This window comes from Carassius auratus, unplaced genomic scaffold (assembly GCF_003368295.1).
Source record: "Carassius auratus strain Wakin unplaced genomic scaffold, ASM336829v1 scaf_tig00034264, whole genome shotgun sequence".
Classification (NCBI taxonomy): Eukaryota; Metazoa; Chordata; class Actinopteri; order Cypriniformes; family Cyprinidae; genus Carassius; species Carassius auratus.
Window position 1 is genome coordinate 20,225 of NW_020526138.1, and position 66,430 is coordinate 86,654.

Sequence of the window (66,430 nt, forward strand, 5' to 3'; positions counted from 1 at the left end):
CCAGTTTTGAGCACTTCACTTTGGAATGACACTTCAGTATTGTAGCTACAATTGTATTGTAGCTACAATCACTTCAGTCCTCTTCAGAGGATTTACTTCATTTGGATGCAGCATTCTTCTTCTTCATTAAGCTTTAACAGCATCTTGCTTTCTTTTAATGTTACATTTACTGCCAGTTACAAAGTAGCATGTTTTATGCGGTCCCCCAATCCACCTACTTAGTTGTTTTTGCAGATGAAATATAACACAGATAACAATAAATGATTTTTTTTTTCATCAGGTTCGATATCGATTATTATTACACAGTTCTGTGGAATACTTGATTCTGATTGGTCGGTCGCGACATTCCGAGCTTCGTTATCCATGGATAACAACCAGAAAAAGCTAATAACACAGTGTCACGCTGTCTAGTCTCTGTTTCCCTGGGTGTCCACTAGTGAGCTCACTTCCCCGTAGGCACTTCACCATAGGCACTAGATTTCCTCTAGTCTGGTCCTGTCTTCACAGTAATTGCACTCCTGTTAATTGCACCAGGTGCAGTCAATCTATTGTCATTAGCCTCCCTATAAATTCCAGCATTTTCCTGTTGTTTGTATGGAGTCCTTACCCTTCGTGTTACCAGCTTTCTTGTATTCCGAGTTCCTTCATTTTCTTCTCCTCCTCCGAATTCCCGTTCCATTCCCTTTCCTGATCCCTTCCTTGTTTGTTTATTTGTTTGGTTGCTTTGGACTTCTGTATTGGTTTTGACCCTGGCTTGTGTTTGGATTACCCCATTTAATAAATACCTGCATTTGGATCTCTCTCTCTTCCTGTGTCTCTCTGGGTAAATGAATCTTCACAGAAAGACTCCATCCAAAGAGATCCAGCGGTATGTCTATTCATATTTTCTCCCCAGTCACCGAGCGGGTGAGGAATGGTTTTGAGGGTACCCGCCTGATCGTGTTCCATCGAACCAGGGGAGGTCGCTCAGGAGTGAGTGGTCGAGAGGAGGTCCGGCATCGCTTTCCACTGTGGTCCCCCATCGACCCTGGGTTCAGATGGGAGCCGCCGTCTCCCCATTGTGGACAGAGAAGGGAGAGGAGGCGCAAGTCTGCCGAGCCAGCGCCGCTGCTCAAGATGGCCATCAGTCCAGTGCTGCTGCACAAGATGGACTGCCAACCCAATGCCGCTGCGCAGCATGGCCGCCAACCCAGCACCACGAGGAAAGATGGATGCAAGCCTCACACCACAGCACAAGATGGCCGCCGGCCCAGCACCACTGCCCAGGATGGCCGCAGGTCCAGCGATACTGCACAAGATGGCCATCAACCCAGCGCCACGAGGCAAGATGGATGCCAGCACAGTGCCACAGCACAAAGTGGACACCAGCCCAGTGCCACGGTGCAAGATGGACGCTGAGACGTTTTTCAAAGATCCTTGAGATTCCCAGGAGTGTTCACGTCACTTCAGTCGATCCAGAGACTGTTCACGTCACGTCTGTCGATCCAGAGGCTGTTCACGTCACGTCTGCTGAGCCAGCACCACAGTACAAGATGGCCACCAACCCAGCGCCACTGCACAAGGCGGCCGCCAGCCCGGAGCCACTGCAGAGGATGGCAGCTACAGAGGGTTTTCCTGAGTTGAGTCAGGTTCCCGTTGACTCTCCAGAGTTGAGTCATATTCCTGTTGACCCTCCAGAGTTGAGTCAGGTTCCCGTTGACCCTCCAGAGTTGGGTCAGGTTCTCGTTGACCCTCCAGAGTCGAGTCACATTCCAGTTGATTCTCCAGAATCAAGTCAGATTCCTGTTGACTTTCCAGAGTCGAGTCAGGTCCCCGTTGACTTTCCAGAGTTGAGTCAGGTGCTCATGGACCCTCCAGAGTCAGGGTTATTCACCGTTGACTTTCCAGAGTCAGGGTTAGTCACCGTTGACCTTCCAGAGTCAGGGCTAGTTCCTGTTGACCTTCCAGAGTCGAGTCAAATTCCTGTTGACTATCCAGAGTCGAGTCAGGCTCCTGTTGACCCTCCAGAGTCGAGTCACGTTCCAGTTGATCCTCCTGAATCAAGTCAGATTCCTGTTGACCTTCCAGAGTTGAGTCAGGTGCCCGTTGACTTTCCAGAGTTGAGTCAGGTTCTTGTTGACCCCCCAAAGTCGAGTCAGGTGGTCATGGACCCTCCAGAGCCAGGGTTAGTCACCGTTGACCTTCCAGAGTCAGGGTTAGTCACCGTCGACCTTCCAGAGTTAGTCACCATTGACCTTCCAGAGTGAGGGTTAGTTCCTGTTGACCATCCAGAGTCGAGTCAGGTGCTCGTGGACCCTCCAGAGTAAGGGTTATTAACCCTTGACCTTCCAGAGTCAGGGTTAGTCACCTTTGACCTTCCAGAGTCAGGGCTAGTTACCATGGACTTTCAAGAGTCAAGGCTAGTCACCATTGACCTTTCAGAGTCAAGTCAAGTCACTGGTGATCTTCAAGGACAAAGTCAAGTCACTGGAGATTTTCAAGGACAGAGTCAAGTCACTGGTGATCTTCAAGGACAGAGTCAAGTCACTGGTGATCTTCATGAACAAAGGCAAGTCACCACTGATCTTCATGAACAAAGGCAAGTCATCATTGATCTTCATGAACAAATACAAGTCACCAATGATCTTCATGAACAAATGCAAGTCACCAATAATCTTCATGAGCAGAGTCAAGTCAGCACCGATCTTCTGGAATCCAGTATAAACACCATGCGACCAGAGTTTCGTCACTTCTCTGAGGAACTACTTGAGCCTCTCCACGGCTCTGATGAACTACCAGAGTCTCTCCTCGCCTCTGCGGAACTTCCAGAGACTCATCATGTCTCAGTCGAACTCTCTGAGCACCTGGCTGTTCCTGTTGTGGCCACGGAGGCTACCCCTAACATGTTCATGTTCTATATTTCAGACTTACCCAACCAGACTTGTCCTCCTCTTGGTCCGGCCGCACGGATGTGGTGGTCTTCTGCTCTGCCCTGGGTGCCTTCTGCCTCGACCACAAGGATTTGGTGGTTTTCTGCTCTGCCCTGGGGGGCGTCTGGTTCGACCACACGGACGTGGTGGTCTTCTGTTCCGCCCTGGGGAGCTTCTGCCCTGACTACATGGTTGTGGTGGTCTTATGCTCCGCCCTGGGGGCCTTCTGCCTCGACCACAAGGATGTGGTGGTCTTCTGCTCCGCCCTGGGGGGCGTCTGGTTCGGCCGCACAGTTATGGGGGTCTTCTGCTTCACCCTGGGGGACTCCGGTCTCCACCACAGGGACGTGGGGGTCTTCTGCTCTGCCCTGGGGGGCATCCGTCCCGACCACATGGTTGTGGTGGTCTTCTGCTCAGCCCTGGGGGGCTTCTGCCCTGACCACACGGTTGTGGTAGTCTTCTGCTCCACCCTGGAGAGCGTCTGTTCTGACCACACGATTATGGTTGTCTTCTGCTCTGCCCTGGTGGGAGTCACGTGATGTCCTTCTTGGACTTCTGTGTTTGTGTTTATTTTTTGTTGTTCTTCTGTCTGTGTCTTTCTATCTGTTTCCTCCTATGGACCTGGCCCTCCATCCCTCCCCATGATCCACCGCCGGTCCACCTCCCTCCTGGGTTTCTTGTCTGTGTCTTTCATTCTGTTTCCCTCTAAGGACCTGGCCCTCCGTCCCTCCCCCTGATCCTCCACTGGTCCACCACCCTCCAGGACTCCTTGTTTTGTGTTGCACTTCTCTTGTCTCTGTTTCCCCATTTTACCTTGTCGTCTTGTCTCTGTTTCCTCATTTTACCTGGTCATCTTGTCTCTGTTTCCCCATTCTACCTGGTCCTCTTGTCTCTGTTTTACCATTTTATCTGGCCCTCCGTCCCTCCCCCTGATCCTCCGCCGCTCTACCTCCCTCCTGGTCTCTTTGTTTCTTTGGTTTTCCCTTGGGTTCGGGTGGAGCATCTGGCAGCTGCTCCATGGAGGAGGGGGTACTGTCATGCTGTCTAGTCTCTGTTTCCCTGGGTGTCCACTAGTGAGCTCACTTCCCCTTAGGCACTTCACTGTAGGCACTAGAATTCCTCTAGTCTGGTCCTGTCTTCACAGTAATTGCACTCCTGTTAATTGCATCATGTGCAGGATATCTATTGTCATTAGCCTCCCTATATATTCCAGTCTTTTCCTGTTGTTTGTATGGAGTCCTTACCCTTCGTGTTACCAGCTTTCGCGTATTCCGAGTTCCTTAATTTTCTTCTCGTCCTCCGAGTTCCAGTTCTATTCCCTTTCCTGTTCCCTTCCTTGTTTGTTTTTTTGTTTGTTTGCTTTGGACTTCTGTATTGGTTTTGACCTTGGCTTGTTTTTGGATTACGTTTTGGATTACCCCATTTAATAAATACCTGGATTTGGATCTCTCTCTCTCCCTGTGTCTCTCTGGGTACACGAATCGTCACACAGACTCATCCGGATTACAGCAGTTACTGCTGTCTTCACAGAAGATTTGCTTTCAAATATTTCAACTCAAATAAATATTTTATGTCTAAATATTTACTTATGTGACAATTAGCCGTGTAATAAGCGGGATAATGTACATCCAGATGGTTGTTCTCGAAGAATAAACCCCTTCAGGTTGCCTGTCGTTGTTTATTCTGCGAGATCAACCGGCTAAATGTAGCTGCATTATCCCTTAATTATTCAATAAATCCCTTTCTTTAATTAACCATTAACCTTGCATATCAATTATTTCGTTTTTTATTCTTATAAGTAAATTTTATATATTGTATAAAAATATACAAAAACACTATTATACAATAATTGTACAATTAGTTAAGTTCTTTACAAACTATATTCTGGCATGACAGTACATAAATAAACCACAACATTAACACTGATATTATAACTAGGGCCGGGACTTTAACGCGTTAATTGAGATTAATTAATTACACAAAAAATAACGCGTTAACTAAGATTAATTAATTACAGGAAAAAAAATTCCAGAATTTCTGAAATTTTCTATTTCTAAATTGTTTCTAAATATGCTATTGCTACACTTCATGGCAAAAATTGCACTGGTCTGCTAGACTTGGTTGAACAAAAATAAACTATTTTGTTGCTTAAGCTTATGTATTCAGTCATTATTCAATGGTATACTATAAATCCATGTGAAAAAAAATACTTCTCACTGTTCTCAGGTCAAATATTTATATGTGATTAAAATGCGATTAATTTCGATTAATTAATTACAAAGCCTCTAGATAATTAGATTAATTTTTTTAATCGAGTCCTGGCCCTAATTATAACATTTAACAGACGTATGTGTGTGTGAAAGAATGTGAGCATGTGTATGAATGACAAGAGTGTAAACTCCATCTCTAATAAACAACACAGAACAAGCATTTAACATTTTGTTTTTACAAATTATACACTTACAGTTTGTTTTATAGTCCATGAATACAGATCATGCATCAATGTAAATTTTCATGATCTCTTTAGCATAACTGATGAAGTCAAGAAGCCCCATCAGCACAGTATGTGGCACCTTTTACATCATCCAGGGCAGCGTCCTGCTTTAAAACCACTATTGTATCAGTTAAGAGGAAATTACATTCTTTTCTTTGACCATGCATTCATTCCAGTCACCGCCTGTTCTTTATCAGTGGACTAAAAAGAGAAACACATTTGAAAAAAGAAAACAGAGTTGGGGAAAACGCCTCCCTTAAAGACTGTGTATTTTTTTTTTTTTTGTTCTCTATGAAATAGAAGTTAAATGTGTCTAGAATTGATATCCTAGTTTTAAGTGACAATGACATCAATTATAAAGAGCCTGTCCTCCAACAAAAAACGACTATATAGGTCGTTTGTGCAAGCAATGGGTTGTATTTCAGGGATTTGGACAAACGACCTATGCAAGTGTATTGGTTGGAGTACAGGTTGATTATGAACCAAGTGTGTAATGTCCAGAGTTTTAATGTTATTAGATTTTTGACAAAAATTTAATGTAACAAGGTGGTGTTTTTGAGTGGGGAAAAAATCAAATTTGCATTGACTGTGGGGCACACAGTCAATGCAAATTTGATTTTTTCCCCACTCAAATCAATTGACAGCAATTTTCTTTATTTGTTTACAGCAAAATCAGAGTACAGTTAGTTTTAAATTATAGATTTAGATGATAAAACAAGCTAATAAAACAGTAGAAAAGTATGTATCAATGAACCATGCTAAAAATAAAATAATTAAAAAAAATATTGTTAGCTGATGCTAACTAGATAGCTAACTATAGCTGATGCTAATTTGAGGTAATTTTCTTAAAACAAAAGATGAGATTTTCAGAAATGAATAACTGCAGTACTAGGAGCGATGCCGCTTGGGTAAGTTTTTACTCCAGTTTTGGGTAAACAAAACATTAAATTATGCCATTCTGAAATATTATTAAATATATTTTTTTCTTAAATAACTACTGGCCTACCATACTTATATCACATATAATCTGTGATGTTTTAAGCTTTAAAACACTTGAAAATTAGATCACTTATACTGTGAAATCCGTTTTCTCTCAGGAATGTCACCAGTGTTGTGAAGCTGTTTTACTTAGGCCATATTCCACCTGAACAATGCAATATGTTTAATCACTGTTCATCTTTAAATAGCACATTTGTACAGCATGGTATTTTTTCCACTATATTTTTAGTGCCACATAGTTATTATTATTTTAATTTATTGTCTATTCTCTTTATTATTAGTATTATAGGCATATCTATTATAGCCTATGTCAAATTATGTCTGTCACCAAGACAAATTCCTTGTGTGTGAACACACTTGAAAATAATTCTGATTCTTTTTTGGGGGGAAAAACAGTAGGGATGTTTTACCCCACTGTTTAGAAAGCACATATGTGAATGATTGTATTCCGATTATTTCCATTTATTTTATTTTTCATATTAACCACAAATAATCACTTGTTCAGCTGTTCATGATATTTGACAATGTTCACAAAATACAGTTAGATGTTCCCCAATAAGATTAAATGTAATATCCAATTTATTGCGTCCAGATCTGGTCATTATTGTAGGCCTTTCCTCTGTCCTTTGTAGTGCCATATCATTTTTTGAAATGCGTAGATGTCTTCCTTTTAATTCTCGGTTCCACTTCTTCGTTGTGTGAAAGCAGCGGTTTACATAAGATTTCACTAGCTAGGACCACGCCACAAACAAGCTATGAAGCTGTTAGTTGAACAGGGAGTTGGGGAAGAGTAGGAAAAGGATGAAGGGGTCGAGGGAATGGGATGATGGTCAGGTTGATCAGGGCATCTAGAATTGATGGCTTAGAGAGACTCAGAGTGGGGGTATGTTCTCTAGCATACATCAAGGCCAGACAATTAGGACCCCCCGATACAACCTGATAGAAAGATAATGTGGGATAAGGTTGGCTAAATGGATGAGAAAGGGAGGGAAGGGTGGGTTTGAGAGAACGAGACTAGCAGTATGGTATGAGGTGACCCGATATATATGGGGGTTTCAGAAGGTCAGGTGATTGTTTGGGGTGTGCCCCTGCTCCTGAACATCTGTTAAACAATTAACTCCATGTGTTAGTGCCATATACATTCGGCTTTGGCAGCAGGCTGTTAGCCTATTATTTGTTCTCCCAGGTTATGAAAACTCAAATAAATGTGAACATTGTTTTCCCTTTGATGCTTTAATAGTGGTTTACTACACATATGCAAGTTTCTGTGGTATCAATTTCCCCACTTTGATGTCCCACCTCTTCCTGTTGTTTTGTTATTAAGTTTGTTAGTTTGTCTCTATAGGCTCCTTTGGGTTTCCACAACACTTTCTTTTAAATTAAGTTTTTTTTTACCTTGGCTTCGGAGTTTTTTTATTTACTAGCCTATAGCCTTTTATTTTACTATAAACTTGCAGGAATTATTTTAGTCCAGGTTGCAATACAACCCAAGCACATGCATAGAGTCCCAAACCTTCAGATAGTGACTATTTAAAGTTTCCACATTATATTTAGTAGTAGCTTATCAGTGGTGACTCAAGTCGATGTCCATATGGCAGAAAAATCAAGCAGTTATTTGATCTCATGTAATCAAACTGATTATATTTTGTGGTCAAACTTTATTTTTGAACCTATTTATGTATTTAGTAACCTCTGGCCTTGTCTTTACTTAATTTGGTATAATAATTATGTATGCATATTTAATGTAACTGACCACTTTGTAGATTAGTGACTGTTAGAGAAGACTTAAAAAAGAAAACGTTTTTAGAAAGTTTTAATTGTACAGTGTAACGTTTTTATGATTCTTCACCTTTTCACTGATGCACTTTTTCAATTGAATAAAAGTTTGCATAATTTTGGTAGCTGACATTCACAATGTTTTTTTGCAACATACTGAGATGCTTTTTTGAGATTACAGTATATCCTGACTGTCCTACAAACAGCAGTAATGTTTACACGAAAAGGTTACAGGAAGTCTGTGATGTCACGAAAGGACAGACAATACAGAGGTGTACAGTATAATCTTGCAGTTGTTTATGAAGGCAGGCCAATGATTCACAGACTGCTGAGATGATGATGGTTTTGTGGATATCTGTCATGCTTCTAAATGAAATGTGTAAGTTTGTAATACGTGTGCTGTATCTAAATGCATTTCTTTAATAATTTTCTTTAATAAACAAAGGTAAGTAACCTCCACTTTTCTATAATTTCATATATTTTTTAACCTCTGTAGAGAACTTTTCTAAAGAATTGTTTTGAACAAATAATTAATATAATTAATGAGGGCTATATTTTTTGTCTAATTCAATAGTTTTATTCAAAGAATGTATTACCTTGAACTAAGGATTTATTTAATTGTTTATGAGTATTTATTTGCCTCTTGAATTTTTTTTAAACATCTCATAAATTATGTAAGTCATTATGGGGAATAGATTTTTTTTTTTACTTATATATATCTAAATTTAACATACTCACAAGAACATTGTTCTTTAAAATATGAGCTTACTGTATAACTCTGTCACATAGATGAAATGACATTATTTTCCTTTTTTTCTCTTTTTCCTCCCTACAGACCCAACACATTCTAATGATTTTTATCAACCAGATCCAGTGATAATGGTCTCTGCTGGGGACAATGTCACTCTGCGCTGTTTTTTTCTGATAGATCACACAGATCCAATTACTTGGTACAAGCAAACCTCTGGACACCAACCACAACTTGTTGGGATGGTGCAGACATTTGCCATAACTCCTAATTTCTTCGACAACTTTAAATCCTCACGTTTTAGCATTGAGACAGACATAAAAAAATGTCATTTAAGGATTTCAAATGTCACTTCATCGGATGAAGCAATGTATTACTGTGGCTGGAGAAAGTATGAAACTCTCTTTACTAGAGGCACATACTTGGCTTTGAAAGGTTTGTGTTTTATTCTTGAGGAGTACATTTATTGAAGATTCAAATAATGTAGTCAACTTGTTACTTGTTGTCTCCAGTAAATAATACTAGAAATACTATCATTCTGTAATAGTATTTCTATAATATTACAATATAATTGTATTTGTTACATATGATTATTTGCATTTAATTTAAATTCTAAAATAAGACCTTTGCTGAAACATGTGACTTTGTATAAAATGTCTCCATGTCTGTTTAGGGTCAAAAAACAACCAATATAAATCCAAGGTGTCTGTTCTTCAGCTTCCCGAATCAGAGCCTGTCCAACCTGGGGACACAGTGACCCTGCAGTGCTCTGTGCTGTATGAACACAGCACCACAGATATCCGGATGTTCTGGTTCAGATCCGATTCAGGAAAATCTGTTCCAGAAATCCTCTACATTCATAATCAGTCTAATAATTGTGAGACTGATTCTACACAGAGCTGCACTTTCAAACTGTTTAAAAACATTAGCAGCCAGATGGACACGGGCACTTACTACTGCGCCGTGGTCACCTGTGGAAAAATTCTCTTTGGGAATGGGACAAAAATAAATATGGGTTAGTGCCAAATTATTTTCTGATCAGGCTTTAAATTTTTTTCAGACAAAACACAGCCTCTGTATATGCCAATTGACCAAATATTGGTATTATTACTAATATTTAATTAATTCATAAAGTTGTATTCATTTAATTCTTTTAAATGTTTAATATAAATCATAAATTTAAACCCCTGCAGTCGACACAGCACATTCACATACACACAATATATTTTGTCGTACTGTCTTGCAGTAAATCCAGTGGATCCTCTGGTGATTATTTTGGGTGTGTTATTGGGTGTTTGTATGATTGTTATCACTGCTCAAGCTGTTTTAAGTCATAAAAAGGAAAGATACCACAATAACAAAGGTGAGCATTTTGATCTAATTTCTCTTCTTAAAAAAAAAAAAAAAAAAAAAAATATATATATATATATCTATATACAGTAAAGACCAAAAGTTTGGATACACCTTCTCATTCAAAGAGTTTTCTTTATTTTCATGACTATGAAAATTGTAGATTCCCACTGAAGGCATCAAAATATGAACTAACACATGTGGAATTATATACATAACAAGAAAGTGTGAAACAACTGAAAATATGTCATATTCTAGTTTCTTCAAAGTACCCTCCTTTAGCTTTGATTACTGCTTTGCACACTCTTGGCGTTCTCTTGATGAGCTTCAAGAGGTAGTCACCTGAAATGGTCTTCCAACAGTCTTGAAGGAGTTCCCCGAGAGATACTTAGCACTTGTTGGCCCTTTTGCCTTCTGTCTGTGGTCCAGCTCACCCCTAAACCATCTCGACTGGGTTCAGGTCCGGTGACTGTGGAGGCCAGGTCATCTTGTGCAGCACCCCATCACTCTCCTTCTTGGTCAAATAGCCCTTGATGCTTTCAGTGTGATTTTACAATTTTCATAGTCATGAAAATAAAGAAAACTCTTTGAATGAGAAGGTGTGTCCAAACTTTTGGTCTGTACTGTGTGTGTGTGTGTGTCTATATATATATATATATATATATATATATATATATATATATATATATATATATATATAAGCTTACTTTAATGGGCTTAAATAAAAATCACTTTGTTGGTAATGTAAATGATAGTAAAATGACCAGCAAAAAAAGTATTAAGAAATTTTCTTCCTGAAATGAGCTTTTTTTTAAGTTATCTGACAAAATTATTATTATTATTATTATTTTTTTTTTGCAAAAGCTTCCATTGTAAGGTTGTTGTTGTTTTTTTTTTTTTCTACCAGAAAAAAGTCTACAAGACATTGAAAAAGAACGTCCCTCCAGTCAGGTGTGCGTCATAAATCAATTTCAATTCTGTCATCTATTTTATATATAACACAGCCCTGCATCTTAAAAGTAAAAATAAAAATAAGATCAAATAAAATATGCTGACCCCCCCCCCCCCCCCCCAAATAATGAATGAACATTTTTCATGGCAGTATTAATAAAGAATACTTTAAAAAAGCATAAAATATATGTATCAGTTAACCCTGCAAAAGAGTGGAAAAGTATGTTCATGTACTCATTGAATGTCAAATAATTTTACATAAATAACATAAAAGTTTAAAAACGAGCTTTTCCCCAAAGAAATTCTAATGTAAATTTTCTGTTGCTGCTTGGATGTGGTAAAAACTAAATAATTTATATTGTCTTCTGTCACTGACCATAATTCTTACATTGAAACCTCGAGATATGATCATAAAAATCATTCATGCATGTGAAAATTGGCTAAGCATTTAGCAAATGTAACCTTGCTCAGAAGAAGATATGAATCATGTCTTTGTCACAGTTTTTCTGCTGATCAAGGCATTATACAAGACTTTTGTTTCAAGACAAGAATAGTTGCCAAAAACAAAAACATGTAATGTAATGTAATGTATCTATGTAATGCATGTATTTATTTTGTGAAAAGTTTGATGTGATATAATATTTTGAAATCAGCACCCTCAAAATATAATTTAGCCAATATGATGCAGGGTGGTGTGATTTGTAATTTCATATAATGTAATGATTTAATTTTATTTTAAATTCAAGTGTACATTTAATATTAAATAAAACATAGATTTTCATTTTTTCTTCCATCTTCTTTTAACTGCATCTTTATTTTAATGTGTTACTTCTTAGGACCATGATGCAGTGGAGTTGAGTTATGCTGCTTTACATTTTAAGGAGAGAAAAAACAGAAGAGTGCAAAAGAATGGGGAAACAGCTCAAGTGTACAGCCTGATCAATAACCCCCATGAGACCGGCTATAGTGTAGCTGAGTACAGAAGTGTATAGAACTAGAGAGCAAATGTATGGTGAATTATTTACTAACTAGCTAGATGTGTGTTTTTGTTATTACATTGTTGCATGAATTTTTGTAATAAAATTGTGTACATAAAACATATTTGAATTTACACAGTTGTGATTACATTTTTTATTAACCCCCAACCTCTCTCCCAGACAAAATTAATTTAGCAGTCCCCATTAAATGGAACATAAAAAGTTGCCAATGCTCATTTATTCAAATTTTAAATTCTACTGAAAAAAAAAAACTATGCTGAATTATCAAATATACAGTACTTATACAGTAATTGTTACAAATGTGTTATGTTAAAGGAATATAGCCAATTGTTCCTCTTTTTTCAGTCTCAAATTATCCTCATTTTATTGTGCATCATTGTCCCCTCAAGCTTCTTGATCTTTATTGGCATCAAAAACTGGATGTGTGACTCTGTAAAAAAATAATAATAATACAAATAAAATAAATACAAAATTAGAAGAGGTTAGTGCAAACTGAAGGCCACAATCTTAGATTTTCATCTGTTAAAATAAAAGCTCTGGTGTGATTTTAATTGATTTTACAGTGATTCAAAAATTACATAAATATGTGTAAGCATCAGCGCTTGAATTTTATGAATGGTTTAGATCACAAGCTCCTCTGAAACTTTTGCTCCTAGAAATCAGAAAATGTTGCATTTATAAAACACATTCTGACTTCACAAACAGAAATTTGGAGAAAAACAAAAAACAATGAATTTACCTTTTGTGTCCGACATTTCAATATGGACGGGTGTGTTTCCTCTATGACGCTAACTGGAGATGGAATAAACTGGAGATAAAGCTATAAAAAAGATACATTAATTTAGATTAACATTGACTGAGGATTGCCTTTTATAACTAATAATAATCAACAGTTATTTTTGAAAGGCCATCACTTGCAAATATAAGGCTTACTCTATGTTGTTAACATAAACAGTGGTTTTATACCTATTCTTATCAAATGAAAGTACTCTTTCTACAATGTTATGAGTTTTGTAAATTTGCGGATACATCATTTGAGGTTACAGGAGTGCAGAAGAGTATTAAAAATATATAGTGTAGATTATGTGATGCATAATATGAAATATAGGAAAACAGACCCTTTTGTTGTTTAATCCTGATTAACAGACATATGATCCACATGACAGATATTCCAATAATGTTGCACTAAAAGATAACGACTGATAACGATAATCTCTCTCTGTTGGATTTGAAGCTGCAAAACAAACAGAACAGTTAATATTCATTTTATGACTTAAAATTACTCTTACATGCAAACTTATAAACTTAAAGGGTTAATTCACCCAAATAGCTAAATTATGTCATTAATAATTTACCCTCATGTTGGGACTGAGAGCTCTCGGACTAAATCTAAAATATCTTAAACTCTGTTCCGAAGATAAACGGCGGTCAGGTTTGGAACAACATGAGGGTAAATTATTAATGACATAATTTTGGTATTTGGATGAACTAACCCTTTAAGAAATACAAATATATCTGGTTTGGTTTCGATGTTATTGGGTTTTCAGCTCATAAAACAAAAACTCACCTGTAGAGTTAAAAAAAGATATATTTAACGTCACAAATACTACATTTCCAAACTCAGTATCAAAGAAAATCTCCCCTCCACAGTAATAGACCGCCTCATCCCAGTGACTAATGTTAATGATACTAAGGGAAAGTCTTTTCTTTGACCTGATGACATTGAAGTGAGTGTTCATATATCCATATATTTATATTCATATATTTATGAAAAATAGGATCAGCAACAGCTCCCGCCTTAACAACAGCACATGGCTGCTGGCCCTCGATTTGCTTGTACCAAAACATGTCGTACATGCTGAAGTTTTCTGCAAAAAAGCACTGCAGATTCACATTGACACCAAGGTCAACTGGGATAACAGAGTCAGGCTGATGAAGAACTGTACAGTGAGTAAAATCTGAAATAAAGAAACAAAAGCATTCACACCAAGTTTAAAAAACAAGCCACTGACTTAAAATGCATAATGGTATTTTTCAAGGTTTTAAAAGCCTATTGCTGCTTTCTAAATAAAATATTTTTGCAGGTTAAAATGTCACTTACATATATTGAGATAAAGTACCACAAATGTATGGATAATCTGGACAAACATAATTTGTCTAGCACGATAATACATTTGAGACATTCAGTATAATGTGTGCATTTGCTTCGAGCTTCCTGTTCTTCCAGCGACAGAACCTTTACCACACACTGGTCATTGTTCAAGGTGTGACATAGGTGTAAAAATGAAACCAGAAGTTTCCATTCTACGTTAATCTATGCTCATGTTGCTATTTTTTTTTGTAAATCGAAATTAAAATATGTTTTTTAAAATCTAAAATGAGAACGTTTATCTAAAAAAAATGTTTATCTATTATTATAACTACCAAGATTTCTTTACCATCCAGCCTGGGACTGCATATTAATTAATTTAACCTGTTCATTTTAAATTGAAATCATTAAAAAGCCAAGTTGCCTCACTGAGAAGAATCAAAGGCTGAGAAACAATTACCACATAATAAAGGGGTCATATAATGTGATAAAAAAAAAAAAAAAAAAAAAAAATATATATATATATATATATATATATATATATATATATATATATATATATATATATATATATATATATATATATATATATATATATATATATATATATATATATATCTGTAAAGTTGCGAAGACTGAAATCCAAAGAGATATTCTTTATAAATTTAAGAGTCAACCACACCCTCCTAAAACGGCTCGTTCTAACACACCCCCACATGTCCGCGTCACGATGTGGGAAGATTTGCATAACGCCAGCCTAATGTTCTTGCAAACAAATGCCTTGTTTGTAATGGGTTTATTGGTTTTGTCTCATCGCGCCGGGACACAGAGCATCATAGTATATGGTAAGGGGTGTAACATTTTCATCACACTTAAAAAAAATGTTGCATGTGTTGTAGGTCTTGATAAAAAGCAGAGGTGGAGAGTAACTAATTACAAATACTTTTGTTACAGTACTTAAGTACATTTTACTTTTTTTCTACTTTCTTGAGTAGATATAGAATATAATTAAATTGTGGTACTTTTACTTTTACTAGAGTAGAATAAAACTAGTGTATTCAACTAAAAAATAGACAAAGCAGGTGCTGATGGATAACAGAGCGAGCTGGCATTTTTAACAGGAAATTTTCAAAATCCTAGGGTGGAGCCCCTACGCTTCAGCCAATAACAGACAGGTCTGGCTCGGGTAAAAAAAACAATCAAAACTTATAGTTCAGCTGTGGGGGTGGACCGCTCGAACCGCACTTTGTTTGACTGTCAGTCACCGGCGTTGTTGTTTTGAATCAGCATCATAAGCGTTTCAGTATTTTAGTGTATGTGAGCTTTGATCTGATTTTAAATTGTAATAAAAGAGAGAGTTCTAATAAATCGCAAATCCTGAAAAGGGTCATACCGTACTGCATTGATGGAACAAGAACAATGAGTCTAAAATACATGCACATAGTTCAGTTGAATGGTAAAAATCCCTCTTTAACAGTGCAGTTATTTTGGCCCTTTCGGTAATGCATATGCTAACACTGTCTGTCACGTCTGGGGCAGCTCTGGGGTCAAGCATATAAATCCTGAGTCATCCAGCAGATTCAAAGAACAAAGTCATGAGAGGAGCCACAATCTGAGAGCTTCAGGAGGCTGTGATGTTCATCTGATGTGACAGATCTTTCTGTGTTCATGGGCAAAATAATTTCATAATTCATCTGACAATGCTCAGAAAACTTGCTGAATCACAGAAAGTGTTGAATGCATTTTAGTAGCTATCACCATATCTTTACGACCTTTGCCCATCCAACATCTAGAGTAATACAATCATATTGTAAGACTAGCCTACAATTTAGTATAAGAATCAGCTCATTATATTCAAATATAGTCAAATCGTTTTTTCAACCATTTTAAAATGAGTGAGTTCTGCTGCCCTCATAAGGTGAGCTTTGAGATTGCAGGCAACGACAAAGCTTGTGCTGTTAACCATTTATTGTCACCAAAATATGAGCATTTCAGTCACAATACATAGCATTTCAAGTCAAACAAACTTGTTGAATTGTAAATTTACAACATTAGTACATTAATTTCTGTGCTGGCTTGTATGAAATAAAATTTTCAGACATTTTTCAGACTTTTTTTTAGAAAAAAAAGTAAATCACATTAAATCCTACATCACACAAAGGCTAAATCAATAGAAAAATGCATCTGCTATGTTTTGAACTGCTGACAGCAACCGGTTTCTTTCTTTCTTTCTTTTATGATTTATTAATTCAATGCCACAAGAACATGAGAAATTACATACTTGCGTTATCAAATTAACATTAGCTGCCAGAGAGAAGAAAAAAGAGAGTGAGGGAGAGAAAAAGAAAATGAAATACATTTCAATGATTTCAGAGCATTACATGTTTTCAGTGCTTTTTTGTTTGTTCCAATTTAAAATCATTTATAAAATGTGCAAAATTTGGTTTACATTGAGCCCACATTTTCTCATGTACTGTATATGGAATTTTCCTAACAAAATAAACAACTGTATAATATGTTGTTCTTTATAATTTACATTTTCGTTTTTTGTATAAAAAAAAATGACATAAAATATAAAATGTTCTATCTTAAACTCCATTTTTCTGTTAATATAGAATTCCAAATCCTTCCAAAATATTCTTTAGTAAATATAATGAAAAAAAAGCTAAATATTTTTTTTTTCTCGACCACAAAATTCACAGATATATGAATTTACTGTCTTACGCAACCAGTTTCTTTAAAGTGCATGCTTCTCATGTAACCGCACATATCGCACAGAAATGTGTTAATTGCTCATTTGCATTTAGCCAGAAGATACAGATACCAGCCGATAACCAACAGTGAACTCAGATGCCAAGAGCAAACTACTGCAACTAATTAACAACCAAAAACTACTATCAGTGTCCACTGAAACCTGATAAACTGTGAGTGAGGTGGTTCTACAATAAACTATCCACTAGACTTCAGCTCTTTGACTCTTGTGCTGGGACAGTAGTTCACAAGCATCTCTATTTATTTATTTATTTTCACACTGCAAAACTTTAACATATTCAGAAAAGTATGCAACATTTTCTTAACTATAAATGACAGATAAACTTAATGAAAATGAAAACAAAAATTAAAAACAATAACAGAGCGAAAGATAAAAAAATTTTAGCATACGTTTTTGATGAGGTCTAATCTTTTCTAGGTTTTCACAGCAGAGTACACACACTCATTGGGGTTCACTTCTGCTCGTTCCTCACACTCTCTGTCTCTGGAAACACTCAGAGAGTATAATGTGTCGTCTGGAACCTACAAATAAACACAGTATATCTCTCAGTATATCGATTTAATAAATACATTATGCATGTTCATACTTCATAATTGTTTTAAATACTTATAAAAGTTGAACGATCTTATACTTGCAGGAAAGATCTTTGAAAACAAAAACTGTAAATAATTAAAATGTTTGCATGTGCTAAAACTGTACCTGGTCATCTGATTGCTCAGGCTCATTCGCTGTTCCACGACTACACCAGACAGCAATATAATTATCTTAAAAAGAGGCAAAATAGCATACGATAATTATTGTAATTTTTTATTATAAAAACTAATGAAGTTTATTTTGTAGGGGTAATAAAAACAAAAGATACATACTGTAAAAGTTCTGGCACGAGTCTCTATATCTTGTCATGCAGATAATGTAGACATTTACGGCTAAAGAAAGCAGCAATGCTTCACAGAGAATTACGATGATAGGAATGTAAATGTTTCCATCACAAGTACCTGAGATGTAAAAAAAAATAAAAATCTCTCTCTCTCTCTCTATATATATATACATATATATATAGATATGATTGAAATTATGAAACTAGCTTCATACACACAAAACAATCGTATTATATAGAAAGATGGAAAACTGCTTGAAACAGTCTGTCTGTCTGTCTATCTATCTATCTATCTATCTATCTATCTATCTATCTATCTATCTATCTATCTATCTATCTATCTATCTATCTATCTATCTATCTATCTATCTATCTATCTATCTATCTATCTATCTATCTGTCTGTCTGTTTGTCTGTCTATCTATCTATCTATGATGCATATATATATATATATATATATATATATATATATATATATATATATATATATCACAAATATTGTTGCATCTAGAATTAGAGTGACATTTTTCTTACCTCCTTCCACAGAGCCTGAAAAGAAAAAAAATACTGGCTTTATAGGGAAGTGATTTCTTATGCCGAAAAATGTTTCAGTCAAACCGTTACAATATAACCATTATGTTCTAAATGTACTATTTACAACAACTAAATCCCCAGTTTGCTTTCCTTTTGATCCAAAGCATTATAAGATGATACTTACAAACAACGCTCAAAAGCAGAAGTACATAGAAAAATTTCATATTAAAGATGCGTCGATGTCCAAATCTAAGATAAAACTCGAAGCCCCTCCTTATTTCACTCTATTCTGGTTGTAAAGTTCCATACATCATGTACGCATCACATGACTATTAGCTGTATCAGAGTCAAATAATAATTTCTACAAATCTAATAATAATGCATTTTTCTTTTGTATGACACCAATAACTCCAAAGTACTAAACATAACCCGAAAGGTCTGTAAATGAAGGCTTGATTTTAATGGTTGCTTTGTCAAAGGACAGATCAAAACCACAAAAAGGAGGAGTGTTCTTTTTGTCTTAACATGAAGGGTGCTTTATTTTTAGATATTTTTAGATACAAAAGTATGATATGCAAAACCATGTAGCACAGCACAAGAAGACCACAAACACAAAAACACCATATAAATAGAAACTACACTCATTAGCCATGCACTTTATATTTCGTACACCTTACTAGTCATGAGTTAGACTCCCTTTGTCTTCAGAACTGACTTAATTCTACGTGGCATAGATTCAACAAGGTGTTGGAAACGTTCCTCTGATATTTTGGCCCAAATTGACATGATAGCATCACGCAGTTGCTGCAGATTTTATTCGTCGGCTGCACATCCATGATGCAAATCTCCCGTTCCACCACATCCCAAATCTGCTCTACTGGATTGAGATCTGATGACTGTGGAGGCCAGTTGAGTAAAGTGAACTCATTGGCATGTTCAAGAAACCAGTCTGAGATGATTTGAGCTTTGTGACATCTTCTGGAATTAGCCATCAGAAGATGGTACACTGTAGTCAGTGGTCGAAGTGTAAAAAATGTGAGTGATCCTATTTGTGTTCCTGTAGCTACTTTTACATAATGAGTACAACATTTGTGTAATTTTTAAAAAGGTTTTTAAAAATTTGTCTGGTTTAGGCCCGTCATTGATATTAATGATGACAGTAAAACCGCCAGTAGGTGGCAGCAGGCCCGTGTTTTAATAATTGATTGATTGAAACATTCAAATCAAACGATTCGTTCAAAATCTGATTCATTCAAAGAACAAAACACCGTGTTTCTATGTACTTTTGTATATCATTAATAGCACATGTGCTGATATTTAAAAAAGTGCATTGCTTGTGCAATGAATATAAAACATACAAACTCATATAGCTATATATTTGTATATATGATTTTCTTTTTCATTGTTTGAATTATAAGAACATTCTAACAGTCTCTCAGTCCCTTACACATACAGCACAATAACAATGTCAGGGAATGTCTTTAAATTACAAAAAGGAAAATACTTTTCTGTTGTTTTCTTTTTAAAGAACTTCAAAAGTTGCGCTTGAACCATTTGCGAAAATTGACGAAAACTTGCTTCTGCTTGTGAGAAAGACTATTTATTAGACACTTTATTTTTAGAGTATACACAAACTATTGTGGTGTGGTTACTAAACCACTGACAAAAACAGCCTGATTTTACCCACTATATTCACAAAGACAGAAACAAGTGTCAGCTGCTGTTGCATGCTTTCAAAATGACAAGCTTGAAAACATGACAGACATTACTCTATCGCTACACACACACACACACACACACACACTTTGAAGATCAATGAACTGAAAGAAATTTAGAGTAGATAATCAACTGTAGTTAACCATGTAATTATCACATTAAAGATGCCTATAGCTTAACATCTCAACTTGAAATTTACTTGATTTTAGCTTGAGCTCAGAGACTGTTTTATAAAACATTTTTAATATGCAGGCACTATTATTGCACATTGAGTGGGAACACTAATTATGGCCTCTAGATGGCAGCCTGGCCTTTTCTTCAATAGTACTCTAAAATTGTTTTGGCAGGTACTGACAGTCCCTCAATTCACACAATTGATTCATCACATTTAAACAGTCTAACCCCTTCTCCTCTTCCTTGGAAAGTTCAGATGTCCAGTGCTCAGTCAGCGCTCACCTCTGGGGCTTTTGGTGCTGCCGGAGAGTTTTTCTTGCCTTTGTCATCCACAGGGAACACAGAGGAAACAGCCTAAAGAACTGTAGCCCCCTCTCTGTAACCCTATCCGAATATTAATACCCATCAAATCCTGCTGGGAATATTTCCCTCCTTCCCTGGTGTCGAAAAGAATAACTTGATTTTCTCATTGCATTCCTCAGCCTGTTGAACTAACAGTGGTCTGAGGCCGTGTTAGGGAGGGTGAGGAGAGTCAACAGCCACCGCGGTGGCATCCAATGTTCAATTCCCACAGAAAATACACAAGCTTTTGGGGGTCAAACTGTAAACGCATGAGGCAAAATAAAAGAATGATTTATTTCTTACAAAAATATCATTAAAATACACTTACATGAGCACCAAAGTTAAATCGCAGCATGCAGTATCTCAGATAAACATGTCACATTTATAGATTTTAAATTTGTATATCGGCTCACAAGGGGTTTCTAGAGACCCTGCTAATTAGCTTTTGGTGGAGTCTTAAAATATATCATCATCAAACAGCAAGGCTAGGTTTACAGCTCATCTGTAAGTTGAAATGATACACAATGTGTTTGAAATAAAATAGCTTCCTCGACTGTAATTAGCAAACAGAGAGACTGAATTGACAAAGAGAGACCGTGCGTTATGTAATACTGCAATTATTAGAAAGCTGAGCTGAATACATACACACAAAGTACCTTTTAATGGTAATACAACAAAAGCCCTTTCCCCCTTTCCATTTAGTCATCCATCTATTTTCCCTGACATTTCCTTGCATAATTTCTTCACAATACAATAAACAAAAACAAGAAGAAGAAGAAATAAAAAACACATCCTTACTAATTTACTGATAGAACACATTGTAAACAGGGCCACCAGTATGCTTGACACAGATCATCACAGTTTCTCCAAATATAAAATATCTCTGCTCTACTTCCTGTTTAATGCTTGGCTTTCAGATAGCAAAAAGGTCCAAGTATTCTTGGATTGTTAGCACTTGCTCGGGTTGCTTTTCAGTGTTATTCGATTTTGAACTCCGAAGAACCTAAAGGAAAACTGAGGTCCACTGCAGCTCTACTGAGTGTGAGACATTTTCCTTGACCTGAGACATTTCAAGGTAAATGGGCTCCATCAGAACAGTACGGTTGTGGTCCTCGAGTGGTGGCCCTTAGCTCATGAGAACAGAGGAAGCAGCAGCGTGGGTTACATGATGGTAACCTGTTAACACTGGTAATGGAAATGCTGGTGTACTTTTCCCTCCATGTGTGCATGGGAGTGTGTGTGGGTGTGAGTGTGCATGTCTGTGTAGACCTTGGTATAAATCTTTGGCGGACCGCTGAGAGCTGGGAGCCCCATTCCCATTAGTCTCTGGTTGGGCAGGTCAGGGTTGATGCCGCTGGCCGTGTTGGGCTCCTTGTCTGGAATGTGGTGGTCTCGATAGGTTGTTGGTCGGGGAGGCAAAACGCTCTGGCGTCTGCGGCTGTGGCACAACCAGAGCACGATGGCTCCTACAATGAGCAAGGCAGCAGCTGGGATCCCAATGATCAGCGGCCAGGGAAGACCGGGGCTGATGTGGCGGGGAATGATGTCCTTATCCACCTTGGGATCTGCAAACAAACAGAGGCATTTCATTACTTCCAATTTGATTTACTACACTGAACAGTAAAAATAGCAGCTATGTTTGCTATAACTTTCCCCTAAAAATATGTTAGCAACATTTTAGGTTTTACAAATTAAACTTTAAAACAGAGTAAAAAAAAAGCATATATATCCATCCATCCATCCATAATATAGATATTTAGATATATAAATATAATATATTCTGTAAAAGCTTTTGTACCTTTTTTTTCTTTAGGGTGAAGGCATATAGTGTCATACAAAAACTTGACACTAAAATAATCCAATAATAATTTATTTAACAACTTATGAAGTAAAATATACCCTGGCATATACATATGACATATGTAACTAATTAGGAAAAACAAAAACAAAACAAGAGACTTCCATCAAATGTGAAGTGTCACAGGAAATTCCAGGAATGTTAATTTACCTTTTTTATTTTATATATATATATATATATATATATATATATATATATATATATATATATATATATATATATAAAGCTTTAATTATATTTCACTGTAAAATACATGAAAAGTTAGTCCTTCACAGTATATACAGTAGTAAGGGAATTTACAGTGAACCAATTAACAGTTTTTTTTTACCATAATTTTTGTTACAGTCTTTTATCATCCACCTAAATCTGAGGGAGAATTCCAGGAGCTGACCTGAGAGAACAGTGAGGTAGGCACTGCGAAAGCTGTAGCCCATGGTATTCGCTCCTAGACAGATGTACATTCCAGCATCCTCGTCCCGTGCCTTGACGATGGCCAGCTTGTTGAGGTAGGAACCGTCAGGTCTGGACCACACGTCTCCAGTGGGCAGCACCACGAAGTGCTGGCCTCCTACCTCCAGCGTGGAGTTATAACGCCCCTCTGTGCCTGGGTCCACTCTCTTCAGCCACTGTATCACAGGCTTTACATCACTGTGGACTTTACATTGGAAGGAAGCTGTTCCACCAAACTCCACAGTCGTGTTAACAGGATGGGTACCAGTCAGAATGGGTTTGGAGTTGGTTCGCTCTGTGCAGAAAACAGACTGAAAACTTAAAAAGCAGTTTGAAAATGTTGTCTAAACTAACATGAGATTACTTATGCACAGGGTGCAATTTGCTCTGGTCTATGAATCCCTGCCTCTCCTGAATTACTTTTCCCGGTGGAGATAAAAACATCCTGCAAACCCGCACTGACACCCCAATCTTAATCAAATGATATGTGATACACGCTTTGAAGTCCCGATCTGAATAAAATAATTTGTGATACGCGACCCGATTGAAGCGCTTCGAAACAGTGAATGATTTGGCAACACAATGGTTTAACTGATTCAGAGTTTCAAAAAGCTCTGTTGTGCTCATTTTGTCTATATTTGTTGTTTGAATAACCGTGGACATTGAATCCTTACAATTTATAACCCTAACGTAGGCCTACAATGTTTTTATCAAATTGAGATCACACTAAATAAAGTTTCCGTTATATATAAAAAAAAAAAAAAAATGTTCAAAAGCACCCTCCTTTTTTTCACAAATCGCACCTTGCTTATGCATATCACATTCGTAACTGATTATGGTGTAATGGTTAACAGAAACAGTGGATGGAACCATGGCATACTGAATACTTAATGAGTCATGGTGCTAATCCATAAAATAGAATCAAGTCTGGCTCGCAACATGTTCTGATACATTTCTTCATATTCACATTTAAAATATATACATTTTATACAAGAAAAAAACATATTTATTTATATTTTATTTGATATAATTTATCATATTCATAATTATTTATAATTTATATATTATTAACAAATCTATTCAAATGTTATACATATATATATAATTTATAATACTGAACGTAATGACAAAGAAATGCTAAGAAATAGGCTACAGCCATTAATTTTTCAAGAAAAAATCATTCACAAAAAATATACTGTGGATATAGTATTTAAAATTAAGTTCAAAATATTTAGACAAGTAAGACACATGCAAAAAAGAAATCTTGAATATCTTTGCATTGCATAACAAAATATACAAATTATTATAAAATGTTATTATTACTATTATTATTGTAAAAAAAGATGCAAACCACAAAATAAATTTGTTAGGTTAAAATGATAAATGAAATAAATAAAACGTAATATTATATATATATATATATATATATATATATATATATATATATATATATATATATATATATATATATATATATATATATATATATTACAAATGATATATTATTAACAAGCATATTCTATTGCTAAACTATCTTTGGCTTCCAAACTCACCAATTACATCCACTTTGTAGGTGGCATTGATATGGCCAGCTGCATTGGAGACATGACAGGTGTATTTGGCACTGTCCTGTGGCTGCAGGTTCTTCAGAGTTAGTGTCCACTGTGGTCGTTTACTCTGGTGAGGATTGGGCAGTTGGCTCTGGTCCTTCCACCATGTAATGACCGGTGTTGGATTGCCATTGGCCTGACATTTGAGACGCACCGAGCTGCCGACGGGCTGCTCTAGCACACGCCTGCGCATCTTTGTGGGCTGAGTGAAGCGTGGCTTCACTGCGGAGGAAATAAAACATTTACAGCATGAGGTTATGGCTGGATGACTAAACATATTCTGTTAGGTAGTCAGACAGCAGTGATGAAATAAACCGTCTTAAGCTCTTTAAGGACGCGGGCACAGACACGGCCCATGCTGATGACCTCATGCGTTGAGTAACGTGGAGTGAAAGATGAGGAGGGTGTGTATCAGATGCTTACCCCATGGCTCTCCGGTAGGGTCCTGCAGGGTAAGATCTGCGTTAGGTTCTTCTGCGTCTGGCGGAGGCTGGTTCTGAGTCACAACTGCATCATCTGCAAGACACGATCCAGAGTAAAGAATCATGAGAAGTATTTGCTGTTATGATTTTCATCATGTGTCCTTTTTAAATAATCAATAGGAATTGTGGAGGAAACAGATTTTTAGAAATGAATCATTGTGGATTTCTACCTAACTGTAACATTCAAATATACTGTACAATGGCTTTTAAAGTATTTAGATAATTAAACCTTATATAAAAAATTCATGAATATCTTTGCATTGGATAACAAAATCTCGAACAAAGTGGTGAAATGTGGTGAACTGACTTTACACATCATTGTAAAAATTTCAAAATAATGTCTGGGAAAAAATGCAGTATTGTTTCCAGATGCCACTTATAATATTTTTTAAATGTTACCTAAATGTCCAAAACTGTCAGATTATTATTATTTTTTTGTTCTCTAATGCTGAAAACCTTTAATACTTAAATGTACAAATATTTTATATTTTATCTGTAAAGACTTGCTGACAAATGATTTCAGGCAAATCTCTGCTATGCAGGGAGCAATTTAAATGTCAGCTTGTTTCAGTGTTAATGGATTAAATTCATTTTTTAAAGCATAAGTGAAACCACTGAAACTTGTTTAAGCACCCCGGTCTAACTCATCAACTGAACAATCCCCATGATCTCAGGCATACTTTAAAGGATAGTTCAGATATTGGTCCATAAATCAGCGGTCAGATGTTTCTCTAGCAATATGAGCTCTTTCATCTTCATAGCCACTATTAATGCCTGCAAATGGTGTCATGTAAATCATGTTGAATGAGCGGGTCAATGCAAAGGCCAACACTTGGTGAGATTTATTTGTAGTGCTTTGAGAGCCAACAGAACCCCTCTGTGCCGAAAAACAAGCGATTTCACTTTGAGATCAGTGGACTTTGAGGTGTGTAAAGGATTTTGTTTTGTTTCGGAAATGGTGACGTTTCAGAACTCCATGGGAACGATAACCAGGCCGAACCGATGTATTATTTTAGAGGGGTTTGTGTGCTGGAGGTGAACAAACACGGTTATATTGTTGCTTCTCTCCGGTTTCCACACTGTTTAAGACACAACACCCTGTTGACTTAACCCTGGACAGGAAACCAATTAACTGGCTTTAACCTAAACTGTGCAGACAGAGCTGAGAGCCCTGCTTTGTTTGGGATGAATTTCTCTGGCTTGGCTCACGGGAATGCACAGAGAGCCCTCTCACTTCCCTGAATCCACAGCGGACGGATCGTCAGCACACGTAAGTGTGTACATGAACCCAGCACAACATCTTTATGTACACAACATTACTTATTCTGAGCGATCCCAAATCAACAAGCCATGAATCAACACTAGCAACAAATGGTTCTCACATGGCTAGGTGATGAAACTACTTGCCTTATGAATATTTTCCATAATTCGGTTCAGCCAGCGTCATCAGTGCTCGGTACAGCTAGTTCTTCACTTGGGAGGAAGTGAAACCAAACATTTTATAAGGTTGCTGTTCCCCCTTAAATGACGCAGAGTTTAAAGCTTACAGCAAGTGTCACTATGATTGGTACCAATATTTGGATATCATATACATTGTTTGGTGTTATTATTAAATGTAAAATACAAGGTGAGAGAAAAAAAAGGGTTGCTACCATTGGTTAGTAGATCTTTTTTAAAATGTTATACTTACATAAGTGCATAAAATATATAAAAACCTTTATAAAAAAAACTCACTTCCATTTTCATGGTCTTGCAAATCTTTAAATATAAAGGAAATATATTTTCATTCAAATAAATGATTAAAATTTGGGGTCAGAGTGATTTTTTAAAAATGTTTTTGAAGGATGCCTCACACTCTAAAAGGCTACATTTCTACATTTTTGTTAAAAATAATTTAAAAGATTACATTTATATTTGAATATCATTTTAAATAATTCATGTTATGGCAAAGCTGACTTTTGTTTTCTTCTATTTTATTGGCATATGTTTTATTCTGTCCAAAATAAAAAAATAAAATAAAAAATAATAAAAATAGTACTGATTTTGATTCACAGTGCATGTCCACATTACTGAACACGACAATGAAAGTTTGGTAATGGCTCTTCTGCTAGGAAAGCCTTCAAACTCTCTATAGTTTTTGCTGTCCTGAGGCTGTGTGTATAGCTGCTTTGGAGTAAAGCACTGCACCTTTGTCCCTGCTAAGCTTCATATGCTGAGCACAGGCCTTGCATGTTCAACACAGACAGCCAGGCCAAAGCAAGCAGAAGTGTTTTCACCAGCCTTCAGTCCATTGTTACCTTTGGCCCCGGGGTGTAGGCATAAAATTAAGCCATTGCCGCTCTATTCAGCAGCAGCAGAGTGGAATCAGCGGAGCTTTATGTGGACTAAAGTAGTCTTACTTGAGAGCCAGACCCCAGACTCCCTGTTCTCTGGTCTGTGAAGGGACGAGTTCTCTAAACAGGTGTCTAAAATACAGACTCTTCCTGACAGGGCATTCTGGAGCTGTATGGCTTTATGGGTATTACTATGCATGCTTCTCATGGATTCAATTGACAGTTCACCTATACTCTCACAGATGTTTTTGAACATTTAGGACAGGAAAATTGCGGAAAAGGTTTGGGAGCTCCTTTTACTCTGCAGCCCCATAGAGATATGCTCAAAGAGAGGACTGCTTAAAGAAAGAGGCTTTGGTCCAGAGAGGTCCACATGTAGCCCCGCAGCTCAACTTACAAATTATCTTCATGTGGACTCAGTGTTAATATTTTTTTCCAACCATGCCTTTAAAAAGGTTCATTCTCCATTCATACCTGTGTGAGCAAACATACATTCCTGTAGATCTGTCATGGAGAGCTCCACACGATTGGAAAAAAAAAAAAATCTAAGCAAAACATGGAGTAGAAAGCGGACTGAAATGTTTCTGCTGATTTCCAGCGACATCTAAATAAAATAAACATCAAAGGAAAAAAAGGCCTCATTACCTTTTTTTTCAATCAAAGACGTAATGAAGATTGAGGAGTCGTTTGGCTGAGAGTGATGCTGTGTTTTTCAGGTTATAGCCTATCACTAACTAAAACCATGTCTGTTCCTGTAAATCAAAGGAAAACTCTGCCAATGCTGTTTACTATAGTGGGATTATAGTTCTCACGAAGTTCCTTAAGGATGGAAAAGGTATGAACCGATCGGCTACATGTTGCACTTTTTGAATGCTTTCCAGTTCTTTTGAGCTCTTCCAATCATTTTGTTCCTGATGAAAACATTACAGAGCTCTAATCTTTCTTGAAAGAAGCATGGTTATGTGTTTTCATGTATTCAAATGTATTCAAAAATACTGGAGAGAGATGAGAGGGAAATACAAAAGAATAGACTGAGCTGTTATAAAAGCAAGTGCTTATTCTTGCCAAAAAGAAAAGAAAAAAGAAAATCATATCAGATGGGTAATGTAGGTAAGCTTTCATGTTTTTAAGCATATGATCTGGTACCTCCATTTTTGTTAGATTTACACATACACCTCATTTCAGTTTGTATATTTGGCAGATCTCTATGCACTGACTAAAGAGGTAAATTAGAGACTGTTGCTTGATTCACAGCAGGGAAAGACAGAGAGAAGCAGAGGAGAAAGGGTAATTAGAAGTCTCCTTGTATCTTTTATGGGGCCATAAGTGGTTTGCAGCAACAGTAGTATGGAGACCCAGGAGGAAATTGGCCAAACCTAATGTGCCCGGGTTCTTTTCCTCTCTGTTGTGAGAGGAGTGGGCCCGGAGCATCCTGCAAAGGGCCCTGCCCAGCCTCTGGCCCGTCTAATGAGGTGGATGAAAGGCCCTTTAATGTGGCTCTGATGAAGGTGGGTAATTTGCATCCTTTTAGTTTAATTAAAACCTTTGCTCCCCCTGCAGCTCAAAGAAGGCTCAGTTGTACGCAATGAAACCAAAGCCATAATGTGATTAGGTTCTGGTTTAAACTGTGCATAGAAGGAAAGGCAGGGTGGGCATGAGATGCATCATAAAATACTGGAGTCAAAATATTTAGTGCATTTACTGGATGCTATAATTTGATCTAAAGTTGGGTTTAAACATCTGAGAGCCTTTTTTTTTCTCAGTGTTCTGCATATTATACAGTACTGTTGAAATCTGGGGACAGATTTATTTTTTTTTAAACAAAGAAACAAGTAATTGTTTTTAAATTGATCAAAAATGACAGTAAAGACATTATAATGTTACAAAAGATTTCTATATAAAAAATGGCTGTTCTTTTGAACTTTTTAAAAAATATCAACAAAAATATTAAGCCTCACAGTGATAAAAATAAAAGAAAGAAATGTTAGTTGAGCATTGAATCAGCATATAGAGCGATGTTTAAAGATTGTGTGACACTGAAGGATGGAGTAATGGCAGCTTTGTCATTAAAGGAATTTTAAAATATATAATAATACAGAGAACACTTATTAAATTGTAATAGTATTTTTTTGTCATATTTCCTCCTTTTTATTTAATGACAGCTTGTCATTCTAGTGACCAAGATATAGTGTAGAATCTTAAACCTTATGATATCTAATGAATAAGAAATATTTCTTTAAGCTCTCTCTCTCTCTCTCTCTATCTATAAATATTAACCCCACATTGTATATTTTGGACTCCACTATAGGTTTGAAATGGTCATTTAAAAAACAAAGTATCTAAATAAAGGAATGATAAAATACAATCTACATTATTATATCAAACTATAATTATATTTAGATTGAATCAGCAGAAACTGTTTCTTTGGTTATTTTATGCCCTTTTGCTGCTAAACTTAAAGACTGTTGTTTCTCAGTTATGCTTCTCACTTCTTCGCCTGAACTCACTCTCATGTGCCATTTCAGCTTAATTTCATGTGAGTCCAGACTGGTTTCAATTCCATCAAGCATCCTTTCATCTTTCCCTTTTTTCAACCATGTCTTTTCTTCTGCTACTCACAAGCATGAATTCATTTGTGTCCATATGTGTTTGTTCTTTGAACTTGCCTGAGCTTATTTCCCTACAATGAAAGAAATAAAACAAACACGCTCTTAGGAGCCCAAGTTGTGAAGCTCCGTGTGTGTCACATTACAAGTAATCAGAATTACGAAATACATCAGTGTTAGAGAGACACATGATCAAAGTAGAGCTTTAAAAGCATTTTGGTTTGTTCTTATGATACGTTTGACATCAGATAAATAAATTATACTGTATTCTTCTAGTCTTTTCTTAAAATACTAATAGTCATTCTACAAAATGTGTGCCACTTGTGTCTCTCATATACAGTACATCTGTGTAAAAAAACAAAAAACAAAAAACAACAACAACAAGAAAAAAACCTGCATATTCAAAAACATCCACAAGGAAATCAAAATACATGATAATAAAAGCTAGTATTTAGCTATAATCTCTCTTTATACAATAAGACTTTATACTTTTATATAACTCCCATATCCAATTAGTGTGCTAACCCTGTTACATAATATTTACTTATATTCACTTAATTATAAAAATCCATAAATAAATTGTTTGTAAATCACTTTATCATTAATCACTTTATATTATCTTATGATTGCCAGTAGGGTACAAACCATCTGAATTATTAAAAAGGAGTACATTTTTGAAGCCATTATATTATGGAAGGACAATTTATATGTACGCACATACTGTATATACAGTTGAGGTAAAAAATTACATCACCCTTACAGAACATGCAAAATGTTAATTATTTTAACAAAATAAGAGGGATCAAGCAAAATGCATGCTATTGTTTATTTAGTACTGACCTGAATAAGATATTTCACATAAAATACGTTATGTTTAATGTTATAGTCCACAAGACAAAATAATAGCTGAATTTATTAAAATGACCGTGTCAAAAGTTTACACCCCCTTCTTAACATTGTGTTGTTAGCTGAATGATCCACAGCTGTGTTTTTTTTTTTTTGTTTAGTGATAGTTTTTCACGAGTCCCTTGTTTATCCTGAACAGTCAAACTGCCTGCTGTCTTTAAAAAAAAAAAAAAATCTTTCAGGTCCAATGAATTCTTTGGTTTTCCAGTATTTGAACCCTTTACAACAATGACTATGCTTTTGAGATCCATTTTTTCACACTGAGGACAACTGAGGGACTAATATGCAACTATCGCAGAAGGTTCAAACACTCACTGATGCTCCAGAAGGAAAACCATTAAGAGTCGGGGGTGAAAACTTTTGTCTTATTTTGCCTTAATATCCTTTTTTTACCATTAGTAAAGCCCTTCAAAGCTACAAAATATAGTTACATGTTTCCCAGAAGACAAAATAAGTTAAATTTACCCTGATCTACAAATTCTAAAAGTTTTCAACCCCCAACTCTTAACGCAAGGTTTTTCCTTCTAGAGCTTCAGTGACTGTTTGAACCTTCTGTAATAGTTGCATATGAATCCCTCAGTTGTCCTCAGTGTAAAAAGATGAATCTCAAAATCATACAGTCACTGTTAAAAAGGGTTCAAATAAACAAAAAATGCATAAAAACCAAAGAATTTGTGGGACCTGAAGGATTTTTCTGGAGGACATGCAGCGAGCAGTTCAACTTGCTATCATAAAAAAATAAAAAATAAAAAAAAAAACAGAGAAGGAGATTGTATAATTTAAATTGTGTATTATACATTTATAATATATATCTATTAAAATATTATAACGTTTATAACTTTATAAAAGACCCAGTTTATGTTTCTTCCCCCTTGGACTGTTTAAATAGGAGAGAAGCATTTCCCAAAAGAGGAGCTGTCGTGGAAAATAGACATAAATTAGACTAAACATAAATACTCCAGCAGTGAGGCTGTTCTGCATTCAGACCAGCCATGTTAAATGAGTAAACGCACGTCTAATGGAATGGAAAAGAGCTTGTGTAAGAGTTCAACAGCGGGAAAGCTTATGAGCAAATCATCTCGAATGAATGAACGTCAGTGCCGTGTTTCCCACTCAAGCCAAACCTGGCCAAGGTGGCATGACCCAAAGACTGGAAGGCATATCCACGTCATCCTAAACATGCCGCCCCTCCCTTATCCCACCTACGGTGTCCCTTTGCAGTCTTGGGTTGGCTTACGAGTGTAATTTTGATAAAATTATCCATTTAGGTGAGGAGGACGTTGGCTAAACTGCAACACATGTAAACTGTGGCCTGCAAACAAAGAACAAAAGGCCACTGCTGGAAGCTCTCCACCAGTCCCCTCATAAAACAGGCAGCCCGAACCACCGTCTGAGTACCAACCACAATCTCCCTCCACTGCGTCCGCACACAGTACGGCCTTCTATACGATAGGTGAGAAATGCAGACAAGAGGGAGCCAATGCCCATGAACCAGGACTCTACAACAGTGCAATTGTGAGCAGAGTCTGTTACTTTTGGAGGCAAACTTGAGATCTTCTACTCCACTCACAGATTCATACATCCAACATATATTTAAACAATACAGACAATTATGTTGCAGAAAAAAAGCATAAGATCCCTCGCTCTGGACTCCTGCAAAGCAGAGCTGTGAGAAAAACAATGCTGACAGTGTGTGGAGCTCTTTAGAAACAGCAGGGGTACAGGGTCTGGGACCACCGCGGGGGAAAGAGAGAGAGGCCCAGGTGCTGTGGGACATTTTAAAGTACAGCGGTTTATGACATAGAGACTGATTTGACTCCCTAACACATCGGTAAATGTGAGAGTGGTCAGTGGAGATGGTGGTGAAGCATTTCTTCTAGCACCTTCTAGTAAACAACACCTTCTCTGTGACCTTTTAAAGCCCAATATACCATTCTTACAAACCTAAATTCCCAGAGCTCCCTGTGCCAGATTGCAAAAAAGCACTGAATATGTGAGCAACACTTTAGAGCAAGTTAAAGATCCCGTTAAAATGCTTTAAAGCTGTAAAGCTGCACTAATCTGTCTATATTTAAAACTCAAGTTGTTGTTCTCATGCACAACTGCAGACATGATTAAAAAAAAAAGTGTTTCTATTTACACATGTAAAAAGCACAGAGACTTTTTGGTGACTGTGGTCAGGAAAAACCGAAGGCATAAATTATAGTTGTTACCTCAGCTTAGGTTTATTGCCAAGTGATTACACCAAGCCATCAACTGCCTGGTTTGACAGGGGCAGAATATCAACTGAAAGTTAAAATTAGACTTTCATGAGGAAATAAGTGGGGTATAGATTGCACGCACATTAAAATATGAGGGCACGGTTCTGCCCATGCTTGCTGTGAGTGCGAATCCTGCTGCAGATTAGAGCTGCACAGATGACAACAGGTGCTATTGAATGTCCCCAAATTCAATAGCTCCTGATGCAGTCAGTCTTGGCTGGAGTTTCCCTCTTGTGCTTTTGGTGAACATTAATTTACATTAAGTAGCTTCTTAAAAGGATAATCGCTAAAAAACATCTGTTAGGTAATTTTGCAATTGGGCTTTTGCTGTAAAGTTGCCAAAACCCACCTTAAACAACTGTATTATTACTTTTTCATTCACACTGACATTTAAATGCATATTATTTTTCAGATATTCTGAAAATTCTTCTCATTTTGAAGACAGCACACAAGAGCTCAATATATAGCAATAAATAAATAAATAAAGCTAAATTAATACAAATAATCATGATTAATCATCAAATTATAACTGATAGAAAAAAAATGCTGGCAATGATGAAATATGAAAGAAGTTGTAGTCTAATATCATAAAGCGTATAGTCTAATGTTGTAATGTTACTCTACAGAAGAAAAAACAACCCCTTTAACTCTTTAGCTGCAGGGTCAACTAATCTTTATTAAACAATGCTGCTTCTTAACACTTCTCTGGTTAACTAACATTGTCATTCCCTTCAGCAAAAATCACAACTTTAAACACTCAAACACTGCAGTCGGAGGTTCTAATGGGCCTTTTGTTCGGGGGCTGTTGGTCATTGCAGTTAATGACTTCAGTAAACTCTGCAACTATATTCCAAAGGGAGTGAACCAGTCCAATGCACCATAACTCTGAGCTCCACAGAGCTCTCAGGGACGAAACAGGAAAACAGCAGGCTGCCATCACTCCCCATACAGGAGGCCCAAAGCAAAGACATCAAGGGGAGGGAAACAATTAAGAAGCTGCCTCACACAGCAGAATAATCATAATTTGCATCCACACACTAGTTGTCTCGACTGGCTCCCCAAATGTGGCAATACAGGAAGAGCCAAGGGCTTCTGGGTCATCAAGGCCTCTCAACTTCACCCGGACCAGTTCAGATTTATGGCAGAGAAGGCGGCAGGTCGTCTCTGTCTCCTCTCCCTGAACAGGACGTTTTGGCAGGAAACGACTGCCCCACAGTCCCTCAACAGTCATCAGGAGAAGTGAGAACCACACGCTCCAACATAACCCCCCCCCCCCATTGCCTAACAATATCTACGTGCCTCTACACCTCTTTTTCTTTCTCCTTCCATCCATCCAGGTAGGTATGTATTCATTTCCTTGCCTGTCAGCTTCTAGTGGGACAAAAAAGCCTCCACTACCCGGGTAAAAGTACAAACTTGGTATTAAATTACTGCCTCCATAAACAACTGCAGGTATTGTGTGACGAACGACATGAAGCCGTTCTTTGTTCTCTAGATTTGATAAAGCAAGACGGCATCAGTGCCATATGCTCCAACAAATGCTAACAAGTCATACATTTCCATCAGCACAATGCTCTTTTGTGCTTTTGGAGTTAATGTTACGTTCATGAAACCATGCTTGATCTAAAGTACCTTGCCAGTCATGTCAGTTTTGTCAAATATGATTTGGGAGCAGCTTTACGTAAACTCAACTGCTTTCCTGTGCCATAATTAGCCTTTTGAAAGGGCATCTGAAAGTTGCCCTGCTCTTTTTAGATTGCAGTTGAAAGCTCTGCTGTTTTGAGATGCCATATGTCTAGCTGGGTCACTAACCCCCTAAAACACTACCTTAAGCCGTTTTGCGTGTGCAACGGTGCAGGTTTTGATTATGTCTGGATGAGTGATGTGGCCTACAAATGCTCTGGGTGAGCTAAAGTATAAAGAACTGAGATATAAAGGGTTGTGGTGTATGGTGTGGGAGGCAGTCTTTACCAATTACAATGAGTGTGAAGTTGAGGGCGAGGCTGCCAAATCCATTGGTGACGCGGCAGATGTACACGCCGGCATCCTCCAGTTCCACTTCTTTGATCTTCAGACTCTGCTTCAGAACCTTGTAGCGGCTCCAGCCTGGGTTCACGTTCCGCCCATCCTTCACCCACAGGACTAGCGGAGGGGGGTCCCCCTCCACCGGGCATGGAAGTCGAACCGTGCGTCCCAGTTTTGCTGTCTGTCTGTCTTCTACCTGACGACTCACCCATGGAGGACCTGGAGCAAAAAGCATTGTCTTAAGTAAAAGTATAGCATGTGCATTTGAATAACAAATAATAACCACATACCTAACATGTAAGTGAACACATTAAGTGCACATTAAAGGAGTCATGTACTGAGATAAAATTCCCTTGATCTTTTGACATGCTAAGAGGTCATTGTAAATTTGTATACAAATATCCTGAAAGTTTAAGAATCCAACATATGTCGTTAGTCTAAAAAAGCATATAGTTACTTTTTGAACATAAATCAAAGCAGCGTCTATCTATGAGGATTGTACATTGAAACAATAAAACAATAAAAAACAAAGAAAGATCATCACTCCTTTATAATTAGAAACACTGTTTTCTTTATATATATATATATATATATATATATATATATATATATATATATATATATATATATATATATATATATATATATATATATATATATATATATATATATATATATATATTTATTTATATTTAGTGCATTTTGCTTTAATGCAAATAATAATAATATGAATAATATATAATATACATTTAATAAACTACTTATACATTTTAATTTCATTTTATTATTAATTATTAATGTTTTGAAAAAAATTCTTAATTGTATTTTTTCTTGCATTTTGCTTTAATTCAACAATAATAATAATAATAATAATTATTATTATTATTATTATTATTATTTTTGAGAACTTATTTCCAATTTGTTTTATATATAATATTTGCTACATATATATTATGTAAAGTTCCAGTTCCAGTAACAGCAGGTCCTATTTATTTATTGCTGGCACACTCATGCTATGTGAAATGTACAGTATTTGAAGAATTATGCGCCCTAGCCTGAAATGTTCCGTTGCCAGTGTTATGGCACAATAAACACAAAGACTACACTGCCAGAAATGTCAAGGGCACAAAATTTCTGGCATTATTATTTTTTTTACTCTAGCTCCTAATACATCTAAACCCACAAAGAGATATTATGAAGGGGAAAGCTAAGCATTAGAATCTTATGGGAATCTCTGTCCTTGCATGTACAAAGTCCTTTTCATCCCCTCCTTGCAGCTTACGAAGACTCCCATGAGCACTTGCTTTCCATTTCCTTTGCACTGGTGTGTGTGTACGTTGGAAGGCACCTCTCATTCATGCCTGGTACTGTCACATCCTGTTTCTGCTCTAGCAGCTGCTGTGAGAACCACCAAGACTACAAACTGAAAAATGACACTGGCCCTAAATGTACTTTTTCGTTGTTTTTTTCCCTACTTCCCTTCAAGTCTCTCTGCTGGAGTGAAGTGTTTTCACCTGAAGATGCTGGTTGCCATCCAGGAAAGTGCCACGAGAACACGCGGGAGGGAAAAGAAAAGGTTGTTTTGGTGCTGGAATTAAATTACAGTAAATTCCAGAATGTTAGACTGAGAAGGGCCGAGAATGGCAGAAAAATTCCTCTCTGGAAATAGAGCAGAAAAAAGGTGGAAATGAACATCACAGCTGGAGAGAAGTCGATGTCAGATGAATTTCCAAATGTAAGTGTATAAAGCTACTGGTGGCTTAATAAACATTTGTGAGGCTTTGGAAAGGAAAACAGTTGTGTGTTTATAATGAAGATGTAGTGTAATTGGTGGGCTCCTTGAACAAACAATGGATCTATTCACCAGCAGAGAGGAGATGGATTGCATGGGCCATGTGAGAAAGATCTGATGAACCTGGTGGCTGAATGAATAGAAAATAAGAGGGTAGCTCGTGAATGTTTGCTTAAGGATATTAAAACAACCTGGTGGATACCATTGAGCAGAAGCTGAAATATCTCATTGCCTTTCCGTCCACAGGCCACGCTTCACACTCAGCATACATCACGCACTTGATAAAGAATGCACTAGAAGAAAGCCTGGGACTGTCATTTAAAATTGCTTCCATCCATCATGCTTGCTAACTATTTGTCACAGAGCCGTGTCTAAGCTGTCCGAAAAAGCTTTGATGTGAAGCGTCATACGTGCTGACAGACAAATATTGCCCATAACAGTGGAAAAGACAAAAGATGACTGAGGCCACACACACACCCCATACAGAAAAAAACATGTCTGGCTGAAGCTGATGGCAGACAGGGTGGCAAAAGAAATCGAGGTGAAAATAACCACACTGTGTGTAGAGATATCATGTGTCTTTGTCTTTTTAGGCAGAATATTAAGTATTTGAGGTTAAGGTAAGGCAATTGTTTTGCATGCAGACAGTACCGCTTGCTAAATCACAGGACACTAAAAGTTGCATCTCTAAGCTCATGCTCTTTGTATTACCACAATTAAAAATAATATTAAAGCTAAGATTTTTTTTTCTGCGTTAATCTAGATAAACTAGTTGATGTCAGTTATTGATTTTGTTGGATCAACTGGTGAGCAATCTTGCCCACCCATACCTACTACTGTCATATTGCCTTTCTAGATAAACTACCTGTCTGGGAGCAGTAAGATTTATTCATTTATTTATTTTAAATAATGAATAAATCTTTTAGCAGCAAGTATGAACTTGTGGATGAACTTGTTCATTTATAATGTTATTAAACAAAGGAGACAAAATACTTAAATTTCAAATAAATGCTGTTCTTTTGAACCTTCAAAAATACTGAAAAGTGATTTTTGGTTTAAGCAAAAAAATAAATAAATAAATAAAATAAAATAAAATAAATAATAACAAAAAATATTTTTTAGTAGAAAATCTCAAGCATATTAAAATGATTTCCGAATTATCATGTGACACTGAAGACTGAATTAACTGCTGCAGAAAATTCACCTTTGCATCACAGGAATAAAAGTACATTTTAATATACATTACAGTAGAAAACAGCTACTGTACATTTTAATAATATTTCACAATATTACAATATTTACTGTATTTTCAATAAAATAAATGTAAACTTTATTGGTAGTGTGCTTCATTTCTGGCAGCAACTTAAAACCAATAATAAAAAATAAAAAAAAAATAAAAATTTAGTATGCGAATCTTAAAAAAAAAAGATGATTGACATAGTTAAGTGCTATTATAAATATACTTAATGAAAACTATTTTAGCAACACTTTTCAGTCTAATCTAATTAAACCCAACTCTTTCATCCAATATCAGTGCATTCTACAATAGAAATTATCATGCAAACAGATTTAGATTAAGCACCACTAATGTGCACGTCACACTATTGGTAACTTTTATGAATACTGAGTCTCTAGACAAAGAAGATGAGAGCAAGACAAAGAGCAACAGAGAGAAAGGGAATCATCATCTTGCGTCCATGTGCAGGCATCGCATACAATGTGTTTTTAACAGACCTCCCAGGAAAACACCCCCTTACCACATTCAAGACATCACTGAAGACAAGATCAATGGACTGATGCTACATAAAAATGTATACACAGTTATTGCCCGACTGTACAATAAATGATTACATTAATATGAATCACTAATTTCTGTCTAGATCTATAGATTGGACTAGACACACGACCAGTTACAGCTCTCCACTGTCTCCACGTCAAAAGAAGACCAAACTAAGGATAACTAGCTACCAGGCATGCACTCCTTCACTGGCCCACTTTGTCTCAGACATCTTGATATGGTTTTTTTGATTTCTCAAAGGATTTATGAACAGGCCTTACAGACCACAGTGTAAGTACTTTGAAGCCTGGGCAGCCTCCACAGCTTTAGATGAACATCACTGGTGTCACACGGAGAGCTTCAAACAGAGCTTGACAGCATGTTGCATGGATAAATGATTAGAATAGAGGAAGTGACATGAATATCAAAGGCCAGGACAGAGCGAGAAAGACAGAAAGAGAAGGCAGTGTGTAAGAGAGGAAGGTGCAGGAGTAACACTGAAGACTTGGATGAGCAGTCCAGGCATGGCAGCCAGTTAACTAAGTGCTGCTGTCAAAGGACACGTGTACACAACATCCAAACAGTCCGGCCCTTTATGAGAGCAAGAGACCGCGCTGCACATTTCTGTCAGCGTTCCCGGGGATTATTTCAGCGGTAAATCACCCGCCACTTTTACAAATCTGCTCAACATAGCCTATGACCGCATATTAAAAATGTTCAGCAGGAACTGAATAAAACATGTAATAGCATTTTAGTTCCTGTAGCTTAACTTGGTGCTACTAACATTAGGGTCATGGGGTTGATTCCTACTGAATACATATTCTAATAGACTATTGCAAAAATGTTCAATTTGTTAGCATTAGTTAATGCATTAGGCAATGAACTAACAATATAGAAATAACACTTTAACGGCATTTATTAATCAAGGTTAATGTTACATGATATCTTATTTGCTCAATTCAATATAACAGTTCCTCTTCGGGAACTCGAGCTGCGTCGAGCGCTTTTGGGGAACGCCTTTGGCAAGAACAACTCTGAATATCGTGTGCAATCAGTCCAATGGAAGAGCGTGGCGTCACGGGCGGGGTGACGCAGCGACCAGGAAGCTATAAAGGCACCTGCCACACAGCTGACTTCAGCTTCGCGTCTTTCAGCAAGCGCTCTGTGTGTGCATGTCTAAAGTCTGTCTTGTGAGTCTTATTTATTGTTGTCTGTCCCAATAAACAACATAATGCCTAAGAGCAAAGCAAAGACACGACAATTGGAGGGCGATTCCAGATTGCGCTATGGATTGTTTGTTCCTCCCTGCCCACGTACATCACGAGTGGGGATACAAACAGTCTATGCGTGGTTTGCCTGGGATCGAAGCACGCTGAGTCGGCTCTCGAGGGAGCCGACTGCCCGGCCGTTGTGTACGCTTCGATCCCGGAGGGCTCTCTTCGAGGAGAGAGCCTTCGCCAGCGTTCCTCGCGATACCGGTCCCGTTTTCGCCGAGGCGGAACGGCGCCGGCATTCGTTGGGTTCGCAGATCGATCTGTTGGAGGGAATGGAGACGGGCACGTCCTTATCTCCTACCTTACCCATCAGATCTGCCTGATTCCGGGATTCGGAAGCCCGAGCTTCGGTTCTTCCCCCCCGAGCATCGGGCTTGACGCTCCACCTTTCTTTCTCCGAGGAGATTGATACGGAGGGCGTCGGCGAGCTTTTAGTTGCACAAACATAAAGTTGCATAAGCATATACAATAAACAGTGTTATGCCTAACATTATACAAGCAGCTATTTAAGTCTCCGAGGGGATTAATATTGTTTGTGTGACTAATTATTCGCGCGCTGTCGAGGCAACGCGTGTATTACATCATTTTCAGTTTTGATGTGAATTTTCCATACCCGACCGCTTGTCTGGTTGTTTAAACTCCATTTAAAAAAAGTAGGAGTTAGTTCTATCACTTAAATGTGTACTTTGTCACAATCTAGACCGTGTTCACTTGTCTGATTGTTTTGATTTCATTAAATTCTACGAAATTTAATAACTGAAAAGTTAATATATCACTTCAATGTGTATTGTATCACAATCCAGACCGTGTTTACTTGTCTGATTGTTTAAAAATTCTAAGAAATATAATGAATTTGAGAAGTCAGCACTTCAATGTGTACTTTATCCCAATCTAGACCGTGTTTACTTGTCTGATTGTTTAAAAATTATAAGAAATATAATGACTTTGAGAAGTCAGCACTTCAATGTGTACTTTATCTCAATCTAGACCGTGTTTACTTGTCTGATTGTTGAATTTCATTTGATTCTGAGGAATCTAATGACCGTTATCTAACTTCAAGAAGTTCAATATATCACTTCAATGTGAATTGTATCACAATCCAGACCGTGTTTACTTGTCTGATTGTTTGATTGCATTAAATTCTGAGGAATATAATGACAGTTATTGAACATGTGAAGTTAGATGTACTGGAGGGACTGCTGGGCGGGAGCTGCCCCTCCATGTACAGACAGAGCAAAGCTCTGGGCCGACGACTTCTCAGCCTAATCTAAGATGTCAGGCTGGGAGGTCCACGGCCAAGAAGTCATGACGCATTTCAGTCACGACTACAGAGGGCGGCCCCTACTGGGGTTGAGCGGTGTCCACCTCATTATACGGTGCCTGTCTCACCTCAGTGCCCTCGGGAGGTGGGTCTGCCAACCCTGCCAGAGTTTCAGGGTGCAGCCGCTTCCAGCGAGCACTGCTCTCAGTTATTTCCGCTCGTGAGCGTAGCGGAGCTGAGACGCTCGCCGCCCCTTCGGGGGCCTCTTACACCAGAGGTCAGTCTCGAGGGACTGATTCCCATAGTACATCAGTTAGCAGCGTGAAAACTACTGCCAAATGTATCTCAATGGGTCCTGCACACGGTAGAAAGAGGCTATCGCATTCAGTTCGGCCATCCACCGCCGACATTCAATGGGGTTACATCGACAGTAGTCGGCCCCCAGCAGGCTCTGGTGATGGAACAAGAAGTGAATACCCTAATAAGGAAGGCGGCCATCGAGGTGGTCCCTCCTCTAGACAGGGAATCCGGGTTTTACAAACGGTATTTCATAGTTCCAAAGAAGGATGGGGGGTTGCGTCCGATCTTAGACTTACGTCATCTAAACCTCTCAGTTATGTCACTGAAGTTCAAAATTCTCACTGTCAAACAGGATGTAGCTCAAATCAGATCCGAGGACTGGTTTGTCACAATAGATCTCAAAGACGCATACTTCCACATATCCATCCTTCCACAACACAGGAAGTCTCTGAGGTTCGCTTTCAGGGGCAAAGCCTACCAATATCGAGTACTTCCCTTTGGCCTTGCACTTTCACCCCGCACGTTCACGTAATGTGTAGATGCGGCTCTGGTATCCCTCCGTATGCAGGGCATCCGCATTCTAGCTCAATCAGAGCAGATGGCGGTTCGACATCGAGGTGTCGTTCTCGCCCATATGGGGGAGCTGGGTTGAGACTGATTGCCAAGAAGAGTGTACTTTCTCCACTTTAGAGAACCACCTATCTAGGCGTAGTATGGGATTCGACCACGATGCAGGCACGTATGTCTCCTGCTCGGATCGAGTCGATCCTCACATCAGTCAAGAGAGTCAAAGAAGGCCAGTCACTCACTGTGAAGCAGTTTCAGAGACTGTTAGGGCTCATGGCAGCTGCGTCCAACGTGATACCTTTTGGTCTCCTGCACATAAGGCCCCTTCAGTGGTGGCTCAAGACCAAGGGGTTTTCCCCGTGGGGAAATCCTTTCCGAACTATTCAGGTCACGCGGCGATGCCTTCGTGCCTTAGACATATGGAAGAAACCTTGGTTCTTGAATCAGGGCCCGGTGTTGGGAGCTCTTGGTCGCCGTGTAACGCTAGCGACAGATGCGTCCCTCACCGGTTGGGGTGCGGTCATGAGTGGCCACCCTGCCCGCGGTCTGTGGAGCGGTCGCCATCTGACATGGCATACCAGTTGTCTAAAGATGCTACCTGTGCATCGATCATTGAAATATTTCCTCCCAGACCTGAGAGGTCACCATGTGTTGGTGCGCACCGACAACACATTGGCGATCTCTTATATCAGTCACCAGAGAGATCGGCATCCGTGCCCCTTGTACAAGCTGGCACACCAGATCCTTCTGTGGTCCCAGGACAAACTCCTCTCGTTCGGAGCAGTGTATATTCCTGGGAGATTGACTGTGGGAGCAGACATACTGTCGAGACAGGGGTCGAGACCCGGGGGCTTCACCCTAAGGTGAAGTAGATATGGAGAGTTTTTTGGACCTCTTTGCGACTCAAGAGATATTGCAATGTCCCCTCTGTTTCTCTCTAGTTCATCCAGCTCCTTTGGGATTGGACGCTATGGTACAGACCTGGCCGAGGCTTCGTCCGTACGCTTTTCCCCCTATCGCTCTGCTCCCGGGAGTTCTGGCGAGAGTACACCGGGACGGGGTCCGTCTGTTGTTAGTAGCCCCGTTCTGGCCGAGCCCAGTATGGCTCGCAGATCTAATCTCTCCTCGACGGCTCTCCATGGGTGATTCCGATCAGGACAGATCTGCTCTCTCAGGCGTAGGGCAAAATATTCACCCTCGCCCGGAGTTGTGGAAGTTGTCTGTGTAGCCCCTGAGGGGGCACAGCTCATAGTTTCCAGTCTCCCAACCGAGGTTGTTGAGACCCCCACACTCCAATCCAGAGCTCCCTCTACGAGGAAACTGTACGCCCTGAGGTTGAAACCCTTCTCCTCATGGTGCAGAGACCGCCAGCTTGACCCTGCTAACTGCCCAGTTGGTACAGTTCTGGAGTTTCTCCAAGCTAGGCTCTCTGCGGGGTTAACTCACTCCACCTTAAAGGTGTACGTGGCGGTCATAGCTGCTTACCACGTCCCTTTCAATGGTCAGTCAGTGGGTAGACACCCCCTAGTTACACGTTTCCTCCACGGTGCGCTGAGGCTGAGACCTCCAGTACGGTCCCGTGTTCCCCCACGGGATCCAGTACGTATCCAGACCAGATGGTGGATCAACACCTAGAAAGGACCTCTACTGACCTGAAAGACAGCGGAGACCAGGACAACTAGAGCCCCAGATACAGATCCCCTGTAAAGACCTTGTCTCAGAGGAGCACCAGGACAAGACCACAGGAAACAGATGATTCTTCTGCACAATCTGACTTTGCTGCAGCCTGGAATTGAACTACTGGTTTCGTCTGGTCAGAGGAGAACTGGCCCCCCAACTGAGCCTGGTTTCTCCCAAGGTTTTTTTCTCCATTCTGTCACCGATGGAGTTTCGGTTCCTTGCCGCTGTCGCCTCTGGCTTGCTTAGTTGGGGTCACTTCATCTACAGCGATATCGTTGTCTTGACTGCAAATTAAAACAGACACTATTTCAACTGAACAGAGATGACATCAATGAATTCAATGATGAACTGCCTTTAACTATCATTTTGCATTATTGAGACACTGTTTTCCAAATGAATGTTGTTCAGTGCTTTGGCGCAATGTATTTTGTTTAAAGCACTATATAAATAAAGGTGATTGATTGATTGATTGACTTGGTTGTGGTGTTAGAGGCTCTTTGTAAAGCTCCATTTGAGCCGATTCATGAATATTACTGTCAGGCCCCCTCGGTGTCCCCTACCTACTTAGACTTTGCCCCTGGTATGGCCAAAGCATTTTTATACCCTCGAGCGGGTTACATTCCTAAAGTTCCCTCTGTTACGCCACAACCCATAGTACTGCAGGCCTTCTGTCCTCCTCCCTTTCGGGAGCCAGACCAGGTGAAGCTAAACTGTATGAGTCCAGTTCGAGGACTGGACACATACGTCCACAGAGCTGCTGTGGAGAAAACCTGACCAATTGCTTGTTTGCTACGGTCCTCCTAAAAAGGGTTCCCCTGCCTCTAAGCAGACCCTTAGTCGTTGGATAGTCAAGGCTATCAACGAGTCCTATGAGTCCTCTGGTCTTCCCCTTTCTTTGGGAGCCAAGGCTCACTCTACACGGAGTATGGCTGCCTCTAAGGCCTTTCTAGCAGGTGTGTCCCTCTTGGACATCTGCAACGCTGCGGGGTGGTCCACGCCCTCTACATTCGCCAGATTTTACAATCTTGATATGCAGGCCGCTCCTGGCTCTTCTGTCCTCTCGCCTTAGCTGTGCTCTTCGGATACACACTAGGCAGGGGTTTGGTAGTCTGGCAGCGTTGGCACATCGTTCCCCAAAAGCGCTCGACGCAGCTCGAGTTCCCGAAGAGGAACGTCCCTAGGTTACGTATGTAACCCTAGTTCCTCGAGGGAACGAGACGCTGCGTCGCAGAGCCATACTCCCGGCACCCTGCCTGCGCTTGCTTCCCTACTCGAAGCTGAAGTCAGCTGTGTGGCAGGTGCCTTTATAGCTTCCTGGTCGCTGCGTCACCCCGCCCGTGACGCCACGCTCTTCCATTGGACTGATTGCACACGATATTCAGAGTTGTTCTTGCCAAAGGCGTTCCCCAAAAGCGCTCGACGCAGCGTCTCGTTCCCTCGAGGAACTAGGGTTACATACGTAACCTAGGGACGTTTTCTATTATAATATTTTAAATGCAAATGTATTTCAATTTCACAATCATTCTAATATTCTGATATGGTGCTCAAGAAACATTTCTTATTGTTACCCATGTTGAAAACATTTGATCTGCTTGATTTTTTTTAATGTGAAAACCATGATCATCTTTTTTTTTTTGATGAACAGAATATATTTAAAATGGAACATTTTGTAACAATGTAAAAGTCTTTACCTTCACTTCTGATCAGTTTATTGTGCCCTTGCTGAATAAAATGTCATTAACTTTAAAAGAAATGAAACCAATGAAACTAGTTCTTAGTACATTGTGTAGGCTTCATCATTAAAAAATGCCTGTGGATGTTCTGACTAGGGATGCACGATATTTTCGAACCAATATTGGAATCGGCCGATAATGGCTTTAAATGTGAATATCAGCTTCGGTCCCGATATGAAAAAATTATGCTGATATGTGTTGCCGATAAGAGGAATACATTAACTCACATGTGCTCAGGGTGTGCTAGTGATTAGATTCTCAACAGTGCTATTAGATCACATTATTATTGTGGCTCATTCTTGAAGCAAAGTTTTGCCTGAACTGGATTCACTGTTTTGGATCTCTTGCATTTAAACTGAGAATGCACGTGCAGAATGACACGTATGGTGCATGATATGGGCCGTTTCTCAAACGGAAGGCTGCATCCCCTGGAGGTCGCATTTGTAGGCTGCATATGTCATAAAGAACATATATTACATATTATACATATGTTATATATTTTACCATAATTCTCAGTTAAGAGTAAATTGTTGCTTATTACCTGCAAATGTAATGCTCATTTAACTGAAATAAACCAGACTTGATGAAGGATGCAGCCTTCACAGCCTTCTGTTTGAGAAACAGCAATAGGTTGGACAGTAATAACACGTGCAGCAGCAGCCTCCCCCAGGTCCTAATGCCTGCTTAGTAAGGAGTTTTAATTCCGAAGGGGGCTGTGTTGACTTACTTCTAATAAAATAAAAGCAAAATACACAATTAATATAAATTCTTTTATAAAAAGTTTCTTTGATTAAACAAGGCAGCAACTGATACCATAAAATCATGAGTATGTTTTGACTTGAAGGTCAGAGGCTATAGCTTACATGAATTTTTTTTTTTTAAATCACAAACATGACACTTTAATGAAATAATTTTATATATAGCAATTTATTCATTAATGCTTACTTAAAAAAAAAAAAAAAAACTTATCAGCTCTAAAAGATTTTCAGAATTTTTGCAACTCTTTCGCTTTAGACCATTTACAAATGTTAAAACAGAATAAAATGTTAAGGTTACCACTGCATCTTTTTGAAGAAAGACATTAATAAATGCAGTGATTAACATATAGTTTGTTTATAGTTAATTTCAGATCTTCAGTGCTGTCATTATAAAATAACTTTATTATTGTTTATTTAATTCTAACAAATAGGCTACTGTTAAAAACAAACCAAAATTAAACATTTAAACCTATATATTGGTTTCAGTAGAAAGTTATTGGCATTTCAGATATCGGCAAAAATACAATATCGTGAATTCCTACTTCTGCCTTAACACTCTTTTCCTCTATGAAAAATACAAACAGCACTAGCAGCCAAGCTTCTGCCAGGTCATCTAGAGTTTGATCTACCACTCTCATGTGATCTACCCACCAGCTTTATCTTCTCTTATGGTGAATCTCCTGCAAAAGGGGAGGATAGCTGCAATAGTACTCAGCATGTGATCAGTGATAGAGAAAGATAGACCAAGCATTGCAGCACTGGTCTTGGCAATGGAATGTGACTCTTTTATCAGGAAGAGAGATAATGGGCAGAGACTGAGGCCTGATGCTGTTTGCACAGAGCCTCCTACACTGATACAAACACAGGATTGCTAGGTAAACAGGTTCACTTACACCTCTCCCTTTCAGTTCTGGTTATTTGAACACAGAGCTGTGGTTCTGTCATCGCCACTGGTCACAGCTGTCTCTCTACGGAGTGTAATCAGATCTTGAGCCAGACTTTGTACCTCGACCAACTGCTGCCTCTGGAGCCAAGCTAACTCAATAAGGCACTGCAGAAGTCTGACATCATGTGTGCGATTCCACACAGACTTCCTTGTGGGTTATGGACTGCTCTTTGTGCCCTGAAGAGGACACAGAGCAGCTGCTCGTCATCCACTGATCCATTTATTAAATTATACACAGCGAAGCCCAGGCCGCCTGGTCTCATGTTGTCTTAATTCTGATGACCTTCTGTACATCTTTACATCCAAATTAAGCACCAAGAGGTTGTTAGTTTTGCATTTGCAAATTATGTTGTTATTTTATTGCTTCATTCAAACTTGAAATGTGCATCACCGTTCAAAACCTTGGAGGTTGATATGATTTCTTAAATGTTTTTAATATGCTCACCAACACTACATTTATTTAATCACAAATACAGTAAAAACTGTTAAATATATGAAGAGTTTGGTTCCAAAACGTGATAAACGGCATAAAAAAACAAAAACAAAACAAAACTGATTTTCCGCCTTAATCAGTATTGTATCTGGTTGGTACTGAAAAGTAAATTTTTAATTTTACGCAAAATGTGATATTCTCAGGGTTATTAAATCAGGTTTTCTCCCTATTTTTTTTTCCAAACCGCGACCAATGCCAGTCTTCCTTTTTTTGAGAACGAGATATATCCGCTCAACCAATCACAGTACACCATTCCATGCACTGTAAACAGTAACAACCAATCACAGCACACCATTCCATGCACTCTAGATAATAATGGCAGTGCTTTGAATACACCCGGCATCCTAGTTTTCCTTATTTACTTTGTACTTTGTGATCAACAAACAAGGGCTGCACGATAAATTGCATGTGATTGCGCATCTCGTCAGTAAAGCCTATTCTGTGATTAATAGTACTGGTAAATCTCCATCACGTGCTTTCAGATATAAATTATTCAGATGCATTTAATACACAGAGCCGTAGATCAGTGACAAGTAATATTGCGTTGATTAGATGAATCGCATTTGAATTTTCTTTTATTGCTGTAATTAATTTATAGCATTAACAGGATGACCTGTTGAATTAATTTTGGAAATGATGACTGATGGATGTATTTTTAGTTCAGTGTCTGTATATAAGATTAGATTTGACCAAGTTCAGAGGCTGTCATATGTGGATCAACTTACTATGTTGTGCATTTTCATCAGTGTCAATCTGAAAAAGAACTGTCATATTGATTCAATGGATTTATTGCATTTTGAGAAAAAAAAAAAGTATCATGGATTTATTGCATTTTGGGGAAGAAATTATAAAATTTTATAAAAAATCTTTGAAAATAAAATCTTGGACTTAAATTCTTTATGTTATTATAACCTAAAGATGCTATGTGAAAGTTAGTGCTTTATCTAGTTAGTTAGTTAGTGGAAAAATAGTGGTTTTCATCTTTCCACATTCTTGCTAAAGAAAAAACATTTTTATTCAAATTAATCAAAATGGATTTATTACCAAACTCTCTCTCTATATATATTGCATTTTAATATACTTTAAAGTGTAATTTACAGTGTCACATGATACTTCAGAAATCACTCTAATATGCTGATTTGCATTTTTATCATTGTTAAAAACAGTTAATTCATTTATTTTACTGTTTTTATAATATAATATAATATAATATAATATAATATAATATAATAATAGGACTGGTTTAGTTTAGTTACATTTACGATAGCTTTACTCGAGCTTACGATAATAACCCTGTTAAGTCCATTTGCTAGAAAGGGGCTGATGCCAAGGATCTCAGATGAACCCCTGACATTTAAACTGCCAGCTGGGGAATCTGGTTCAAGACTGCCCAGTCTCATCAAGCTCGCCAAACCCTCACCCTGACAGAGATATTTTGAGAGCTGGAGATGAGAAGTAGCATCCATGACTGTAAATGCACCTAAAGTGTTCCTATCTGTCATCAACCTGCCATGCTGCTTCAGTCTGCAGTTCAGCCAAATGATCTACAGTGAGGAGATGTTAGATTATTGCCAATGGTTTCAAGCCATAGACTGCTACCGTATATACAGAAAAAAAATACCTTATTCAACCATGACTGGTGTTTCATTGTGGGCTGCAATTATATACTACGATTCATTATGGATACAGAGCTAATCTGAGATTTATCTTGCTTATTTATCTTTGCTCTAAAATCATTCAAGTTTATTTGTATAGTGCTTTTTACAATTCAAATCATTGCAAAGCATCTTTACAGAAAATTACGTTTCTACAATATTTTAAAATTATGACAGTTTTCTGTTTTATTATTCAGTCCTTAAAGACCCCCCCAAAGTGAGGATGCGATCCAACAACCTCAGAAACCCAATGCAGGACAGCATCTCCAATTTCTTCTGTGTAAGACAGCATTCCCTATTTGTTTCCTCCTCATATGGACCACCAGCAATTTGGACCACAGGGAAGGGCACTGCAGCGTGCCAAACCCGCCCTCGTAAATAGACCCACAGCTCTGCAGGGTTTCGGGGGTAATGTTGAGTAACCTGGTCTCCAGCACTGTAATGAGCACCTGCTTATTAAGCACGGCCTTTGTGTCAAAAATCCCGGCCGACAGCCATCACACGCAAGGCCTCTAATCCTGATTTGGCTCTCTTTTTGCTGCTTCTTTTTTTTCTCTATTGCTTTCTCTCCTTTCTTTCTTTTTCATGAGTGTTTACATATTAAGTTATGCCTTGCAGCGTGAGCTACTGCTGTTGCAATGACACTGACAGAATCGCGTGCCAGAGCAGACACAGCTGTTCACGAAAAGACAAGACTGCACACAACGCATTTGCCGAGCTCGCGTTATTAATCACATCTGACCCAACGTTACACTAAGAACACAAAAAGTTCACCCAATTCCTTTTATCTTCTCTTTTATTTCCCAGATGCTGAAACAAACGCGAGGCCACTGATCTTTGTTTATATTCCTGCTCTCTGTGCATTTCCTGACCTCATCCTGACCTTTGACCTATTGCAATGACCCTAGGAAAAGTGCACCCAAGTTAGCAATAAGTGTGAGAGAACATTAAAAACAGCTATTGGAAAAGAGGCCCTTCTGTCCAAGTTTGAAATACCTGGAATGCTAGAGCTCACAACATGAGATCTTGGATTCGCTTTTCGACAGTGAAGTGCATCTCTTGCAGCTGAAGTTGATCCTTGTTGTGTTGGACACCTGTAATCCTGTAAAACACAAGCTAATCCTTCTTTTAAACAAGGGATAAAGAAATTCCCAAGCAGCCTCCTGTATCGAAACAGTGAACCGCCCATACACGGCAAATTGCACATGACGAAGGCATCGGCCTGGTCTTGCACGAGGACAATGCTCCGACAAGCTCAGTCCGCGGGAATGGGGAGAACAAAGGTGGGATGGCAGCTCTCAATCTCTCATTCAAATCGAGTTGCCCTCTCCCACCTGTGCAAACACTCCAGCTCGGTATGTCACAGGTACATAGACAAGAAGGGGAAGAAACAGTTGAACACCCAGAACTATTCAAGCGCTGAAACTTTTTAACTCAGATTATAAAAAGAAATGTTCAAAGGCTTGGCGCGCCTCCTTTGTGTTTTAATGCCTCCTCCATAAATACCGACACTCAAAGAGCCGCGTCGACGCAATACAGCACCGACAAATGCAGCTCATTAGCCGCTTTGTTTACGTAAACTGACTTTTCACCCACAAAACCGACGGCTTTTGTGATGTGAGCGCACGTTTAACATAGATCACAAACTACAAAGAAAAGCCCTCGGACTTCAGAGGAGAATTATGGGCTAATGGTTCTGGTTTTCATCTGAGATTAAAAAATAGGGGATAAAATACAGCATCAGCTTTTGCCAGACTGGGTTCATGATGTCCTGACATTAATGTTCTAGTGTGTGTGTGTGTGTGTGTGTGTGTGTGTTTGGACTCAATGCAGGACCTGATGTTATGAACATCATGTTCAAATTTAACAACTGCACTATTTCCCCGATTGAAATGTGCTGGTTAACTTGCTCAGCATTTACAATGCCAAGGAACACACGCACATGTGCATGTGTGTGCACATACACACACGCAGACAGAGGTATTTGCCAAATAATCCTTTAAAAAAAAAAAAAACTCAGCTGCCACATAGGTACACTAAACAATGCTCACTTCCTGTGGCAAGACAAACTTATGCAGAAAATGTGTTAATAGTGAAATCACAACATAATTATCTCTAAAACTGGGCCAAATTGGAAACACATGTACACATGCATGCAAACACATAATGTCCCCCTCAAAAGAACTAAATACTGACATTTCCATATATATATATATATATATATATATATATATATATATATATATATATATATATATATATGTGTGTACGTTTTATTTTTATTTATTTTTATATAGTTTTTTTCACAAGTGTGCTGCATTTAACTGATACAGTTTGCAGCTCTTTCAGACAGAGAGACAGACAATAACTCTTTCTCTAGCACACACAGACAGACAGGCAGATAAGAGCAACTCTGGTTACAGCTGTTTGTATCCTTAGGCATTGTCAACTCTGTGCCAAGTACATAATTTCTCTAACACAGGAATATGTACAACTCAATCCTATGTGTAGCTCACTGAAACTGTATAAATGTGCTTATAGTAACATGCAAGTTAAGTTATTTGAATAAATATTCTATAGAGAATCTATAAGAAGGCATTATAAAAGAACTACACCAAAGATGTGCTACTTTACAGAGATGCATCAGACGTTAGCCATTTAAATGTAACTGAAAGTAACTGAAATAACCACAAATGTCAGGACATGTCAAAACATCTCAAAGCCCAAAAAAGCCCCTGATGGTTAAATCAAACACAATTAGTAATAAAATTACAGGATTTTTTTTTTGCATAGCTTACAATTTCAAAAAAAAATTCCATGCAATTTGCATATGCACGTTTATGTTTAAGACCCATAAAAATTAAATTAGAAACATGTTTGCTTTACAAGTTTTAAATATGGTCTCTTCCTCACACAGATATCTTATGGCTTCGGAAGACTTGGAATATAGCATGCAAGTTACATTGACTAGTTTTATGGTGCTTTTTGTCATTTCTTCAGAGCTCATCATTCATATTCTGCTAAAATTTATCTTTTTAAAAGAATACAGTGACGCAGATTTGGAACAACAAATTAGTTTTCTGCATTAAACTAAAGCACAGGCCGACTTTAATCATACAAACCATATTAAGCAGCCTATGGTTTTCCATTGCATTTGGCTTCTCTGTAACTTGGCCGGTGCAGCCAGAGACTGACGCCTGCATTACTGTTGTCCTGCAGAGGCAGATCACAGACACAGCATGGCTCCAACAGAGCTGCTCCATTATCATTTGTTTGATAAGCAGGGCCTGCCTGCAGAGCTGCATTATCTGTCTAATAAACCCAGAGATCCTGACACCTGCTGAGAGACCAGCTGAAGGGAGAGCTGCATAACTGAAGCCTGTTTTCCCTGTTCTTATCAAAGCTATTTCTACTTTAAAAGGTAGATCATTGAGGTAAATGGGGCATGAGGGCCAACATCTCCTGTTTACAACCCCAGAGTCTGGAACTGATTTAAATATCTGAGAGGAGAAAAAAAAAGAAACCCTTTTCCTGATGTTTCTGTGACTGCAAATATACCACGTTTTACCGTATCTGACCTCTTTAAAGAACACAATCCAGGCCTTTGATACATGTGCCACTCTAAACAGCTGGTAACTGCCGCGACTGTTGGATACACATTTCTGTCTTTCATCGAACTCCACGACCGGTAGAGTGTGTAAATCAGAGCTATATTTATTAGCATGGACACGGTTTGTTTCGCCTCAACTTCAAGTATACGCTCTGCAGCAGCAATCATATGCCAGATCAGAACAAACGTCAAAAAAACAGACAAATGTCAAGCTGCGCTGCTCATAACAGCCAGGCGCCGTGCCACAGGAACCCAAACATTTTCTTGGGAGAAAGCAGGCAGCTTCTTTCCACCAGCAGGAAAGTTAGTGAGAAACAGGAAATATTCTGACCACACGAGAGAACAGGGATGCAAGAGCATTTCTCAAACTGCTGTGTTCACACTTTGTCTGAGCTGACTGCTGTGTTTGTGTGTGTAAGGATTGCTGGAGGAGTGTCATGCCAATCTGAGCTGCCCATACTCATAGAAAACCAGTGAGGTTTTAAGATGAAAGCAAGCAGCCTACACTAGTGTGCACACTTGCTGTGATCAGATTCTTGAAATATTCTATGTAAATAATAGTATTTTCACATTTTAGTTGGATAACGGCAGAAATACCAGAATAACAGAACTCTGGTCTAAGTTATAGATTACACTATATAAATATATGAATCACACAAAGGAATATATTCTAATAATGATTAAATCAAACTGCTATTCAGCATGCTTTAAAAGGATAGATCAACTAAGATGCTGCTAAAAAAAGACAAACAAGTATGTGTACAAGTAAGGAACAACCAAACAGCCTCCCAAAAAACACTCTTGTGTGCCTTACATCATAAATTCATGGTCTGCAGTTGCTACATCAAAATATGCTGACATTAACACCCGCCAAATGCGGGTGGATTTTAGCAGTGGCATGTAGCACGGTCACTCCCATTAGCCACTTTGGCAGGTTGATTGCAAATGTAACACTGATTTTATGCAAGTTAAAATGAGTAGTAAATATTAAAGGGGTCCTATTATGCTTTTTCACTATTATGCTTTTTCATCTTCGATGGAGACTATCCCTACAGGCCATGGGAGAGGATTTGAAAAACTGATTTAAAAGACTAAAATGTAAGAATTTGATATGAAAGATAATGCGTACATTTGATAAGGTTAGGAAAAGATAGGCCTTTCCCTAGGTAAAAAAATGTCCTGGAAACCTGCAAATAGACAATTTTAGTATGCAGCAGTGAACTAATGCAAATTTAATTTGTGAAGATTGAAAGGTAATGGAAACGCACCTACAGTTTTAAACGAACAGGCTGAATGGATGATTAAATTAGAAAGTAGTCGATAATTTGTCAAAGTTATCGACAAAGCATTCAATAAATATATCCAGCGACATCTATGATCAATGGCAGAATGCATTTTAACTTTTGCGCTTTATCTTACACAACCTTGTGCTTAGGTTGTGCTGCTTTAAGGTTTTATATCTAATCATGATTTTGAATGTACAGATACACCTGCTTAATTTCTAACTTCTCACAAGTAAAATAAGTACTGGCAAATAAAGTAGTATTGAAATATAAATATTATCAGGAAAGACCTGCTTTGCTCAAGCTGCCCCCCTCTACAGTGAAGTCATTTCAGAACTCATGCTCTTCCAGAATTCTAGGGATACAAGTGTTTGTCACACATTAATGATCTCAACACACAGTGCCAAAGTGTCATTAGAAACATATCCAGTAACTGTCTTGCCTTAAGCTCCATATCGTGTTTCTCCACAACATAATAGTCACTTTACCCAACAATGAACTCTCTTAAATGAACCAAGTGCAGTTGTGTCTGACAAAATCTATTAAAGCACAAAGGGTTTCCTGAAACTTTCCCTAATTGTTTATTGAATATTACAGCTTGAAGAATGCCACTGTTTTAGAAAATCCACTGCCATACATCTCATTCAGCTACCACTGTATAGCCAGTTTACTGAAATGCCATATATCTCACTCCTGTTTCCTTTATTTCCTACTTTTAACACTCAGATAGTGGGGAAACTGCGGCCCAGAATTCCAAGAATGGCTGATAGGGGAAAAGGAAGAGCAATCCAAGGACAACACAGATTGAGAACCCCCCCCTCAAGAAGTGCTCATAGCACACAATGAGGGATAGAGTCAACAAATGGACCAATAAACAGAGAAGACAATGGATTGTTTACTTAGCAGAGGTCAGGCTCTGACTTGTGGGTTAACCTGGCATTCTTATCAGTGCAATAATAGTAATCACCTTTAACAGAGTAAATGCCACAGTTAACTCATCCAGCATTTATTATGCCAGACCAAATAATGTTGTTTCAGATAATAGTGACCAAAATGAGACCATAAATGGCTAAGCCAACATAAAAGATAAACAGGTCTGGTATCCCAGTATGAGTCAAAGCATAAATTGTAAAGGAATTTTAATCTGCGATAATACAAGATGAGCTTAGATATTACACAACACACAGAAATGGCTTTTTCTTTCAAACACACTCATTTATTTCCTTTGAGAGGCAGTAAAATGTCCTTTGGGCTCCCAGCAGGGTGATGGCACATGTGGAGAAGGTCCACACCTTTCTGACTCAACTCTCCGATACGCAATCTCCTGCACAGTTGGTGTCGTTAGTTAGACTTTGATTTATGTAAATTCTGTTTCAACTTGGCAGGGAACACTGAATTATGTACCTCTACATTTCTGTTAAGTTCAAGGAACAGGGACCTCTTGTTTGGTCTGAGACACCGCAGTGCAGATATAAATGTGAGACTCCAAAAGAATGACTGCGGTTAGTCTGCTGTGTCAGTAAACACGGCCGGCCCGTTCCCTGACGTGCTTAAAGTAGTCAATAAACAAATTGGGCAGCAAAAGGTCACTTTTTAATGTTGTGACCTCATAACAAACTAAAATTGGTTCAGTAGCACTGTAATTTTTTTTTAATGCTACAATAACATCTTTGATTCAATCAGTTATAACAATAACTAATATTGATACTTATGAACTAATAATTTCCACACAATTTTATTGTCAGTTTTAAGTGTTGTAAAAGAAAAAGTAAACTGAATTTATCACTAGGCTACAGATTATTGCTTAAATGTATAAAAAATATATATTTGATTACTTTCAATTAAGGTTAATTATATTGCAAGTTTTTACAGGACAATCGTATTCTGTATAAAAGGAATGTGTCAAGGGAAACGGGCTATAATAATGTCCTAATGAATGAATAAAAGATTGATAATAGACAACATGACTCACCTCTAGCTTCACATGATAACGCCACGATCAAAACCCCAGTGAAAAAAGTCAAGCTTCCTCTCTCTGGAAACATTTTATGATGTCCCGCCACTAAAAGAAACCATGAGAATCATAACGATGGAGTTTTACTCTGCACAGCCTATAAAACTGCGACGCGATAAACTAAAACAACATCAGCAGCTTTCTTCATCAGCTCGTTAGTCGCGTCGCGTTTAGGCGTTCGTTTGCAAAGTAAATGTGGTGTAAATAGAGCCTTATGAAAGTAGTGCTGGGGTACTGAGTACTTACATGTCAGTCGAAAGTAATTGAATCCTATGAGTTAATCGGTTTCTAATAGAAGGATGGAGACGAACACTCTTGAGCAGCGAGGTCTTCTTTTAAACGTCTTCCGATTTTTTAGTATTCTGTCCAGGAGAGGAAAAGTTGAGGAGGACTTAGGTTCCACTCGCCTCTTCTCTTGACATGACCCGTCAGCATCCCTGACCGTGGAGAGAACTCGAGATCTACAGCTGTGAATCACAGCAGCGCTCCACCACGCCAACAGCTGGAGACCGGCACAAATTAAACACGAGCGCCCCCTGTACGCGCACTGTGAAGGGGTCAAGACACGGCAATCCATACATAACCGTTAGAGAAAAAAAAAAAAAAAAAAAAACTCAGAAAACAATTAGATAGGGTGAAATATGCAATTTCTTTCTTTCTTTCTTTCTTTCTTTCTTTCTTTCTTTCTTTCTTTCTTTCTTTCTTTCTTTCTTTCTTTCTTTCTTTCTTTCTTTCTTTCTTTCTTTCTTTCTTTCTTTATACTAAATAATTTAAGTAGCCTAGTTCAAAACAAAATAAAAACATTTTTTCTCCAATGACACTGTTATACTATGACTTCTTGCAATCAAGTAGCAAATAACAGTTCATGGTTTCGATCCAGATAAAGACTTTCATACTAAATACTTGTATTTATTTATTTTTAATAACTGCATTTGCTACATTTTAAACATCTCAGCAAATCAGTTATAAAAACAACTTGCAGTGTCTTATGGTCTTATTTATTTAAAGTTAAACCATGTTTTGTGTTATTTATTTATTTGACTTTCTTACCCTCTTGGCCTACTTGTTCAAACTGATTCAATGCTATTAAAAGCACTTACATATCTGAAGCATGTTAGGGAGAGCTTGGTTATATTTTATTACAGCTCTCCGCCACTAGATGGTGCTCCGAGTATGTGTGATGTCTCTAACCGCCTTCAAGACTCTATTCACATCAAAATACATTATATTTCATTTTCTTTGAGCGCCCTGAAGAGCTTAGCTAATAAAACAAAACAGTTAAAAGTATTTTAATGTTTCAGGCCAAGACCAAAATTGTTTTCCATATTTCATAGGCTTTTTTTTTTTTTCGTGTGGGTTGTAGGCTACAGCAAAACAAATTACTTGAATCATTTGACATATTGACTTAAACAACAACCACAAAAACATTAAAGGTATACAGTACTTCACCTAAAAATAAGTATGTTGTTATCATTTAGTCATCCTCATGCCTGTTCAAACCTGTATTCACTTTATTCTTAACACAAAAGAAGATATTTAAAAGAATATTGCAACCAATTTTGGTGACCACTGGCTTCCAGTGTATTCCTTTTTTGTTTATCTTCCTTTATGTTCCACAAAAGAAGAAAAAAGTCCATATAGTTTGGGAACAGCATGAGGGGTGAATAAATTATGGCAGCGATTTAATTTTGGGTGGACTATCCTTTTGATCTGATTCTACAGACAGGGTGTTTTGACTGCAGTTTTGATTTTCACAAATGCCCTTTTATGGTATGCCACAGCTGTGGCTGACTTTTCAAGAATTGTTGTGTTCAACTGGTTCGTTCCACTTCTATCTCTGTAGCTGTGCAATTTGATGTCACTGCAACCTCTTCATGAATCAAAAATGAGATTCTGTGGTGTGCAGAAGCTCCTGGGGGGCTTACGGTTTCCTCTCCTCCTTCCCATCCACATGATGCGGATTCCCAGAGCGATCTGGCGCTGGATGAGAAACCTTACATAGGTCTCCAACCACCCCCGTGGCCCCCTGGCAGTCCTGCTCAGATATCTGGGATGAAGATGTCCTCAGCATCCACCCACTCTGTAGTCTGATGGTGGGAGGTGATTTAACAGTGCTTTGTAGCCATAGGAGAGTCTGGCTCATTTCCTCTCTGGTCCCATGCAGTTTCCTTCTCTTGCTTTTTGGATCACCCAAAAGTTGCATATGGAGTTTTATGACTCTCAGCAAGTGCTTGCATGGCTCAGCACTTTACACACAAACACACTCATACACAGACATTCTCTTCTATTGTCTGGTGTTGTTACAATGGTGTTTAAACTGCTTTTCAGTGGTGTTTCAGTAACACAAGTCGCACGAGGCTAACTAGACACTGGCTGAAAGGAACTGTCTGCTCTCCTGACATGTTCGATTGAAACTCTGTGGCAATGCAGCGCATAGACACAATGAAAGGAAAATGTCAAAACTATCAGAGAACACAATAATTTGAGCTGTTTGAAAGCATTTATAACTTTAGGTTTGATTGCTGGCTGATCCAAATTGTCACAGGCTTGGTAAATATGGACGGTGTTCCCACCAAGACCACCTGAGAGAAGCTTAGATTGAGCGAGCTAGGTGAGCCAATGTTTTGTAATGTTGAGAATGAGTAGCCTTGGCAGTGAGTACAACAGGAGCTTCGGCACCATTTAAAAGTGCACAACTTATTGATGGCATGAGATGGTTTGAAATGTTCTCTCCCATGATGAAGCATTTATTTGTAAATATAAATAAATCAAAGGAGAGAAAAAGCATGAAAAACATCTAAGCATCACGTATCTCCGCTTGAGCCACTAAGGAAGAGAGAGAATGCAGGGTAAATCAGGTTGAGATATTTGAAGCACAGATAATAGAGACTTGAAGATTGAAATCTTTGCAGTGTGTGTCTGTGCATGTATAAAAGCAAAGTCCAGACAAACAGAAAATACTTGAATCTAATGTTCATCGTGTAAACCAACTGAAACATAAAATGTATATACTGCATTTGGACATTTTTGACACACACAAACACACACACACACACCACACACACCACACACACACACACACACACACACACACACACACAGAAGTCAACATTTGAAGTGTATCAACACCTTTCATCAAAGTTGTCCTAAAACCTAAAAGTTTGAAGAAAAAGACAGTGGAATACATGTCACTTCTGGTAGATGAGAGCCACTCTCATAGTTTAGATAGTCTTAGCTTCACATGCTGGGTTCACAGGTGACAGGTGTCTCTATCTGTCCCCTTTAGAAAGTAGAAGGAAGATAGAGGAAAAGGCAAATCTGAACTTTACAGAGCTTTACTCTCAACCCCAACAAACCCCCTCCTGTGTCCTCCGTATCCACCCTTCCTTCCCTTGTAGCAATGATCTACCTCATGTTGAGAGTCGCTGGCTGATAAGTCCTTCCATTTTGCCTTCCAACTTCTGAACCACAGTTTCTGAAGAAGGTTTCTCACTCACATTTAAACTGTCCTTAACTTCAACTTCCATGTGTCCTCTTGTTGCTGTATCACTTCTTCTCCTTGCATTCCTGCTCCATCGTTCATGCATATACAATCAGGATTAAAAAAAGACAAAACACTCAACAAATACACAAATGTGCATGAATCCATGCAGCAGGAGTTAGCGCTGTGATTATAAACTCAAGAGCTTTCATGCGCTTGACCTGATAGCTGGCATAACTCAAGTGAGCCATTTTACTTTCTTTCTCCAGTTGACACTTCCATTATGAAAACTCATTATGACTGGTTTGTATAATGGGACTAAGTGTAGCATTTAGCCGATTTCAACTGCTCGTTCTGATTGCTTTAATGTGACGAGGGCCATCTGGAACATACATAGTGGTGAGAGGTGAGAAACAGATGTTAAAATGCTCTGCAGCATGACGATCCAGTCTTTTCTGTAATCATTTATTTGTCACTGCTCACCTCAAGGATTTTGTCTGATGATCAGTAAATGCAATCATTTGTTCCAAAAAGAGGAAAAAATTCTCTTGTTTTTTCCCTTCTCTGTGCATGAATTTTTTTTTCACTGTATCATTAATTTATTCAGTAATAGACAGTGTTCCACTACTGGGCTTTACCTGGACATAGACAGAAAAAACAATAAGACTGAGGTGAATTAAAGAAAACACACAACCAAAATAAATATTTTTTTATAAACAGACAATGTAACAGGGCAAAATAAGCAAAGACATTGTGCAGCAGACGGTGACTTTATCTAAAGTTTATAGTCTACCATCTCACCAGTAGATGGCACTGTTGGTCCACGTGGAGCAATGTGTTGAGGTTTCCAAAGGCTTGTGAACCACTGTGACACAATTGGTCATTTATACCAGTATGTTCTAAGGCAGAAACACAATACACAGAGACTCAACGAACCAAATGTCCTCTAGCTTAATAGATTTGTAAATCACAAATACAGAATGAACTGTTTTTACCTCAAGCCATTTATTATGAAGAGAAAATAGAGCTAAAGAATGACTTAAAACCCCCAAAATTGTTGGCCATGTACATTAAAATGTGGAGATATCTCTTGGTCTAGACTCTTAAGTTCTTTCCACATCAAAAAATGTCACGTGAGACTGAAAACATACCAAAAGACGCATCCACCAATCTGTCTGCCATCCCAGAATTAATAAAAAAATATGCTTGTGGACACATTTTTATAAAATTATATTTTGTTGCTTCTCGCAAGTTTCGTGACTTTCAAAGTGAAAACTTCCAATGAGTGTCGCTAAAAGCGCATTTCAGTTTCATACGAAAAAGACAAATATGAATGTGGCCATTTTATTAAATTGGTTGCTATACATATCACAACAATTTAGAAATGAAATGTCCTATAAATGGTACTAAAAGCTTCAAAATAACATACCACCTACTCTAAAACCTACCTTAAACCTAACCTATACTGTTAACAACAGCAAACATGAGATAAAAACATAATTTCTGAAGTAACCCTTTCAGTATGCATGCACAAGTCTTTTAGCAAACTTGTGTATCACAGGACTCATAACCGAATGCTGCCAGTGCTGTATCAGGTTAGCTACTGAGCAAGTTTACATGTCAGAAAAGCCATATGTATGGAGCTGGTTATACAAACATCAACATATATTAAGTTAGAAATTATGCACTATGGTTACTATATTAATTATAAGCCCCTGTAATCATAATATGTCTGGGATAAGAAACATGGCATGTGATAAGGCATGTTTCTCCAATGAGCCAATGTTGCTCTTTGCATAGCTTGAAGCAATATAACAAACATGATGCAAACTCTGGCCAAATTCATGCACTCCTGGTAGCTTCTGTTGGCCAAATGATTGTGCAGTGGTGCCTTTGGATCCAAGATCTAGCCATCACTTGGATGTCTAGTGGAGACCAGGTTTGCATACTTGAAAGCACATTGTGTTGCATCCCCTTTGAACATTTCCTAAGCACCAAGTACAAAAAAACAAACAAACATGAGTAATCTGTTGATTTTCACTTCAAGGTATAAAGCTGCTGGAATTCACTGACATTAAATGCAGGGCTCTTACATACACGTAACAAAAGTGTAATTTAACTTGTTCAAGTACTGCATCTGTTTATCCCATTATTTTTGGTTTAAATAGAGTAAAAACTTTCTCTGAACAACATTGTAGATTCAAAGAAAGATAAAAATAGGCCCCTATTTTCAAGATCATAGCTAGTGAAAAATTGCTTTCAGAAAGACTATGCAGACAAAAGCAGCAGCAACAAGATATAAAGTTTAGGCTTTAACAGTGTTGTGTGAGCATTGACACATCACTCACAGGTTAACATTGTGGCATCGCTCTTTTCTCTGAATGCAATGGGAGTTTTTTCAAAGGCTGAATCACAAGGCTTAACATTGACTTTGTCTGATGACAACAGAAATCATGGCTTGGCTGCCCTCGCAGGTGTTGAACAACATTTGCAATATATGATTATAGCAAATGTTATGCATTCGACATTTCACAGCTTTTAATAACTCTATCTGTAATATATTGACAAAACTGCAGGAATTGTTAGTAAAATTTACCAAGAATTACAAAGAAACGGCAGGTAACACATTGAGCACATTTAAAGTGGAAAGCATAGCATTTTCTAATAAAACATACTTTTATTATAGCTTCGAAAAATCATATTAACTTTGTCTGAGAGCACTATGCCACTCAAAATGTTGTATTTTCTATCAGGAATGGTTGTAAAAAAAAAAAAAAAAAAATTCTAAATGAATAAGCCAGCTTCGAAAATTAAGACTAACTGGGTGTTGGTTGTGTCAAGCAACATAACTCTGTACATCTAATTGACAGCATGTGTAGAGTAAGTTACTTAAGCAGTCTGTATGTTAAAGTCTAACAAAATGTGAAATAAACAGACAGGCAACTGCTGAGGCAAAGAAACTAAATTAAACATGTAAAAGAAACTTAATTGGGTTATCATCAGTCTGCCTGACAGTCTCAGGCCCACAACAGGAAATTATTTGGGATCAGAGCCATATAATCATCCCTAGGAACAAACAATACACCTACACACAACGATACAAACACACACACACAATTATAGTGCGCTAAATATGAAAATAGAAAGCTTTGTTTACCATGTCTGAATGCATCCGCATACAATTGCATGTGGTGAACAAAACAGCCATGGGGAAGGGAATCAATACAATGTTTGGGGTGCAAAAAGGCTTCTGTTACAAGGCAATGTAGTGGTTAAAGATCTGAGCTCGTAACCTAAAGGTCATATGAAGAGTTGCTGAGCTCCCCTTTCATAGCTGAACCCACTTAACCCCAGGCTGCTCCGGAGGGACTCTTCTTGCATTAAAAAATGCTTTGGATAAAAAGCATCTGCTAAATGTCAAATAGCCATACTGAGCACAAATCCCCAGTGCATAAAATCATCAGCTGGATGCCAGTTTGTGTACATCTATCAGATTAAAACAGTCCTATCTCATCTGCAAACACACCACACCAGGTGCCTCTAACCATGACAATGATTACTATATGGCATGACCCCTCAGACTGTTCTGCTTTTATAATGCAGATAGCACCACTATATATAAAAAAAAAAATTATTAAAATGTCTCATTTTGACTTAAAAAAAACCCTCTGCACACTTCTGCAAATCACAATGTTACGCCAAAAGTAAAAACAAGTGACTGTTTAATGTGAGTCAATGATTTGTCACTGCTCAAATGGTATGTTCAAAAATACTGATTCCTTCAGGAATTAAACAAGTTCTTTATAAGTGAGTCATTGAATAATTTCACTCAGCTGATTCATTTGAGTCACTCAGTGTGACAATAAAAACATTTAGAGCTAATCGAGTCAATTTTAAAGAGCTTGAACATTTAAAGTGGCAGATGATAAAACTGAATAAACACACACACACACACACACACACACACACACACACGACACACACACACACACAAACACACACACACACACACACACACACACACACACACACACACACACACACACACACACACACACACACACACACACACACAAACACACACCACACAGTACAGACCAAAAGTTTGGAACATTACTATGTATCTGCTAATTAAGCCTGCATTTATTTGATCAACAATACAGAATTTTTTTTATATTGTGATATATTATCACAATTTAAAAATAATTGTTTTTAAATTTATTATACTTTAAATTATCATTTATTTCTGTGATGCAAAGCTGATTTTTAGGATCATTATCACATGATCCTTTAGAAATCATTCTAACATGAGGATTCATTATCAAAGTTGGAAACAGTTTCTGCTGCTTAATATTTTTTCAGAAAAAAAAGAAAACAAAAAGAAGATATGTTTTTTAAATATAAATATTTTGTAATAACCATATACACTACTGGTCATAATTGGGATCAGTAATTTTTTTTTCTTTTAAATAAAAGCAATACTTTATTCAGCAAGGATGTGTTAAATGATAGAAAGTGATAGTAAAGAAAATATATTATTAGATTTTTTTATTTTATTTTGAATAAATGCAGTTATTTTAACCTTTTATTCATGAAATATATTAGACAGCAGAACTGTTTCCAACACTCATAATAAATCAGAATATAAGAATATGATTTCTAAATGATCATGTGATAGACTGGATGTTACATGTGACACTGAAGGCTGGAGCAAATGATGCAGAAAATTCAGCTTTGCATCACAGGAATAAATTAGTGTTTTTTAAAGTATATTTAAATAGAAAACTATTATTTTAAGTTGTAATAATATTTCACAATATTACTGTTTTTTCTGTATTTTTGATCAAATAAATGCAGGCTTGAAAACGGTAGCACTTATTTACAGTCCTGTTCCCCATGTACATACTATGTACTTATTATAGTAATTACAATAACTATGTAATAACTAGGTACTAACTCTGAACCTACCCTTAAACATAACCCTAACCCATGTAGTTACCTTGTATTACCAGAACCTTCTTAGATACATGCACTGTAAGTACACTATAAGTACATGTAAGTACACGTACTGTAAAATAAAGTGCTACCGAAACTTCTTTTAATAACATTAAAAATAGTAATGTGTCCAAACTTTTGGTCTGCACTGTGTGTGTGTGAGTATATATATATATATATATATATATATATATATATATATATATATATATATATATATATATATATATAAAGCCTGGAAAATCACACATTTTATAGTTCAATCAATCAATCAATCAGCCCCGTGCACAAAAACTTGAAGATGAAATCCTCATTGTAAAAGAGTGAGATTTATGTACGTTACGAAAAAAACACTTTGATACGGTGTATGTTGTTGGGCAGGAAGTCGGATTCAAGAGTGTAATTGGTTTTAATCAGGAGATGCACAAGCTAAGACAAGGACAAGAGCCAGAATCAAGACTATTCTTCTTCACGCTGAAGAGGCACCAATCAGTCTGCTGCGCAGTGTCTGTCTAATACACACACAAGCGCTGGGATACACAATCACGTACACGCACGAGCACACTCCTTTTTCGCTTCTCATTTGTATCATCAGCTTAATGACTGGATTGGGCAGTTTGCCTGAATCACTCTCGAGCTCGGGCCAGAGTGCCGGTGGCTTTATTAACTTGGTCTGTTTCCAGGCTTCCCATTACCAAGTCCGGCTGTAATTCCCATCCCATTCTGCCTTTCCGCTCTGCATCATTTCACCCGACATCACCCTATTCGCTCACATGGCCTATTCTCACACCCCTCCATTACAAAAATTAAATTTACCCTGCGGAAAGAGAGATAGAGAAAAAGTGTGTGTATTTGTGTGTGTGTGAGAGAGAGAGAGAGAGAGAGAGAAAGACATGACTGAACTGTGCAGTATATATCTGTATGGTGCAGTGAGACATGCCTGGAAAGCTCTTTCTTCTTTCTCCAGCAGTTAGATTCTTACTTTGTCTGTGTTTCTCAGGCGCTCTGTATCATCTACAGTGGAAATTCAATTAGTTTAAGAGTACAGTGAACACACACTCAGCCCCAGACAGTTTGAAAGTTATACAGTTGTAATGGTTCTCTCTTTAAGTAGACCCCCCAAAAAAGTTATATTTAGATGCTGACACTTAAATAATGATTGAAATGACAGTGTTACCAAGAGATCTTATTAGACAAATGGCCTTAGTGGTCATATTAGAGTTATTATTATTATTTTTTGAATACTGAAAAAGATAATTCACCCACCCTGGTACTGTATCTCATATATATATAGAAATTACATACAAGCATGCATAAAAAATACCAGTTTAGAGAAAGAATATATAGACGCTAATGCTCAAAAGTTGGTTTTTCATCTTTAACATCTTGTATGCTCACCAAGGCGGCATTTATTTGATAAATTATATAAAATTAAAAAACAAAACAATAAATAAATTCAATGAAGAAAAAAATATTCTGAAATGTTATTGCAGTTTAAAATAAAAATGATATACATCTTTTTGAATAAACTGCAGGCTATTTTCAAAATG

At 37.9% G+C, this 66,430-nt stretch overlaps 2 protein-coding genes across 3 annotated transcripts; one reads left to right on the plus strand and one right to left on the minus strand.

Moving 5' to 3' along the window:
- Positions 1–8,483: 8,483 nt before the first annotated feature.
- LOC113081410 (uncharacterized) lies at positions 8,484–12,267 on the plus strand. 2 transcript variants are annotated; one of them, XM_026253515.1, is made up of 6 exons: positions 8,484–8,557; positions 9,014–9,361; positions 9,600–9,941; positions 10,173–10,289; positions 11,184–11,227; positions 12,064–12,267. In XM_026253515.1, the coding sequence occupies exons 1-6, from the start codon at positions 8,512–8,514 to the stop codon at positions 12,217–12,219; spliced, it is 1,053 nt and encodes a 350-aa protein (XP_026109300.1). In that variant the 5' UTR covers positions 8,484–8,511; the 3' UTR covers positions 12,220–12,267. The 2 variants fall into 2 exon arrangements, with proteins under 2 accessions (XP_026109300.1, XP_026109301.1); XM_026253516.1 differs by having other exon boundaries at positions 8,538–8,623.
- Positions 12,268–21,004: 8,737 nt separating this feature from the next.
- LOC113081409 (fibroblast growth factor receptor-like 1) lies at positions 21,005–56,886 on the minus strand. The gene is made up of 7 exons (XM_026253514.1): positions 56,651–56,886; positions 56,363–56,452; positions 35,208–35,480; positions 25,072–25,164; positions 24,592–24,870; positions 22,980–23,333; positions 21,005–22,295 (listed from the first exon to the last, which is right to left on the minus strand). The coding sequence occupies exons 2-7, from the start codon at positions 56,433–56,435 to the stop codon at positions 21,910–21,912; spliced, it is 1,458 nt and encodes a 485-aa protein (XP_026109299.1). The 5' UTR covers positions 56,436–56,452; positions 56,651–56,886; the 3' UTR covers positions 21,005–21,909.
- Between the last annotated feature and the right edge of the window lie 9,544 nt (positions 56,887–66,430).

What these genes read in the sequence shown, in the direction of transcription:
- LOC113081410 (XM_026253515.1), top strand. Translation starts at nt 8,512, where the DNA reads ATGATGATGGTTTTGTGGATATCTGTCATGCTTCTAAATGAAATGT. An exon ending in CATGCTTCTAAATGAAATGT is followed by an intron (nt 8,558 to 9,013) that starts GTAAGTTTGTAA and finishes TCCTCCCTACAG; the next exon opens with ACCCAACACATTCTAATGAT. An exon ending in AAGAACGTCCCTCCAGTCAG is followed by an intron (nt 11,228 to 12,063) that starts GTGTGCGTCATA and finishes GTTACTTCTTAG; the next exon opens with GACCATGATGCAGTGGAGTT.
- LOC113081409 (XM_026253514.1), bottom strand. Translation starts at nt 56,435, where the DNA reads ATGTTTCCAGAGAGAGGAAGCTTGACTTTTTTCACTGGGGTTTTGATC. An exon ending in CCCTACCGGAGAGCCATGGG is followed by an intron (nt 24,871 to 25,071) that starts GTAAGCATCTGA and finishes TTTCCTCCGCAG; the next exon opens with TGAAGCCACGCTTCACTCAG. An exon ending in CTACCTCACTGTTCTCTCAG is followed by an intron (nt 22,296 to 22,979) that starts GTCAGCTCCTGG and finishes GTTTGTTTGCAG; the next exon opens with ATCCCAAGGTGGATAAGGAC.